Source organism: Sus scrofa, chromosome 1 (genome assembly GCF_054392235.1).
Source record: "Sus scrofa isolate SSC_HxYL_T2T_F1_AM1 chromosome 1, Sscrofa_HxYL_maternal_Yorkshire_Landrace_v2.0, whole genome shotgun sequence".
Taxonomy (NCBI): Eukaryota; Metazoa; Chordata; class Mammalia; order Artiodactyla; family Suidae; genus Sus; species Sus scrofa.
In genome coordinates this window covers 84,545,025-84,617,113 of record NC_139383.1, presented here as the reverse complement: position 1 = coordinate 84,617,113, position 72,089 = coordinate 84,545,025, and the positions used below count along the sequence as shown (strand labels likewise).

Genomic DNA, 72,089 nt, shown 5'->3' with positions numbered 1-72,089 from the left:
GAACCAGTCTGTCTTCATAAGGATTGTATTACTTTGCAATATATTGATTTTTTTCTTGAAAGATTAGTTTCCCTTTCAAATCCATAGTAAACTGTATATTTTTCAAAACTAAAATTGATGATTTAAGAAATAAGGATACCATTTCTTCATTCTGTATCTCTATTTCCTATATTGCCAACATTGCCATCTCTTCCTCCATAGCTTATACATATAAACATGCCCAAGAGTCTTCAACTTTATGAAATCTCTTGACTCTCTGACCCAATTGATATATTTTTTAAAACTCCTTCTCTTTTAATCAGACTTTTTGACAGTGTTCTGTATTTGCTGTCTTCATTACCCAATCACCCCTCAATCCACTGAAATGTATTCTGCCCCCACCAATCAACTGATACGCTCTATGAAAGTGTTCTCAATAGATCTATTTATCTTGTACAACCAAAATGTATACCAACTGCTGGACAACATAGCACCTGCAGTGTGGTACTGAAGTGTGCACTTAAAATTGTGTTAATAGAGTAGAATTCATGTTAAGTGTTTTTACCACAAGGAATTAAATTAAAAGGGACACAAGGAAACTTTTGGAGGTGAGGTGACAGATATGTCTGTTACCTTGATAATAGTGATGGCTTAGCGGGTATATGCACATGCCCAAATCCATCAAAATTTATATATTAACTGTGAAATTTTTTGTTTATCAGTTATTCTTCAATACTGTTTTTAGAAAGTGTATCAATAACCTCAATTATTCTCAACTCCAAGGGGCACTTAAAGAATTTATCAGAATTCCTGTTGTGTCTCAGCAGGTTAAGAACCCAACTAGGTTCAAACCCTGGCCTTGCTCACCGGGTTAAGAATATGGTGTTGCCTCAAGCTGCTGTGTAGGTAGCAGATATGGCTCGGATTCCAAGTTGCTCTGACTGTGGCATAGGCCTGCAGCTGCAGCTCCGATTTGACCCCTAGCCCAGGAACTTCCATATGCCTCAGATGCAGCTATAAAAAGAAAAAAGAAAAAAAAAAAGAATTTATCTTTCAGAATCGACTGACGCAACTGTCTTTGTTAAATTCTCTTTCCTCTCTATTTTTGCCCTGATCATTCCGTTTTTATGTCTTTTGTGAACTCCTCCTGATTTGTCTTTCTTCTAAATGGTGAAGTTTCTGAGTTCCACCCTTGGTCCACTATTTTTCTCACAACAGAGCTTCTCTTTGGACTATCATCTCTTCTCAGCATTTTAACCATCTCTGTATCCTCGTGATTTCCAAATCTAAATCTCTATCCATGATCTTTTCTCCATATTTCAGACTCCCATTTACAGATATATACTAGACATGTCCATGCTCATGAGAGCCACAGGCTAGCACCCAAAGAATATTTTACTCTCAATCCTGTTCCTATTATATTCCCTGTATCATTTAATCAGTTAACATCCACCAATCTTGGGGTTCCCCTTGTGGCTCAGTGGAAATGAATCTGACTAGCATCCATGAGGATGCAGGTTCAATTCCTGGCCTTGCTCAGTGGCTTAAGGATCCAGCATTGCCATGAGTTGTAGTGTAGGTTGCAGACACAGCTCAGATATGGTGATGGTGTGGCTGTGGCTCTAGCTCCAATTCAACCCCTAACCTGGGAACCTCCATATGCTCTGAGTGTAGCCCTAAAAATACAAGAAAAACAAAAAAAAAAAAACTAAAAAAAACCAAATCTTCAATCTGAGAGTTTGCTGACCTCCACAGTCAATTAAGCAACGAGTTGCTTCCATTATGTCTCCTAAACACTTATTAATATCGTCTTCTCTGCATCTCCTATCCCCAACATAGTTTCATCTCTGATGATTTTAATTCTGTCCTGGTTGAGTTTCTTATTTCTAGTCTTAACTTCTTCAAATCTATATGCTGCATCAAAGCCGTAATAACCGGGGTGAAACAAAATCTGACAGTCATTCTTCTTACATCCCCCAAAGCTTCCTTATGGTAGGATAAAGTCCAAGCCTATAAAAGTGGTAGTGGAACATGGCTTCCATCAATAAAATGTTTATAATTTCCCATTCACACAGAACTGTATCAAGCCTTGACTGTTGGCTCTGCCTGGAAAACTCATCTAGTCTCTCCCCTTTGACAGTTAGTATGATCCACCATCATTTCTAAATAATCTCCTCTTGGTCCAAGTAGGATAGAGATCCTGCCCCCTTAAAGTTAACCATGATCATGTGACTTGCTTTGACCAATGAAATGTGAGTAAAGGCAATGTGTGTCAGACCCAAGCAGAAGCTTTTAGGGGCAGATGTATGAGTTTCATCTTCCTTCTGCCATGGCAACCAGCTGCACTCTAGATGGTGGAGTCCCAAAGTCAGGGAAATATCCTGAGATAGATGTGAAGCATAAAGGAGAACTATACCTGTGTGGATTGCTTTAAGCCCTTGTGAATTTTGAGATATTTATTACTGCAGCATATTCAAGCTATCCTGATACACACATCTTATTCTAATCTTTTTATCTGAATGATTATTACTTATGCTTCCAATTTTAGTTGGTTATTGCCTCCTTTGAGAAAGTTTTCTCAAAAAATGTCTTGGGTATTTCCTCAACTATAAAATGGGAACAATGGTGTTGCTGTAGGATTAGAAAGGTTAATTTACATAGAATACTTATAATGGTGTTTCTGTAGGATTAGAAAGGTTAATTTACATAGAATACTTAAAATGATAAGTACTCAATACTGGCTTAATAAACTGTGCCTTTTTATGTGGTTTCTATTATAACTATATCAGTTAACTGATTTTTATCTTTCCAGTTTGCATTTAAGATATATCTATAATTCTTATAGACTTTTACAAAAGATCAAGCTAGCCAACACCTTTCCCCCAGTAGCTCTTTTCATCGAATTGCCAACATCATAATTGTCAGTTTGGAGACTGGAAATGTCCAGGATAAAAAAGGAGAGGACATAGACACCATAGCTGGACTTTAGCTACAGTGAGTGGTCAGTGTTTGTTCATGTGATTAATGTTTCTGAGCCTCATTTTCCTCAACTATGATATGATATAAAAATAATAATATGCAGAGTTTTATTTGTTTTTGTTGCATTTGGGTTTGTTTTTTGTTTTGAGTGTTTTGGATTTTTTTGGGGGGGTGGGGATTGAAGTAGTGCACAGAAAAAGAGTTTAGCACTCTGTCTGGCTCAGAGTGTTGTCACAATATGCAGTTTTCCTTCCTAGTTGCTATTATACTCATCATCTATCATCACGTGTCCTAAAGAAAGTCTCTTATCCTGGGACCGTGACTAGATCATGGCTGTGCCTTGCCTCCACTACAATTTACAGGACTAGAAGCTCCCTGAAAGCAGGAATTTCCACTGAGTTACATTTACTAGTGTGCCAAATAGAGCACTCAGTTAACATTTATTGAGTCCAGCTGAAGTTTGAATCGATTGTCTTGCTTAAAAACCCAAACCCCTATGAAGAGTCAGTGGGTTGAGGACTGAGTTAGGGCTACATACCCCAGCCTCTCACAGTTGGGAGGCAGCACCATTGGCGTGCCATTTGTTTAGGAGACTGGCCTTTCCATCTGAACTGCTGGAGTTGCCACCTATGATGTTGGTGGTTATTCACCAATACTAAGCACACATTTGTATCAAGAGAAGGACGGGCGTGTCCTCTGGCCAGTGAGTACCTTATCTGCAGGCTTCAGTTGCCTGGAGAATTCATAACACCTGGGGGTTGAAATCTGTGCTTCGTTCTCCTGTGGCAGATCCAGCCAGATAAACTCCTGGAAAGTATTTGTTGGTTGTACAGGAAGACAACCAGTACAGTAACTGACTAAAAACTGTATTATAAAGTGAGAAATTCTGACACTCACTACAGAAAACCTCATGGAAACAATTAGCATTGAAATTTGAGAATTTGAGAAGCTGGCTCTAAAAGCATAGTATATTTTGTCTGTATTTTGTGCTTTAATCAACTTTCGGCAGAGAACAGGAACCCAGGAGCTCTAAAAAAATCTATAGAAACATGAGAACCTGCAAAACAAGCACAACCAAGAGCAAAAATAAGGAGAAAAGAAAATGCAGAATCTCTGGATGTTCATAAGCTGCACAGAAAAATTCATCAGTAGGTTCTGATGAACTAGTATTAAACAAAGAGAATTCATGATTCTTTTTTCCCAATCCCATGGTTCAAATTAAAACAAACAAACAAAACAAAACAACCCCCCAGGACTAAGGTCTCATATGTATCATGAGAGTCAACTGAGACATAGACCATTGGTCCTTTTTGATGTGATGCTTGACTTATTCAAGTTTGCTCTTCAGATGCTGTAATCATTGCTGACAACTCAAATGACCACAAGAAGGGAAAACCTAGGGCCTTCCTTATACACAGGAAAGATATGCTGTTTGGGAAGTTACTGCCCCCAACTCCAGGCCACACTAGCACCCTCAGCCTATGACCACCAGTAAGGGCACTGTCAGCAGCAAGCAATCCAATGTCATCCAGTCTTGAGGAGCCTACCTGATTTTGCTGTTTTGCTTCCTTGTGCAAACTCATTAGTTTCCTTCCTACCTGATCACACACAGGTTCCAGTTAAAGCAGCTGAAATGAAATCTTTGGATTTGATGGAAATGTTTTTATTAGCAAAACTAAATACATTCATACAGTAATTTTTGAAAGTACATTATTCTTTGTCTAGTTTGCATTTTGCTTATTTTGTCAGGCACAGGAAAAATTCTTTCTGGCCAAAAACAAAAGTATTCCAAAAGAAAACATGGAGGGAAAAGCAACAGTTGCTAGAACATTTTATTCAGACCTCTTCCTGAAACTTTATCTGGAAGCTCATTTTAGAAAACATAACACATAATCTACTAAAAATTTTAAAAGTGACTGAGAATTTTTATTATCAATCCCAGTGTTCTGACCAGAACTTTCTCTCCTGGTTCTAACGGCCAAATTCGGCATTGACAAATGCTTTTCTTCCCACAGCCTCTCTGGATTTCAGGGTAGTAAAATTATTCCAAGATTTTAGAAACTGGATGACTTTTTGATTCATAATCATTTTGTGAGAAGTGATATTTTGTGAAGAGAGCAGTGAACTATCTAATTGATCCAGCAACTTTTTTTTTCTGGCTCAAACAATTAATTAAATGTTGTTGGCATCATAGAAATGTTGGTTGCTTACCTGTATTGATTAGTATGGCAGAATAGAAAAAGACTTTTAGGAGTTTCCATCATAGCACAGCAAAAATGAATCCGACTATGGTCCATGAGGACATAGGTTCGATCCCTGGCCTCACTCAGTGGGTTAAGAATAGGGCATTGCTGTGGTTGTGGTGTAGGCCAGCAGCTACAGCTCCAATTTGGTCCCTAGCCTGGGAACCTCCATATGCCATGGGTGCACCCCTAAAGAAGTAAAAAAAAAAGAATTTTAAAAGTTGGGCTTTGAAATTAAACTTGGAATTGAGTTCTAACTCAACCTCTTATCAGGTGCATGAAAGCTATATCACAAGTCTGAAATCTAGTTTTCTTTCCTCCTTTATCCTCCCTTTTCTTCCTCTTCCCTTTCCTTCCTTCCTCCCTCCCTCCCCTTCCTCTCCTTCCCTCTCTGTCTAGCTATTTGTCTGTTATCTAACATCTGTCTAAGTTATCTAGAACTATCTGTATCAAAGGATTATTGGGAGGATTAAGTGTACAAGAAGCACCTTGAACAAAGCCTGGAACATAGTGGGTCCTCCATAAACATTAGTTTCTGTTCATTTTACCATTTTGCCATCTGAGCAGCTCCAGTATGTTGCTGTACAGAATGCTGAAATAGCCTTCTCACACTTTGGCATGTTATCAGAATCACCTAGAATGCTTGTTAAAACCAGATTCACAGGCTCTGCTCCTACCAATTCGAATTAAGCAGGTCTTGCATTAGGCCTGAGAATTTGCACATGTAACCAATGCCCAGATGATGTTGATACTGCTGGTCCGAGGACACATTTTGAGGGTCATCTGACCATTTCTAGTAGATAGTAAATGAGTTTCTTCATGAACCCAAGGGTTATTAAATCCATTCACCTGCCTTTGCTAATCAAGGCGGTTCTAAGACTTGCAGGTCCTCCAAGCGGCATGTAGCCTAAGGATGAGATGTTTTCTAGGAACTGGAAGTTAGTTGTGTCTAGTTCAGGGTGAGCTGATTAGGACTGGATGGGACGACTGCCCCTCCAACTGGGCATGCGTGAGTGTTTGGTGACCTTAGGATGTCAGAGGTGCCAAAAATTCTGCCCTAGAACAAAGAGCCGAGGGCTATAGCTCAGGAGCACCCGCACAGAATGACAATTAAGTCACCTTTTTCTGATCACTTTTCCTCAGACTCCCCATGCTTCCGACCTCTCAGCTTATTTTTTTATCCCATTAATACCCAGAACTCCTCATCTCCAGGGAGGGGGATTTGAATTTGTTCTCCTATCTCCTTGCTTGGCCGCCTTGAGCATAAACCCTCTCTTTGCTACAAACTTCAGCATCTTGGAGTTTTGGCTTGCTGTGTGTCATGCAAAACAAAGCTGCCTCAGTGAAAATCTCTTGGGCCAGAGTTCCCATCATGGCGCTGCCGGAATGAATCTGACTAGGAACCATGAGGTGGCAGGTTCAATCCCTGGCCTCACTCAGTGGGTTAAGGATCTGGCATTGCCATGAGCTGTGGTGTAGGTCACAGATGCGGCCTGGATCCCGAGTTGCTGTGGCTGTGGTGTAGGCCAGAAGCTGTAGCTCCATTTAGACCCCTAGCCTAGGAACCTCCATATGCCTCAGGTGCGGCTCTAAAAAAGCAAAAAAAAATAAAATCTTTTGGGCCAACTCCATTTAGAAGATTCCAAGGCCACATCAAGCCTGGGTGAGGTTGTGTTTTTGAAGTGCTGAGGATGTAACCTCTCTATATTCCCTGAAATAAATTTTTTTCTTTTTTTCTGACCATTTGCCTGTCTCTCAGTCAAAATACTAAATCAACCTTAAATTCCCATAACCTCATAAATGATCAGGATAGCTTTGTAACAGTCAAGGATGAATGCCCAGACATATCAATTGGCCACAGAGTTCATAAAGTCCAAATAATAATAATAATAATAATAACAACAAACAACTTATCTATGTGCAGGACCCTGAAATACATGCATTAATATACACTATTTTATTTAATTCTCGGTCTATGAAATAAGTATTTGTATCCCCAGTTTAGAAATAAAGAAATGATGTTTGAGTGCATTTTCCCAAGCAGTTTCACAAAGGTTATCCAGAAAGCACACGAACTATTTCTAACCCCAAAGGTTTTATTCCCTACAGAAGTAGGAGGTGGGAGACATTTTCTCTGGTTCTTGGGATTAAACCTGTTCCTTTTGAAGTTAGGATTTGTTCTTGATCTTTCATAAAATAGACAAGAACTATCATTCTCATCTGTCATGTTCAAGGATTGAACACATTTATAAATGGAATTCTGTACAATTGTAGTCACGTCTCCTAACTATAGATCACGTGTACACTGTCTTAGTATTCTGCAATACTTCGTTATCAACCATTTTTACTATAAAAGGACCTTAGGTGGAGTTCCTCCCTGGTGGCCTAGGGGTAAGGATTCAGCATTGTCACTGCTATGACTTGAGTTGATCCCTGGCCTGGGAACTTCCACATGGCCAGGGCATGCCCCTCCACCCCAAAAAGGACATTATGTAAAAAGCAACACATCTTAACTCAGGATAACAATACTTTTTAATTCCCAGGTTTTAACTTGAATGCATATCCAATGTTTTGCTAGGCTTCAAAATTAGGCATGCTTACTTTTTACTTGCAAGACAACAGGGTCATTTTTTAAAAAAATTTTTTGGCCACGCTCAAAACATGTGGAAGTTCCTGGGCCAGTGATTGCACCGGTACCACATGGGTGTCCTGAGCTGCTGCAGTTACAACACCAGGTCCTTATCCCACTGAGCCACCAGGGAACTCCCAACAGGGTCTTTTTTTTTATTATTAAGAATTTCTTGCTTCTGTATGTTCATTATTAATTTAATTTATGTATATCTAGGTGTGATTCACTCCTTGATTTTAAGAAAAAGCGTATTTTCAGAGTTTCCCTTTTGGCTCAGCAGCAAAGAATCTGACTAGGATCCATGAGGACGAAGGTTTGATCATTGGCCCCACTTAGTGGGTTAAGGATCCAGCGTTGCTGTGGCTGTGGTGTAGGCCAGAGGCTGCAGTGCCGATTTGACCCCTAGACTGGGAACCTCCATATGCCATGGGTGCATATTTTCAAGTGGGTCCGTTCATTGGTGAATTAAACATATGCCGGGAATAATTTAATATTGCCTGCTATTAATAAAGGAAGGACTGCTATGAAAATCAGTCTCCCAAAGCTCTAGAGAATTTCTTTGATGGTAAAAGCAGGAGTTGTCCCCACCTCTCCGGGTGTTATGTTTATGAATATGGATAATCAAAGTCATTTGGAAGTATCATTCATTCTATTCCTTTTATGTGTAGGAAGTTCTTCTTTCAAATATCGTATTTGTGTTGATAGAAATTAATTTGGCCCTTGCAAACATTGCTTCAAGGATAGTACTCTCCATTGTTTTTAAGCTTTTGTATGCTCTTGGACCACTCATATTGTCATGAGAACCACGGAAGGAAAGAGCCTGGTATTTGTTTTGCTCTGCACCTTACAGAGTGGTCTTTGAGATCAAAGAGATTGCAGTGTGAGAAGGAAGTCTGCAGAGTAGAGGTGTGAATAGGCAGCCACTGCCAAACAGGCAGGGGATCTGACTGCAGAGGCAAACTTCCAAGTGACCAGAAATATCATCAGCTGACTTATGGAAACAAGAATCATGGGATTATAGTACTTCAAAGCCCAGTGTCCATTAGAGAAAACTTAACCTGAAATTGTTATCTTACAACTAATTATACTGAGGGAAAAATGTCATACCAAGGCCACAAAGCCAAGTGCAAAAAAAAAAAAAAAAAAAAAAAAAAAACTGTATTAAAGTAATCACAATGTGTTCCCTAGTGACTCAGTGGGCTAAGGACCCAATGTTGTCCCCTTGAGGATGGGGGTTTGATCCCTGGCCTCACCCAGTGATTTAAGTATCCAGTGTTGCCATGAGCTGCAGTGTAGGTCACAGATGCAGCTTGGATCGAGTGTTGCTGTGGCTGTGGCATTGGCCTGCAGCTGCAGCTCTGATTCAATACCTAGCCTTGGAAGTTCCATATGCCACAGGTGCAACTGTAAAAAGAAAAAAACGATAATAATCACAGGAGTTGATGTGGCTCAGGTTCAACTCTTGGCCAGAAGACTTCTGCATGCCACAGATGCAGCCAAAAAAGAAAAAGAGGAGTTTCCACTGTGGCTCAGCAGTAACAAATCCAACTAATATCTCTGAGGATGAGGATTCAATCCCTGACCTCACCTAGTGGGTTAAAGATCTGGCATTGCCATGAGCTGTGGTGTAGCTCTGCAGATTCGGCTTAGGTCCCACATTGCTATGGCTGTGGCATAGGCTGACAGCTGCAGCTCTGATGAGACCTGGAAACTTCCATATGCTGCATATGCAGCCAAAAAAAAGAAAAAAGAGAAATAAAAAAATCATAAATAATGCTATCAGAACCCTGATAGTCATGGTCCAAGCCAGAATTTTCCAGAATAAAAATCAATGAGCACATTCACCATTAAGCGGCCAAGTATAGGTGGAGAAGCTTTGAGATGCTGTGTGAAGGAAGAAAACCAAAAGACAATTGTCCTTTGCAAAAAAATGGGAGTGAGATTTATCACTTTCTCCTTTGACTTACATTTATATGCATATTAAAAATATACTGGAGAAATAGTCACTGAAAACCTGAAAAAGTCCTTTCTGCTTGGAGCATCTTTTGTTCTCTTTAGGAACAACTTTTATCAAAGTGCTCCTGCTTTCCATGGTGATTTCCAGAGAGTTAGAGTCAAAAAAAAAAAATCCTATGAAAAGATGACTCTCATCACCAGGAGAAAAAAAAAAAAAGCATTAAGATAAGATCCTTTAGGAGTTCCCATTGTGGCTCAGTGGGTTAAGAACCTAACATAGTGTCTGTGAGGATGCAAGTTTGATTACTGGCCTCACTCATTGGGTTAAGGATCCATTGTTGCTGCAAGCTGTGGCATAGGCCAGCAGCTGCAGTTCTGATTCACCCCTTGGCCTGTGACCTTCCATATGCCACAAGGGTGGCCTTAAAAACAAATAAACTGGGAGAACATGAAAGAAATTTTGCTGACTTTACACTCTAGTACATGCTGTGAAATTCAGCAATTAACTGTGGTACCGTACCTGGCTTGACGATAGAACTTATGAAGTTGAGACCATGATTCTAAAATAGGCCTTATCCAAGCAAATCTACTATAGAATTTGGGACTACAAATTCGAATAAATAGAGTAAAACCTTGTAAAGCTACAAGTTAATACACACACACTGGCACATAATGCCCCCACGAATTAACTCAAAATTCTACAGAAGGAAACTTAAATTGTCATATTTACCAGCACGGTGAGTAAATATCTGCCTCCTTTGCCAATCAGTGATGTAGGCACTTGAACCGTGTAGGTACCTGTTTACTTATAAGGCTGGCATCGATTCTCCGGTTGCTATGAGAGATAGTTAAAGTTGATTTCACGCTCTAACTAAAGGGCTCAGATCTACTGTGGGAGGAGTGGATGGCTTCTATGACTGAAAACCAGGGTGTTCTCTGTGTGATCAGGCCCTGCCAGTGTGTTTGTTTGATTCATCTCTAACAAAGTTAATGTTGCTCTAGGTAACCAGGAACATTTTCTTTCTTGGATAACATCCAGCTATACTGGCACGTACGTCAGTATACAAGAGGAGGAACTGATAATATAAAATTAGCAACTTGGGAGTTCCCTGGTGGCCTAGCATGTTAGAGATCTGGCTCTGTCACTGTAGTGGCTCGGGTCACTGCTATGCTCAGATTCAATCCCTGCCCTGGCCTGAGAACTTTCACATGCCTGGCAAAAAAAAAATATATATATATATATACATATATATATATATGTATGTATATATATAGCAACTAATGTGCTTTGTTGCATATCCTGGATGGACTACTCACTGCTTCCTAAACATTCATGATCTTTCACCTCTATATTAACCACTCCATCCTGGCTGCTTAGAATACATACTCTTTTCCCAGCAGTGCACATTTATTTAACCCTGAAGACTGAGGACTGAGGTTCTTTTATCATTCCTTTAGTCTTAGAGAAAACTGTGTATATAGAGAGAGAGACAGAGAGACAGAGAGAGAGAGCATTAAAAATTGCCTTTCTTGGAGTTCCCATCCTGGCTCAGCGGAAACAAATCTGACTAGCATCCATGAGGATGTGGGTTTGATCCCTGGACTCAGTCAGTGGCTTAAGGCTCCAGCATTGCTGTGAGCTGTGGTGTAGGTCAAAGACACGGCTCAGATCCTGCATTGCTGTGGCTGTGTTGTAGGCCAGTGCTACAGCTCTGATTCAGTCTCTAGCCTGGGAACCTCCATATGCAGTGGGTGTGGCCCTAAAAAGACAATTTAAAAAATTGCCTTTCTCATTTAACAAAATATTTAGGATATCATTCCATACTCCATCACTCTATATCAGCATAGAGTGTTTTTAATCTGTTCCAGGGTTTCCACTGGATAATCTATTTATCCTCATTTCAAAGGATATTACTTGTGTCCATGTTTGCTCAGTATAAAAAAGGTTAGAAAGATTGTGAGTTTTTGGATATGTGTCTCTGAACATACATGAAAGTATAGCTAGAAACTGCTGGGTTTAAGAGCATACTTATTTTACGTTTTGGTAACAGTTTCCAAATTGCTCTATCAAGCATTTACCACAATAGGAACAAAGATTTAAATGTGCCTGTTTGCCCTGCGCCAGAACCAACCCCGACTATCAGACAAGTGACAAATAGTATCTTATTCTTATTTTAGTTTGCCCATCAGACAAGTGACAAATAGTATCTCATTCTTATTTTAGTTTGCATTTCTTTGACTATGACTGAAATTTAACTTCATTTCACAGACTTTACAGGGCATTTTTATTCCTTATTTTGAATTTCTCCAAATCCATTTTTTAAGTTCATGTAAATGTGGAGAATACAAATACTTTTGAATAATAATCCAAAAAACAATCAGAATTTGATTTGACTTGATATTTCCCTCCTTCTCCCTCTTTGTGCACCCCCTCAGCCCTGTCTGCATCTTTTATATTTATCCCTGTTAATCTTCTTGTTCATTTCAACCATCCACCCACCTGTTTTGTGATGCCATCATTCACGGCAGCCTGTGCTTGCATCCTTCCATAAGCACAGCAGCCATCTCCTTCATTCAAGTTCCTGGGCACCATGTGCAATGGCCAGGACCTGTCCACTTTAGATCCATAGCCCTGCCCATTCTGACCATATACCCCACATGGCCTCTTAGTCCTGGGCTTCCTACCTCTGAGCTCTGAGGCATGCTGGGGAGAACTCACCTGCCTGGGAGCTATAAATGGGGATGTTTCTGCCATGTTTAAAAGAGTGCTGTTCACCCCTACCTTTTACCACTCCTCTTGCTTCTCATGGTTGTTTCCGTCAGCTGTATAATCAGTCCTGGTGAGTCATATCTTAACTACGGAGGGAAAAACCCAAGTTCCGGGTGTCTTTTCCCACCAACTGATGCTTGCTTGTTATGTATGGTGCCATCTGATTTACCAGATACATTAACAAAGTTTCTTTTTCCTTCCCTCAAAAGTGATAACTTTACTTATTGAAAAATAAAAGGAACCTATCAAATGAATTGAACTTAAATCCCCTTTGCCCTTCTCTTCACTTCTTACTATGGTCCTCTGATTTGTGTCTACAGATGGTTCCAATTTATTCCTTATTCAAATTTAATTCCTTAGTATATCCTTTCAAATCTTTTCTCCAAATCTTTTTAATTAGGATGTGCTGCCGAGACATAACCACAGAGCCGTGTCCCAGGGCACAAGAGATGTCCAAACCTCTCTCCAGAGGACAAAAGGGTGGGGTAGGCAGGAAGGATAGACTTCTTTAAAATCACAGTATGTCTAGACTTATGCCCAAATACATCAGTGCATGATAAAGTAGTAAGTAGGACTTTTATGGAAAAATATATGGTAGTGAAAACAACACAGAAGCGTACATCCTTTGAAAATTGGACATAGCATAGGGTTCAGGAATTGTCTGGCCACAGGTTGTTTACATGTGGTCTGAGCGTTTTCTTAATGTGATCCTGTACTTAAGTGTATATAGGTTTAGCCAGAAAAGAGAAAGATGAACATCAAAGTTGTTGCCATGCCAGAAGAAAATTACAGGGTGTTTCCATGTTTGAAAGATCACTAGTTTTCACTATTGGTTTGGGGCAATGAATTATCCATAAATAAAAACCTTAGAGACCTCTGACCAAAAACATATACTGTGTTTACAGAAAGTACAAGTTCCCTGAGTAGCCGCTCCTATCACGAAAGATCAAGTGTACTCAATTAGGAAAAAAGAGTTAGAGGAACCAGAGACATGAGACAGCTTTGGAAATACTCTGCCAACACATGCTAGAGTTTCCTTTCTAAAATGGATTTACCTCTGTTCCAAAAGAAAAAAAGAAAAAAGAAGAAGAATAGGAAAAAGCCTTTAATTACTAATTTTATTTAGAAAAGCCTATAAATAAATGACTTTCATTTATTGCTGGACACTGTACTAAATATTCTAAGAAGTTTACATGCATCATCCCATGTGAACCTTAAAATAATCCTGCTCATTGGTCAGCACAGGCTCTGCAGTTGTGACAAGTAGACCCAGACAACTCAGCACAATTCACAACACGAAAGTTTATTCTGACCCACTGTGGGTCAGCTAAATTTCCAGGGTGGTCATTCTTCAGCTTCCAGGTCACTTTGACAAGGGGACAACTAAAAATGACACAGCAGCTAGAAAAGTCTTTGGACCAGAAGTGATCCATATCACTTTTATTCTGGCCCACTGGCCAGAATTAGTCATATATGCAGGCATCACTGCCAAGGAGCTGGGCAATATGAAATAGTACATAAATATTTCATGAGCCCTAGGTGTCTTTTCCATATTTGGTAGAGTAGACATTATCTCCTACCTGTAGATTCTAAGTGAAAGAGAAGTAAATCTGGAATTCGAACCCTAAATGCCAACCTACTGCTCAAACCTGGGAGCCATTTTTGTCTTGTGAATGGTGCCTTGTTCATCATTATATCTTATATAATAAATTCTGCGTAGTGAGAGATCAGAAACGAATTGAATAGAGATATAATAATATAGTTTTTTTTCATGAATTAAATCATGTGATGATTTCTTAATTCCTTGATTAGATTATAAGGTTTTGCTCTAGTTTTCTTGAGCCTAAGTTGTTTTATTGTAGTTGTTTTTAACATCCAAGCATTATTAGACTTGAAGGCATTAATAATGTCATGATCTCAGGATGTCTTTTTAACTGGTGAGTTACTTCCTTTAAATTGTTTAAGCTAATTAGCTGGAACCTCGGCCCTGGCATTATAACATTTGCCATAAAAATGTGTCTTTAAAAAATTTGTAACAAATATTTATTGGGTGCCTACCAAGCCCCAGGCAGTATGTTGAATACTTGAGTCACATGAGAAAATAACCTAGACAACATGCAGATGCTCAGGGCTTACATTCTGGTCAGGGAGAAAGGAAATAAAAATAAAGTAGGGAGTTCCTGTCGTGGCTCAGTGGTAGCAAAACCAATTAATATCCATGAAGATGCAGGTTCGATACCTGGCCTTTCTCAGTGGGTTAAGGATCCAGTGTTGCCGTGAGCTGTGGTGTAGGTTGCAGACTCGGCTCGAAACCCATGTTGCCATGGCTGTGGTGTAGGATGGCAGCTGCAGCTCTGATTACACCCCTAGCCTGGGAACTTCTATATGCTGTGAGTGTGGCCCTAAAAAACAACAAAAAAATTAATTTAAAAAAATGAAAAGTAAAAAAAGCAAATAGAAATTATGAGTTACCAAGTTATATGATTCAGAAAAAAAACAAAGAAATGTAAGGTATATCTACTTTAAATAGTGGCATCAGGAAAGAGTCCCCTGAGGAAATCACATTAAAGCAACTGTCTAGTAAAAAAGAAGGCTGTTGAAGTAGAAACGACATGAGATCTTGAGGAAGAAAAGATTTTGGTGCATCTGTATTGAGAGGTGTTTGAGTTTTATCAGGATAAAAATGGGAAGGCCTTGAATTTTAAGCAGGGAAGTAGCATGCTTCTACATATGTTCACATCAGTATGCATTCACGAAGTACCTACCGTGTGCCAGTTACTGTTCTTTGTATCAGGGGTACAGCAGTAAACAAAGTAGATAAAAAAATACCTGGAAGTATCAAGATTCATTCTAGTGGTTAAAAAATAACCTAGTGATTTCTGGTTAGAGAAGGGAGTGGGAGAGACAAGGCTGTGAGAAGACCAATATGAAATCTAACAAGGGAATCCAGTGGAGAGATGTTGAATGCAGGAGTCCAGTTGAAAGTCTCACCTACCTTGGGATGATTTGATGAATAAGATCATTTGACTACAAATACCCTATCTTTTAGAATTAAACAAGGACAAATTTGAAAAGTGCAAAGGAACAATGTAATATGCAAAAAAAGTATGTCCACTAATTATTAAATCAAGATGTGGATTTATGCAAATATACATTCCACATGGAGTAAAAATCTTCACATAGATAAATACAACCATAAGATGTAAAAGGGATAACAATAAGGGAGTCACAGGATTGTAATGAAGATTAGATGAGTTAATATATGTAAAGTAATTAAAACAGCATCTGGCACAGAGTGAGCATAATTACATACAAAACTCAATCTATTAGCTTTTCTCTGAAACTTTCTATTTCTTAATTTACTCTCTATATTAATGGCTCCACCTTCTTCTAGTCACTCTGGTTTCAATCTTGGTGTCATCCAGTGAAATGTGAGCCCTGTGAGGGATGGAAGGGGGCTTGCCTTGACCACTGCTCTCTTGGCCCCATCTAGAGTGTGCCTCCCACTAAAGGGCTCAGTAAATAGCTGGTGAGTGAATCACGCACATTTATTCCTTCTCTCCCTTACTCTTAATACCTCAGCTGTTAGAACCTATTGATTCTGCTTTTCTAATATCAGTCACTTTTGTAGCTTCTTTTTTGCCCACTGTCCCTACTCCAATTCAGATTCTTTTACTGTTAGGTTGGCCATGATAAAGCCTTCTAACTGAACTCCCTCTTCACCTATGCTCCTCTTCCTCCTTTCACTCTTCCCTTTCATAAACACACACAACTCCATGAAACACACTGCCATTAGATTAACCTTCCTAAAACAGTACTGACTCAAATACAAACTTGTTACCCTAGAATTCAAGGCCTTTGATGATAATTATTCTAATCTTCTCCCCAGTCTTGGGTCCTGAATTGGATCACAGAACAAAATGGAAGCAAATAAATATATAGCATATTCATTGCAGTGTATTTTAAATGACAAAGAGAAATAGGGCAGACGGTATTATCCTGTCTTATGGGAGAGATTCCTACAGGTTGGTGCAACTAGGGAATATTTTTAATTAAAAAAAAAAAAGTTCTGGATTAAGCCTATAGAGAAGGGAAGCAGAACAGTAAGAGAAGATGTAAAGAATATGCAAATACAGGAATTCCCATGGCATGTGCATGTACCACTAGTAGAGCTGAGATTTTTAAAGAAGGCAGGTGGGAAGCAGAGGGTCTCACTATGCTGATGGAGCTCAAACAGAGAGGTTAGTGAAGAATCAAGTTACACATCAGAGGGAGAACTCACTGATCTTAGTGTATCTAATGTCAATAAAAAGGTGAAAGATAAAGCTAAAATGGTTTTGAGTTATTGAGAATATTGATAAACATGGAGGCCATTTTGAGAGAATGGTGTTCAAAGGCAAAAGAAGATAATAAGTACAGATGCAAAACTCTTTAAGCTCCAAGAGAGAAGAGTCCTGATGGAGGTATCCATTGGAGAAGAGCTTGAGCTCAAGTGGGTATTATGGGCTGAACTGGGAATTTTGAAGACGCCTAAACATAGAGCGTTGTTGTAACCATGAAAACAGATAAGATCCCTGAGAAAGAATTTAAGTGGAAATTTGCCACAAAAGGTATGCTGTCTTTGAGGACTTGAAACACAAAAGGCATCTGTTGTGGAAGGTGAATTCGCAGAGACAGAGAAAACCAAGAGAGATCGTTTTATCTATACCAATGGAGAAAAAGAACTTTTAAAAGAACCGCCAGCAGTGTCACAATCGTGGGGTAGAGGTGAAAGGATACTTGTGCTGGATACGTCATGGATTAAGAGCCTAATGTTGAAGAGAGCAGCCTACACCAAAAGGGAATCACGTTCACTTATTCCATAAATAACTATTGAGCATCTGCTAAGTGTAAGACACACTAAGCTGAATACTAAAATCATAACAGGGAACAAAATGGGTGAGATTCCTCCCTAAATTTAGAAATCTTATATTCTGAATAGTGAAATGCACAAGTAACCAGGGAATTAGAATACAGAGTGATAGGTGAAGGTTAAGGTAGGGGCAAGTCCATACCCACGAGAGCCCACAGAAAGGCTCAGGATAGTTGTGAGTGGTAGTGGTAATGGTGTTTTGTTTTTCGGAGAAAGTGGTGCCCATTCCACACTGTGGATGGTTAATTGGAGTGATTTAGGTGCCGGGTTGATGGAAGAGAGAAAAAAATGATCCAGGAAGAGGGAAAATATGTTCAAAGACCCAGAGGCATGGAGGGATATGATGAGAAGACAGAATGGAGAAATGGGATGTAAGTAGAGGTCAGACTGTGCAGGGCCTTGAGAGCTGAGTTAAGGACTTTCAACTTATAAGACTTTCATCATAAGACCGATGAGGAGCCATTAGGAGAGAAGATAGCCACAGTTGGACTCGGAGGTCAGAAACATTCCTCCAGCTGCAGTGTGGCCAGAGGTTTGCAGAAAAGTAACACTGGACAGGGGCTGAGAAGTGGTGGGAGGAGAGGCAAATATCGGGTTGAATTAAGAATGGAAGAGCAGGTTGGTAAGACTAAATGCTTCAAATAGTGATGGTGGCGAGCCCATGATGCCAACAGTGATGAACACGGACTGCTCCTAAGGCCCCAGCTAATGCTCAGTAACCTGAGTGCACAGTTGACTAAGTTAACAAATGTTACAAAACTTCATCCAGTGATGCCAAGTGGGAGGATTAAGACTTTAAGCATGCTCTGGGGCTGAGCAGGAGTACAACAATCAGAGTGGAAGGTAATGGAAGGTAATGAATCCTCACAGGTAAATAGTTATGTTGGAACTGCCCACCTGTGGCATCTGTCATTCAAAAATAGATTATCTAATAGCTTTTACCTGGAATAAAGGTCAAAAGCTGCCTTGGGGGGGGGGAAGATAAATGGCAGGGTAGAGCTAAGAACCCCAGAGATCCAGGATGGAACTGAAAGTAGACAAGTGTAGGACAGGAATTTGACCATCAGAGACTGGTCAGTTGAATTCTTAGAAGATTCTACAATATAAACTAAGACATCTAGAAATATCATATATATGCAAAACATGATAATGGTAATGGCAGGGTATAGTGCCTGTTTTGTTCCCTCATCTGTCCTCAGAGCAGTGGTGGTATTGGCTGAATGAATGATAGAATTTATTGATGACACTTTACAGAACATATCCAGGTAAAAGAGTAAAACTACTGGAAAAAAGATCCAGAAGGAAATACTTTTTAGCTTTAATTCTGAAAAGTAGTATTACAGAACTAATTAACAAATGAAGATCTAGTACAGAGAATGAGTCCAAAAGGAAAAGACTATTTGAAATAATGATGTACAGAGTATGGGCCAAGAGCCCACAGTAACTGGTACATCTTCCTTGGTCTGCTATGTCAATGCACAGTCTTGAGTCTATTTAATCTGAAAGGCACACAACAAACCAGAATATCCTCCTCTGCAGCATCATGTGTGCCAATTGACTTTGGCTTTAATCCTTAGCTGTGCATTCTATTTGCTTTTTTTTTTTTTTTTAGGGCCACACCCATGGCATATGGAGGTTCCCAGGCTAGGAGTCAAATCAGAGCTGTAGCTGCTGGCCTGCACCACAGCCACAGCAATGTAGGATCCAAGCTACGTCTGTGACCTACACCACAGCTCATGGCAATGCCGGATCCTTAACCCACTGAGTGAGGCCAGGAATCAAACCTGCATCCTCATGGATCCTAGTCAGATTCATTTCTGCTGCACCATGATGGGAACTCCATTAGCTGGGTATTTTAACACGCAAGACCTGTTAGGAGACACCTGACAACATACAGTCCAGCAAAGGCTTAACCATTTTGATGCCATCTAAATATTAGGAATTATCAACATTGAGAGTAACCCACATTTTCTGTAACCCATTACCTTTACAAATGCTCTCCTTTCCTTTGCCTCATTTGCTAGTTGGAACAACTCCCTGTGTAGGCAAGACAGAGGTACTATATAGATGCATCATGAATGCTCAGGGAGCTTATGGGCTTTACTCTTAGACCCCCTGATCAGAGGCTGAGCTAGAACTAGAATTTTGTGTGCCCAGCCTAAACCAGCATTCTTTCCTGTACCCCACACAGACAAATCCCAAACCACAGTTGAGTCACATTTGAGAGCCTGGCCATGGCCCATGGTGCACAAATTTTTAGTCTGGTGGTTTAAACGCCAACTGGCTTCATCACAGTGCTTCAGCCCAGCAAACCAGTGCCGAGTCTCAGAGTGCATTGTGGAAACCTGGGGACAAATTCTGAAGTAAACGTTGCCCGTTTCCAGAACAGTAGGCACTGGCATCAATTCGTATGTGTTTTGTTCAGGGAAAGTAACTGCTCTGAGGTCCAAGGCTGCATCTCAGCCATAAATTTCTACCAGCCTCCTTTTATAACACTGGTCTTGGGTTAGATCACTGGGCGACAACAGGCAATGCACCTTTAGATGAACAGTATAAAAAACATCAAGTAGCAACTCCAAAATTACTATATGAAGGACTTAAAAATACTACAGTGCAAAAATAAGCACATTTTTCTAGCCTTCTGTTATATATCCCCCCAAAACAGATTCACTGTGATTTTATAAAGAAAAGCACATTTTAACTTGACCAGGAGGTCTGGCTGTTAGTTGTTCTTTGTCGGCTATGAGACTTTAATCAGGCACTTGTGTTTTCTGAACCTCAGTTTCCTTGTAAGTTGTTAAAAAAAAAAAAGCAACAACTCAATTCTGTGATATCATCATGTGTGTGTTTTAAATATTGAGATTTCATTGAGGAATGTTTTAGAACTTTAACGCTGAAAATATCTAGAGCACAAAAATAAGTCCTAGAAACAATGAAATCATGTTAATACCTTTCAAAACAGGGGGTTAGTAGAAACATATTTGGAGGTATGACTTCTCATATCTTTTTTTTTTTTTCCCACTCTGAGGTTTCTTGAGTCCTTATTCATTTACCCAAGAAAGCTTAATTTAGAATTGGCCTGATTCAGAGTCTTTAGGATTGGTTAGGAGAGTCTTAAGTGCCACTTAAATGCCACCTTCCATTTCCTGGGCAAGAGTGCCTGGGCTGGCACAGCCCCACAGCCCAGCAGGGCAGCGGTGCTTGTGGTAGGAGCAGCAGAGGGGTTGCTGTTTCAGCCCCTGAAATTAGTGCCTAGAGAGCTGGAAATTCCAGCAGTCTCTGATCAGATGGTCCGGAACTGGAAATAACAGGAGTGAGAAGTTCATGAAAGAGAAGGCTACAATCCCAAGGGAAATTTGCACAAGTGCCGCACACCGCTTTCAGCGGAAGGTCTTTCTCCTCTGGTCCGCCCTAGCTCTCTCTCTGCAGATCTCCTGCCTTCTCCTGGCTGTGAACATTTGCTATGAAATCCCATGACACCTGTGTCTAGACCCCTCGAGAACACAAAACTGACCTCTCCCTGCCTCCTCCATTGTCCTTCTTGCCCATTGTCTTTCCATTGGCTTTGTCATGTCCCCTTCCCTCTGATTCTAATTCGTCTAATACGTTATATGCCCCAGCAATTCTCATGTACTTTTTGAAATATAGGGTGTGGAATTAATACCAAACAAAATGTGCAAATGTAATCTTCAGTTTCTACATTTCGGGGGGGGGGGGGAGTGTGATTTTGGCCCAGCAGTTGTGTCTTGTTCCCTATTAAGACCTCAGCAGGCAGAGCAGCCAGGTCACCGTAAGGGGGCCTTAAAAGCCGCATGAAACTTCTTTCCCAGGCCCTGACCTTTCATGGTCACTCATTCCGTGACAGACTTACAAAAGTGTAATCTTCAAGGAAAAGGGGAAATATGTATAATATATGCCAGTCTCAATAGTCAGTTTTTGCTAAAGCTACCTTTTTGGAGAATAAGTTATAAATCTCTAAATTGGTATGCAAAACTGACCAAACCAACTCTGTTTGGAAACTAGTAGCTGGTGATTCCTGGCAGTGAGCCAGGGAGCTGATACAAATAGAGGAGAGACTGATGGTCTGAAGTCCTTAGCCCTGGAACAGACAAGTAAGAGGAAGGCCTGGGGTTATCGCCATCAGATAAAGACCTTGAGGAGTAGATTAACCAGAGTCGGCGTTTGAGAAGGGGAACATTGGTTAACTGACTTTCTTAACTCTTTTGAGACTGTTGGTACTAAGTAGAGGAGTGACAAGGACAATAGGCATACCTGTTCTTATCGATGTGACTGTGTGTTCAATAAAGCAGAATAATCTATCATTATTTACATGACAGTGGGAAGCTAGTAAAATATTTTAGACTCTGCAGTCATATCTCTTACACTCCAACCATATCAATTTCCTTTTTAAAATTTTTTTATTTACCATTATTTTTTTTATTGAATGTGTCAGAGCTGTTTATTAGAAGATGAAGAAATGACCTTACGACATTTTTCTTGACAGGCCCATGTTTTGTTTTGTTTTGTTTTCTGATGCACTCAAGGAAAAGCTAATTTAAAAAAAAATTTTTTTTGAAGTAGAGGTGATTTACACTGTGTTAATTTCTGTGTACAACAAAGTGATTTCTTCATATCTGTGTATACATTCTTTTTAAAATTCTTTTCCATTATGGTTTATCAATATTGAATATAGTTCCCTGTGCTATACAGTAGCTCCTTGTTGTTTATCCCATACCAATTTTCTTACCTCTTTATTCTTCTTCTTCTTTTCAATTTTATGGCCGCACCTGTGGCATATGGAGATTCCCAGGCCAGGGATTGAATCTGAGCCACAGCTGAAACCTGTACCTCACAGCTGCAGCAACAACATGGGATCCTTTAACCTATAGTGCCAGGCCAGGAATCAAACCCACACTTCTGCCGCAACCCCAACTGAGGCAGTCAGATTCTTAACTCACTGCATCATGATGGAAGTCAACCAATTTTCTTACCTTCTTCAAACCAGCCTGGCCTACTCAAGGCCAATAAGTGTTTGAAAAGAATGTATATATGTGTATGACTGAGTCACTTTGCTGTAGAGCAGAAACTGGCACAACATTGTAAATCAACTATACTTTAATTTAAAAATGGTATCACTACAGAGCTTATGAACTTTAAATAAATAAATAAATAAATAATAAACGTTTGAATGAATGGTCACCTGGCCTGTCTGAAATGCCCTTCTCCTCACCAGGTTGTGGTGAGCTGTTGCTCATTCTTCAAAGCTAACTCAAATATCCTTCATAATGCCTTTTTTTTCCAACAGACACCCCTAAGCAGAGTTCGAAACTTTCACATGGGGTGTCCCACTAAATAGATTTCTTTCCTCTCAGAGATTTTTTTTTTTTTTTTTTGTCTTTTTAGGGCTGCACCTCAGCATATGGAGGATCTCAGGCTAGGGGTTGAATTGGAGCTGCAGCTGTCAACCACAGTCACAGCAATGTGAGATCCAGGCCGTGTCTGTGACCTACACCACAGCTCAAGGAAATGCCGGATCCTTAACCCACTGAGCGAGGTCAGGGATTGAACCTGTGTCCTCATGGATTCATTTTCTCTGAGCCATGACAGGAACTCCTCCTCCTAGAGATTTAAGCACATTATATTATATATTAAGTGTGCACATGTGACCCCCTCCCCAAATCCACCCCCCACTACCCCAGAACCTGGGTTTAACTAAGGCAGAATCGCTTCTTAGTGATCTTTTTATCCCTAGCACTAGTCTAACATATAGTTAAGTGCTCAATAGGTACTAACAAGCAAGTTGAGAATACAGCTGAAGTCAAGTTAGAAATGGGGTCGGAGAGTCAAGGGGCCCAGCAAATAAATTGGAAGAAGTTCCTAAAACTGGGGACAGGGGTCAGGGAGATGGAGGGGATTGGGGAAAGCTCTCATCTCTCTTCAACATATTAGATAATACCTAGGAGGTAATAAACTGCATCTTTGTGCTGTGAAGTCTTGAACACTGTTGTATTCAGCACAATGGAATGAACTTTCAATAACTGTTTAGGAAAATAAAGGCAAGGAACAATTCCTGAATGTGCTTCCATGACAAGAAAAGAAAAAAGTTCACTCTCTGAAGTCACAGATAAGGACAAATCCCCATTAGTGAATTTTGGGTTAACTCAAAGCTTCAACTTTCCAAATTTCAAGAGGGAAACATTTGGAAGGGAAAAAAAATGTCTATACCTGCAAGTGGAGCAGTGCTGAGTACCTCCGAACCTAAAAGAACTGGCATCTCTAGTTTTCTGTCTTTTAGAAGAAAGCTCGTAAATGCCTCCAGCTTGTATAATTAAAGTTTATGACAGGCAATGCTATCACTCCCAACGTCCCACAGTTGATGAGATGGGGAGACGTCCAGGAAGGCTGGGAAGAGCTTGCAGTTACCTCACAGATTCGCGGAACCCATCTCTCTAATCTGTATGACTCACACATATTGGACTTGAGTCTGAAGCCCAAGACTATTTCACAAGAAATGAAACTTAGAATTTCTCAAAGAGCAAATAATACATCCTTCATGCCTGGGCAAGAGCACTGGGGCAGGCTCAGCATGCATCTGTGAACATGGATAGGAGGATAAGCATACGGATATGCGTGTTTAGAGGAGGCAGAAATGTATTTGTGTGTCTGTGTGTGTGTGTGTCTGTGTGTCTGGGCAGTTATCTCTCTGTATTTTTGAGGTACAGGAATTTGTAAGCCCTGACGCAAAAACAGGGAAAAAAAAAAAAAAAAGACATCCAGAAGTCAGAAAAATGAGAACCACAGTCACGGCTGGGGTAGGATATGTGAGAACTGGAAGGTGAATTGACCAAGGGGCTGAGGGACCCACAGAGGGGTGCAGGCCTGGCTCTCTGCTCAGCCCTGCCTCCTAACCAGCAGAACCTGAAGACAGACAGTCAGGCCTCACATTCAGAAAACGTGCTCTGGGAAGACACCGTTGTACAGACTGCTGGTTCATCAGAGGACACGAAAAACAGCAGGTTTGACAGGAATGGCATCCGTGCTGCCGACAGCTCTGCTGTGCTCTGAGCCACAGCAAGGCTCTGAGGGAAGTAGGACAAAAGGGCATTGATGCTCTCTGGCCCCATGTGAATGAGAGAAAGTTGTGTAAGGGGCCAGAGGGCAGGGAGAATGAATGGCATCATTGAGAGCCAGAAGCCCAACAGAAAGGATGGGGCAGGAACATTTTCCTCTCTACGTTCCATCCACACAGTCCCTAGAATTTTTCCCTGTATACTCGGGAACCCGGTCAATATTAATTAGAAAGAAGGAAAAAGCATACTTAGAAGCATGAAGTACCATTGAAAAATACTGCACATGGGGTGGGGGGGGGGTAGAGAGAGAGGAAAAAAAAAATGCGGAAGCAGACTCATTTTGAAAGCTGGGGTCAAATATGTAAGCCTTCAGCCTAACTGCAAAACTGAATCTGAGTTTCTTGCATAAATTCTCTGTTAAGATCTTAAGGCAGACAGGACAGAGTCAGCGACAGCAGCGAATGAAAGTTTTCCTTTGCCTGCTTGTTTGTTTGTTGTTTTCTCTTGGAAGGAAAAGGAAGAGCTAAAGGTCTGGAACATCAGGCATTGCTGAAATTCTATGTTATTAATGAACTGGGAGCCTCAAAAGCAAGAGGCTTATTAGGAGCTTCTTCTAGAAGCTAGAAGGAAACGGAAAACCTGCCAATGAACAGCAGGAACATCTAAATCATCACACTTAGGAGGAGAACTGGAAAAACAAGACAGCATTTTACCCTCCGCAGAAAAATAATAGTGAAAGAAAGCCTTCATTGAGTATATACATGGAATGTCTTAAGTCAGGCTGCTAAATGAATAGCTGCTGTTGATGAAGGCAAGAAGATAAACAGGCATTCATAATGGTCAGAGGGGGCGGGAGCAAGGGCTGGGGGGTAGAGGGTACCTTCAATTCTAGATCACAGATTTAACACACCCCAGGTAGAACTGACTCAGAAACAGCCAGCTGTTTGCTCCTGGGTCGGTGGCAAATACTAGGTTCAGCCTGTTAAAATAGAAGACAGTGTGGTGGCCTGAACCATATCACACAATCCGCCAATGTTTATCATATGTTTGCCATGTGTCGGGGGCCAAGCCAGCTACTGTAGGAGAGGCAGTGTAGCAAGGATTCATTCCTCTTCCATAGCGTTTCCTTGCATCTGGAGAAACAGAGTCTAGAATAAAAGGATACCCAGTCATGTAGCTCCCCAAATAGCACAGAATGGCCAAATTATAATGAATATTCCTGGAGTTGAAAGGAGGGCAAGCTTGCCAGGGTGTGAGGTATTTAAGTGGACTGTTCAGACACGAATGTCCATCTGAGCCGAAAGAGAGTTTAGAAAGCAATGCAGTCCTAAGCTCTACAGAAATGAGAAGACGAAGGTCCTGAGAAGCTGTATGTTTGTCCACAGTACCACAAGAACTGGTAGTCTTTTCTGAGGGATTTAGTCTCAGAATCCTAGGTCTACCATGTATTTTTGGCAAGTTATTTAGCCCATGTGCACTCAATTCATGAATAAAACAGGGAAAATATACCCAACACAAAATAAAGGGAGAATAAAGTACACATTATTATTATTGTTATTATTATTATTATTATAACAGTTATTTTTCAGCCGTAATATTCTTTTCCTCTGATTCAAACTCAGCCTCAGAACCCTTCTCAACACAGAACACCAGGCAGTCAAGCCATTCCTGGTTAAACAATTTCCGGTGATAGTAAAAAATCTTTTTTTTAATATATCAAAAAAGATCAAACATCTTTTTTTCAATATATCAATAAATACCAATGGTTTTTATTGGCAACAACGATCTATATACAGATTAAAAACGACTTTTTTTAAAGTTTACAATCTAACTCCTTAAACCAACATTATTGCTTGGTTTGATTTGCAGTTTCCAAGCCCCACTAGATCATCTCCATTAGTTCAAAACCAATTACTTGGATTCTCCAAAGTATCTGATGGCTCCTGTAGAGTATGCTTCAAATGCAGTTTACTCTCAGGGGTGGTGGGATGGAAGTTTATTGTATGGCATGTCATGTGCGCTGTTCATTAGCTCTCTTGTATTGAGAAAAGGTGAGTTTCCCTGCTCCTGACTTTCAGATGGGAGGCTGAGACCAGTTTTGGTCAGCTACGGCTGCTTTCAATGTTTGCCCCGCCATCGTTCAGCACTTTGCATCAAATGGGCAGAGTAAATCTAGGAGTCACCAAGTACTCAAGGTGGAAAGGAACCTCAGGAAGATTTAGTTCGTTCTGCTAGCTAATTCACAGCTCCCTGTCACTGAAGATGTCCTTCGGAGGTAAGATGGAAGCTACCTACCCTGTTTATTCAGTGAAAACAAATAAAGACACAATCAGGAGTTCCTGATCTAGCTCATTAGTAACCATGAGGATGTGGGTTCGGTGCCTGGCCTCGCTCAGTGGGTTAAGGATCCAGTGTTGCCATGAGCTGTGGTGTAGGTCACAGACGTGGCTGGGATCCCTGGTTGATGTGGCTGTGGTGCAGGCCCGCAGCTATAGCTCTATATAACAACCCCTAGCCTGGAAACTTCCATGTGCTGTGGGTGCAACCCTAAAAAGCAAAAAATAGACACATTCATTGCATGAAGAAAAGTCAAAACAGCTGGAGCAGGGGCACCTGTGAAAGAGAGAGAACCCACCTCATCCACAATTTCTCTTAGCAGGGCCATTGGCCATCTCCCCAGTGGAGAGACATTAAGCATTAAATTTGACATTAAATTTGACCTTAGACATTAAATTTGTGTCCGTCCTGTAGCACTCTGAGAGGCAGGGCAGAAGAAACTCTAATTCTGAGCGATCAACAATGTCCTAAGTAAAAGGAAGGAGAAATGTTAAAACAGTTGAGACTAACTAATGCCTGCCCTACATGGTTCAAAGGGCATGTTTGCAAAGCAGGAATACCCAGCTCCAGAAATGGGAGGATGCCAAAGTGGGAGCAGGCATGGATGATGGTTCCTTCCAGACTGTTTAATGGGAAGATTATGTGTTGTATCCAGCTTCATAATGGAAGGCATCTAAAGGGCTCGCCAATGAGATGCTGATGGACATGCTGGGCTGCAGACCATTATTTACCTCCTTTGATTCACTAAAGTATAAATAATCAAAATGATACATAAATTTAATTGCCGGTGTCATGTAGTTATTTTTGAGAAACAGCCACAAATCTGAGATCTGGTATTTAACAAACAACTCAGGCTACCTACTCAGACTAAACACATAGTGTGTTTTCCAGGCTGTAATTTTATAAAAAACAAAATGTCTTTAGAGAGAGAACAAGCTAGTACTATTGCTTTAAAAATCACTTTAGGAAAAGTTTCCTTACTAAACTAAAATAAAATGTAGACAATCTAATCCATTCTGCTGGCTGGCCCTGATCCGCCCCGCTGTGCCATGTCATTACCTTCATTTCATTGACATCCCACACGATTGTCTTCCCTCTGACAGTCTCCAGGAGCAGATAAACTCCCCTCTCTTGGAGGAACTTTTTTTTTCTCCGAGAGCAGAGGTTTGCAGACATTTGGTTCTTTACACCCTTAAAAATTATGAAGACCCTAAATTCCCTTCATTATGTGCCTTTTTCTCTTTTTTTCTTTTTAGGTGTGTACCTGTGGCATATGGAGGTTCCCGGGCTAGGGGTTGATTTGCAGCTGCAGCTGCTGGCCTATACCACAGCCACAGCAACGTGGGATCCAAGCTGTGTCTGCGACCTACACCACAGCTCACAGCAATGCCGGATCCTTAACCCACTGAGAGAGCCAGGGATCGAACCTGTGTCCTCGTGGATACTAGTTGGATTCGTTAACCACTTAGCCATGAAGGGAACTCCAATATTGATCGATTTTTAATGCATTGAAATAAATTTTTTAATTCATGCTTAATACATTTTTATTTTCTTATTTTGCCTTGGATTGTATAACCTTTTTTTTCTTTTTTGTCTTTTTAGGGCCGCACTCATGGCCTATGGAGGTTCCCAGGCTAGGGCCTAATCAGAGCTGTAGCTGCTGGCCTACATCACAGCCACAGCAATGCCAGATTCAAGCCGCATCTTCGACCTACACCACAGCTCACAGCAATGTCGGATCCTTAACCCACTGAGTGAGGCCAGGAATCAAACCCACAACCTCATGGTTCCTAGTAGGATTAGTTTACTCTATGCCACAACGGGAACTCCAGATTGTATAATTATCTTAGATTAGATATGTTCTTTTGTCTTGGATTAGATAATTTTCTTTTTAAAAATTTTCTTACTAAAGTATTTACAATGTTTCTTCAATTTGTATTGTATAGCAAAGTGACACAATCACATACAGTTTCCTGTGCTGTACAATTGGAGCCTATTGCCCATCCATTCCAAATGTTACACTTTGCATCCACCAACCCTAAACTCCCTATCCATCCAACTTCCATTTCCTTCCCCTCTGTCAACCACAAGCATAAAAATAACTATGTTATAGAACTTAAGAGGAATGGCATTGTTTTGCATTTTTATATATTTCTTTAACACCTGGATTAACACAGGAAAGTTGTCTTCTCCTATTTTAACTATGTTCAGTCTCCTGGGGTATGTTATTTTGGCTGAAGTATGTAAGGAAATCCAACTCATACAGATAGATAGATTGAAAGGGGCAGAGTATTCTAATGGCCTTTTCAAGGATTTATGGATAGTCTTCTACCACTCTACTCAAACTCAGAATTTCTTAATGGTTAGTTGCAATGTGGTATCTGAAATATTATCAATGAATTTTTTCTATTTGGTTACACAAAAATCCATTGGTCTATCTTGCATTTTTTTAAAAAAGTTTTATTGGAGTATAGTTGACTTAGAATATTTTGTTAGTTTCAGGTGTACAGCAAAGTAAAACAGTTATTCACATACATGTCTCCATTCCTTTTCAGATTCTTCTCCCATATAGGTTGTTACAGAGTATTGAGATTTCCCTGTGCTAGACAGTAGGTCCCTGTTACTTATCTCTTTTATATGTACTAGTGTGTATATGTTAATCCAACCTCCTAATTTATCCCTCCTCCAGTGTTTCCCCTTTGGTAACCGTAAGTTTGGTTTTGAAATCTTTGATTCTGTTTCTGTTTTGTGAATAAGTTCTTCTGTATCATTTTTATTAGATTCTATATATAAGTGATCACAGAGAAAGACAAATATGTATTTTGAATGGATCTTTTTACTCATGTGTAATTTTATAAAAGCATGCATGCACTGGTCATTTACAGTTGTTATTATACAATGTCTAAAAATTGGATGCATCTATAAGATCACAGTCTCCTAAGAAAGTCTTTTTTTTTTTTTTAGTGGTTTAAAACATCAACATTTATTATTATTTCAGATGGTTCCAGTGGGTTTGGAATTTGATCAGTTCATTTGGGTACTGGAGGCTCAGCATCTCTGATGAAGTTGCAGTGGGAAATTCTCTAAGGTCTGAGTTCCCATGGCAGAGAAGCAGAAATATGTCCAATCCATGAGATCCCTGTCCAACCCATGTGTCAAATCCATGGGTTCGATCCCTGGCCTCGCTCAGTGGGCCGAGGATCAGGTGTTGCCGTGAGCTGAGGTCTCTGAAGTGGCTCAGATCCAATATTGCTGTGGCTGTAAGCATGGATTATCAGCTATAGCTCCGACTGACCCCTAGCCTGGGAACTTCCATATGCCACAGATGTGGCCCTAAAAAATAAATAAATAGATAAAAGAAATTGGGTGAGGCTGGGAGTTCCCATCGTGGTGCAGTGGTTAACGAACCTGACGGAACGATGAGGTTGCAGGTTCAATCCCTGGCCTTGCTCAGTGGGTTAAGAATCTGGCATTGCTGTGAACCGTGGTGTGGGTCGCAGACGCAGCTCAGATCCACACATTGCTATGGCTCTGGCGTAGGCTGGTGACTATAGCTCCGATTAGACCCCTAGACTGGGAACCTCCATATGCCGTGGGAGCGGCTCAAGAAAAGACAAAAAAAAAAAAAAAAAAAGAAAAAAAAGAAATTGGGTGAGGCTGATGTAATAAAAAAAATTCTTTATTCGCATATTAGATGTATAGACTGTAAAGCTTTGAACAGTGGAGACTGAAATAGCTGTTGCTTCTTAATATCTTAAGGGTGGGGAAATAATAGAATAGAACTAGTGTTTGCATGTAGGCTTAGAGGAAAGGCCATGCAGGGACAGAGTGAGAAGGCAGGCATTAGAATCAGGGAAGAGAGGACACAGTAGAAGCCAACCCCGTTGTTGTCACCTTGATCTTGGAGGTCCAGCCTCCAGAACTGTGATAAAATAAATGTCTGTTGCTTAAGTTTCCCAGTCAGTAGTATTTTGTTGTGGAAACCCTAGCCAATAATCTGACAATGATGATGGTGATGATGAAATACAAACTGAGTTAGTGAAAAGAGAAGGATGAATGAATCATCAGGTTCGATTCAGAACAATCATGGCTCTTCATTCCAATCATCAAAGGAGGATCATTTCCATATCCATAGATTTTTGATAAATAACACATCAGATATTTTTGAATAAGAAATCTGGAATACCATCAAAAATAAGTGGTGTGATCTTCAACCTAACCTTCCTCTGAGGAATCTGAGAGCATTTACCAAAGGAATTGTGCTCTGTGCAAGTGGAAATACTCAAATCATTCAGGAGATTCTATGAAGTAGGTTCCAAACTAACACTCACTCACAGGTGGCAGAATACCAGCCACCTGGTATCCTCCATTGGTTGTCGACCTGAAGTGGCTTTTCATTGGAAGTTGATGATGATCCAAAAAAGCAAGGGTTCTCTGCTCCATGCTTTCTCTCTCTGTCCTTGTCTATACACAAGGATGTAAATGTAGTCCCAAAAGGGCTACAGCTGTGTGGGTATAAAACCAGAGAGCTCTGATGTGCAAAGTGGAGGTGTTCCACCCAACAGCACATTGCTCTGACCAAGAGGCTGATGCAGCAGCACAAGAATAGGAATGGTGGTCTTGCTGAGCAGAGTCAGAAACATGTGGTCTCTTCAAGCAGAAGAGATCAGTTCAGCATGTTGGCGGTTCTGGCCAAAGGGAATTTCCCTTTATACCAACAATACAGCATAACAGCTCTCACTCAGACTTCTGCCAAAGCACCAATATGCTCCTTGCGGCCAAACATAAAGATGCCCCTGCCACCTGCTTGACAGTGTCTGATCTACTTCAAGGCAGTAGTGTACAGCTTGTCCAACAACGCTCTCAGACAGAGTGGGCTCTTTCTAGAAAAGTCTTAAAGCTTTTTTTTTTAATATATAATGATTTTTTATTATACCTGGTTTACAGTGTTCTGTCACTTTTCTACTGTACTGCATGGGGACCCAGTTACACATATGTGTATACATCCTTTTTTCTCACATTATTATGCTCCATCATAAGTGACTAGATAAAGTTCCCAGTGCTATACATCAGGATCTCATTGCTTATCCATTCAAAGGCAATAGTCAAGTTTGTGATGGTGGATATATTTTCCAAAATTCTAGGTTTTGCTTTGCAACTTGCATCATTGACAGCAAATAATGATTTTCCTCAAAGAGATGAGCTCACTTTGTTCATTTTTGAGAAAATGTATACTCAAGTCTGGATAACCATGTTTATCTTACAAACATTCTTTTAGATAGAAATGGTATTCCATGAAAAAAGTGGCCAGGCCAGCCCATAACCCAGATAATTGCACAAGTATTTTCTCTGGAAATAACCAGACTATTTTTATTGTGACTATTTGGTAGTGAAGACCACTAGTAGTGCCACTTTGGTGCCACTGCCTTGATTTGTGCTAAGTCACCAGCAGTTTTACTCGCCATTGCGTTTGCCCCATCAGTGCCAATGTAACACAGTGAAAATTGCAAATAATAATCATGGTGTTGTTATGAAAATAATTTTGACCCAGCAGACACCCCGGAAGTGTCTGAAGGTCCCTCAGGAAGTCAAGGAGCAAAGTTTGAAAATTCCTGTCCTAGAGCGCTTTCACAGATTTTGCAAGCCAACATCATAAACTTTAAAAGGAAAATACCCAAATGGATAGTGATCATTTTATTTTATTTTATTTTTTATTTTTTATTTATTTACTTTTTTTTTTTCTTTTGCTTTTTAGGGCTGCACCCTCGGCATATGGATGTTCCCAGACTAGGGGATGAATTGGAGCTACAGCTGCCGGCCTACGCCACAGCCGCCGGCCTACGCCACAGCCACAGCATCGCAGGATCTGAGCTGTGTCTGTGACCTACACCACAGCTCACAGCAACATCAAATCCTTAACCCACTGAGCAAGGCCAGGGATTGAATCCAAAGCCTCATGGTTCCTAGTTGGATTTGTTTCTGCTGTGCCATGATGGGATCTCCTAGATGGTGATCGTTTTGAAAATGTGTTTCATATGTGCTTTATAATAAAGCCAGTGAGTCTCTCAAGATATGAGAATGTTATGTTCTCAAAACAAAACTTGTTCTTCTTACCCCACAATTTTTACCCATAACTCTTGATTACTTAACTTTACCTCTGCCTCAGATCTTGTAACTCTAAAATGGAAATAATAATCTTATCTCATAGGATTGTGAGAAAGATGAGATAATTTCAAGTCATAAGAGTACTTAGCACAGGGCCTGGCACATAAGTGCAAAATAAATATTATTGGCTAAAATTTTTTTCTGTAATCCTTCATTAGCCTAATTCTCCTCACTTATGCTCAAAATGGATCTCTTCCTTGATGGGCTAGACAGAAATTTCTTACTTTCACTGTTGCAAGCTGTTCATTCCGGACATCTCTGACTCATGAATGTGAAGTTATTTACAATACTTTTCTATGATAAAAATATTAGTAGTGCTTCTCCTCTTACAGTGTCCTTGCATCACAAGGCTGCTTGATAGTTTCTCCCTGAAATATGGTTAAAAATAAACCTAATACTGCCAAGGAAAAACCTGAAACAAAATGTGAAAAACCAATACATTTAATACCTACTATATTTTATCTATACTCAAAGGACAAAATGTAGCTCTCAGCCCTTGTACTATTTGAGTGTTAACTCAGAATAATGAAAGTTATGGTGAAGGAGTTTGGGAGTTTCTCAAGATTTTAATGGCTGAATAGCATGAAATATTCCTCTTGACATTTTCCTTTATTAGAAAATATTTTTTAAATAGCTAAGGAACAACACCATTATCAAAAATATTTAATTTTGCAGAATATTACTCTGGGTCCCGGCTGGCACAGGATGAGACATACAGCTTAGGACAAATTCCTCAGGCTGAATGAGGGCTTTGAATTTGAATGAATGTTCACATACTTCACAAAAATGTTGCCTTCCTTCTGGCACAGACTTTGAGAAATACCTCTGTCAGTGTTTACACAGTTTTAGGAGCACCCCATGGTTGATGATCAGATTAGACTATTTTCCTCCTAGTGCATCATTCCCAAATCCACAAGTGGAAGTGTTTCTCTGAGAGCAGTAACAAGTTAAGCCTGCAATTCAGGGGTTTCTGCATTCATGAATAATCAGTCCAGTAAAGGCAATCAGCGTGAGAGATACTAGATTTCACATGGGATCTTAATTTAGCCAACTAGATGATAGGGAGAAAGACTCAAGTTCTTAAACAATATTTGGAAATAAGGCTCCCCTACCCCATTCCCCTGAAAATCCATAAAACATCTGTATGACTTTGAGGCAGCAAGTGCCATGTTAAAAATGAAAGCAGTGCAGAATGTAGCCACATCACCTTCTATGTGCCAGCCACATACTTCTGAGCCCCTGTGCTATCCTCAGGGGCAAAACTAAGGCATGGAAAGACCCCCAGAGGCTGAGTGGTTATGGTCATGTATCAGCATTGACATGTTATCTAATCAGTTCTTGGATATAGAGTCAACAAGGAACACCTTTGATGGGGCAATTGGAGGAAGAACTTTGCATCATGGAGATCAATGGCTAGAAAACAATGATGGGGCACATAGAAGCTCAGCCCATCAATCAAACAGTCTTCATATCCACCTTATTGTGCTCAATGCGCTTACCCTCTGGTCATTGGATGCTAATGTTCATTTCAACATGACTGCATTGTGCAGACTGTGAGACTAAGAGGGAGCCACGGCAAGGCCAGAATTTACTATAGGATGGTCAATGGGCAGGATGCTCTTGGCTACAGGAAAAAAGAATATGAAGCTTCACCATCCATCTTAGCAGCAACACCATGTCTTCAAATGCATACATGAAGACAAGTAAGTGAGTGAATAGATAAACAGACAAAGGGATCATGAATATCCATCAGTAGAAAACCCAGGCATCTGCAACTTGAATAGGTACTGCAATGAATAATTCACTTTCTTTTTTTAGTTTCTGCAGACCCTTGAGCTCAACTTAATCCTTGTATAAAGTGACAGCTGGAAGTAGTATTTCACTTTTATAACTTTCAGAACATTTCTTGCAGTCAAGTATTTGGTTTTGTGCCCATGTTTGTTTTTGCACCTCCTTGTGCTACACAGCAACCCTGCCGTCTCCAAGCCAAGGCCAGACAGAGTCTGGGAGGCAGGTTCCAGATGGCTGACAGTGCCAGGTTTCAGATACAAAAAAAAAAGGCATCTCTCCTCTGTCTCTCTCCCTTTTCTTTCTTGATGACAGAGTGATTTTTCCACAATGTGACATTTGAAATGATGCCTAGCATTTGCTGAAGATAAGCAAGCTGCCAGCCCCGAAAGAATTGGGATGACACAGGATTCCAGAGCCCAAGAAATGTTGGGAGGCTTATTCCTTACCCAGTTGTATGGTTCTGCTAAGAGCTGACCATTTCAATCACCATCACTCCATCTACAGAACTTCTGGAAATTCCAGGGAGGGGGAAAAGAAGGCAGAAGTAAAATAAAATAGTCAAGGGTTGTTGACACAGTAAGAGAAGTAGTTAGACTTTGCAGTAAAGAGTGTAAGAAAGGGAGTTCCCTGGTGGCTTAGCAGTGAAGGACTCAGCGTTGTCCCTGTTGTGGCTCAGGCTACTGCTGTGGCACAATTCAATCCCTGGCCCTGGAACTTTCACAAATCATGGGAGCAGTCAAAAAAAGAGTGTAAGAAATAAAAAAAAAAAAAGATATATTGGAGATAGGCTAAGTATATTAGATCAGTTCATATATGTCAAAATTAAGGCAATATTATTGTTAAAACAGAACTGCAGAAGATTTTGTTAGGATTAAAATTTAAGGCTTAAATTTTTGCTTTTCAAATGAGTTGGTTTCCCTTGTGTAGAATTTACAAAGTATTTAGTAATTCTGCCTTTAACACTTTATACAGGCAATAAACATAGTAGGCATGAGTTACAGTGAGAATTATAGAAAATGAAATATTGGGGAATCAAAAGTCAGAATCCTACAGATTTTCATTTCCTCCCCATTCTTCCACCCAGCCCCCCATGAGATCCTTAACCCACTGTGCCACAGCAGGAATTTCTCATTTCCCTCCCATTCTTACTATCAATAACAGACTTCACATCAATCTCTGAAAAATTTCACATGCCTACTCCCTTCCATTCTCATTGCCCCTCTGCAAGTGCTTTTTGGATATAGACTAAAAAGTCCATAATGCCCTCGAATAGTTCTTCAGTTCAAAGCAAAGCCTTCCAGATCCATCAGCTATTAATTCATTCATCAAACCTTTACTGCATATCTAATTGATGTCATGCCTTTGAGAGGCATGGGGAATATAGAGATGAAAGATGGGCTTATCTGTTGAACAGCACACAATTTTGGAGGAGAAATTGATATGTAAGTGGTCTTCCACCAGTTAGTGTATGAGGGCTTTGGGACCATCGAGGCAAGACCTCTAAAACCCAGAGGTGGAAAATAATGGGAGGCTTTCTGTAAGAAGGGATAATTAGGTTGCTTTTAAAATGAAAAATTGAGAGTTTCCATCGTGGCTCAGCAGAAATAAATCTGACTAGTATCCATGAGAATGCAAGTTCAATCTCTGGCCTCACTCAGTGGGTTAAGGATCCAGCATTGCTGTGAACTGTAGTGTAGGCCTGCAGCTATAGCTCTGATTTGACCCCTAACCTGGGAACCTCCACATGCCGCAGGTACAGCCCTAAAAAGACCAAAATAATAATAATAAATAATAATAAAATTAAAAATTGACATCATCCAGGTGAATAAAGTCCACATCAAGGGAACTGCATGTACAAGGGCACAGAGATTTCCATTTTCCCATATTTTCTTTCTATACTCTCTTCTCTAGCATTAATGCTACAATCCAACTTCTTATCTACTAGGTTCTTTAATAGCTTCTGGATTGGTTTTCCTACATCAATTGATTCTCCATGGAGCTTTTGGAGAAATTTCTCAAAAATACAAAAATGATCATGTTTATGTCCTCTTACTTAATATTTTTGATGTCCCCTCATTGCATTCTAGTTGAAATCAAAGCTCTTTGCTGGCCAGGCTCTTGGTGAGCTATCCCTCATCCAACTGACTGGTTTCATCACCTGCCACAGATGCTTTACCCTCCTGCCATGCTGGTCCCCTTCCAATGCTCTGAACCAGGTGCTTTCCTTTTAGAAGCAGAACTGATCATATCTGGTCACAAAGTATATTGGGAAGCTATATTTAAAGGAGAGAGAAAGAAATCAAGTGAGATTTCCAGTTGACCATTTTTTTTTTCTTTTTATTCCTTTTAAGGGCCATACATGTGGCATAAAGAAGTTCCCAAGCTAGGGGTTGAATCAGAGGTGCAGCCGCTGGCCTACCACACAGCTTACAGCAATGCCGGATCCTTAACCCACTGAGCGAGGCCAGGGATTGAACCCACATACTCATGGATACTAGTCAGGTTCGTTACCGCCATGCCACAGTGGGAACTCCCTCCAGTTAACCAATTTGATTTTGAAGAGTGACCAAGTCTGGGAGGAGAGAAAGACTCAGTTGTAGACGTAGGAGTTCCCTTGTGGCTCAGTGGGTTAAAAATTGGTATTGTCACTGCTGTGGCATGGGTTCAGTTCCTGGCCCCAGAACTTCTGCATGCCATGAGTATGGCCAAAAAAAGTTGTAGATGTAGTAGTATTTGAATGGCCTTTGTGTGTACAAGTCTACGCTGTAGCACACATGCTAGAGCAGGAGGTACATATTCAGGAGTTATCAGTATCATAGTTATATACATATTAGTTAAAAATGGGGAGAGTAGATGAGATTCTTTAGGGTTTTATACCTAAAACACATAATCAGTGATCTAAAAGCTGAGTTGGAAGAGATGTCACAGAAGCCAAAGGAGAAAAGAATATTAAGAAAGAAATGGTCCATGGTACAGTAAACACGGCATAAGTGTCCTGCAAGATAAAGCCTGAAATTATCCTATACGGCTACTCCGTGATCTTTCCACCACAATTTCCTTCACATCTTATGGATAGGAATCAGAGTATATGTAGAGTTGGAGGAGAAAGGCTAGACAGGGAGAAAATATAAGTATAATTGAATCATCCAGGAAGAACCAGGTTATGCCAGGGCAACAGATTAACTCTCAAGTTTCAGTGGCAAAAACCTAACAAAGCCTTATTTTTCTTTGTGCCACATGTCCAGTGCAGGTCGTCAGGGGACTCAACACAGGAGGCTCCACTCGACACCTGAATTTACTTTTGTTGCCACGAGAAAACGAGAACTGCTGTGCCCCATGATGGCGACTGAGTGCTTTCTTGTGGAAGCAATACCTAACACTTTATTCTTTTTTTTTTTTTTTTTTTCCCAGCATCCAAAATCTTTTTAATAAGAAGGCAGGCTCTGGGGTTAGTTTTTGTAGCTGCGGCTGGCACATTGGCCTCTGGCGCACTCGAACTTCCGGCCCTTGGCGCGAACACAGGGTTTGGTGTGGCCATGCAGGGTTCCTGGGGCCTTGCTGAAACGCCTGCACACTTCGTGGCCCTTGGGAGGACCAGAGAGGAGGAGAGTGCCACAGCCTTTGGGGGAGTCCAATGGCCAGCTGGTCGAAAGTGAGGATCTTGTCCCCAGCCTTGAGAATCCAACTCTGGGCACAGCTGCTCACTCACAGAGCACACACTTTCAGTTTGGGCACCTCCTGGTCATGCACATCATAGGTTATAGTCCTTATGACCACGGTGGTCTTACCTTTCCCACCAGGAAGCTTCATCTAAGGGAACATCTGGGAAAGTGACAGGGGTGGCCGGTTGGTAGCCTCTTCACCACAACTTGATCGAGGTGGAACAGCCTCTTCAGCACAACTTGATCGAGGTGGAGTTGGTTCATCTGGCCAGAAACCTGTACAGCTTGACCAACAGCCTCGAGTAGATGTCCTGGCTCTTGGGTTCCTTGGGATGAACCTTTCCTTTTGGTCCTTTGCATGGTGGTTGTCAACTCCCATGATGGTACCTCCTCCTTAACCAGGTCCGGAAAGCAAAAGATTTTTTTTTACTTTTTTAGGGCCATGCCCGCAGCATATAGAGGTTCCCAGGCTAGGGGTCGGACACTTCATTCTTATTTCATGAGCCAAGGTGTGTCCCATGACCACACAAGGCAGATACATCCAATGCTGCCATGAGTTCGGAGAGAGAACTGGGTTCTGTATACACAGCCTTCACAAGGGGATTAGAGCACCGCCAGCTACAAAGGGCTGTTAGAGGAGAGACTTTTGTCCATTTGGCATTTAAGACAGGGCAGACAATGGCACTGGTGATTTCAGTGTGTCCTCAGCTCACACCTTGTGCCCTCACGTGCAACCCACCCAGTAAATATCACTCATGTCTAACCCTCTGCAGAATGTCCTTCCTCCTGTCCTGTGCAGGGTACATGGTCCAAACTCTGCTCAAGAATCACTTCATTCAGGAAGCTGCCTGTTGATAAGCTTGACACTCATTGTTGATAATCTTGGCTACTTTTGTTCAAGTGTATTTAGGCAAATATATTTCTTATGTTTCCACTGTTGGCTTACTTGCTTCTTTTTCACATCTTGAAGTAACCCTCCAGAAGGCAAGAATGTTCACTTTTGTTTCCTTTCCACATGGTAACGGACCACAAGGTATATATTCAGTCCATGATGCTGGCTAAACAATTGGTTTCTCCTTGGCCAGAGCAGATCTTTCTGTAAAGTTCTTTGGACCAATCACCCTTGGGCACATAGAGTCATTTATACAATGGTTTATGAAGAAAACTGCAGCTTGTTTTTTTCCATGGCTGAAGAGGCAGGAAATTGAGCAGCAGTGTCCTGACTCTTATGGAAACTCCACCCCATGTACTGGCACCATAGTAATTTTGCTTAGTCTGCTTTCTGGGACTAGCCCAAACCTGTCAAGTTCTCACTTCAAAAACTTGGGGATGCATTCACCACATATTTATACACTTGAATTCATATGCAAAGGAGGTGCCACCAAGCTGAGGTACCTCATCAAGAAGGCTCACAAATGAGTTATCTTTATGCTTACAGATTTATTCAGATTCACCTTTACTCTCTCATCTGGTCCTCCAGGACCATGGCCATCCATGTGCAGGGCCCCTTTCTGGGTTCAGAGTTCAGGCTGATCTGCAGGATGGGTGCTCACGAGACCCTGCACATCAAAACCATAGCCTTGGTCTCATTAGCGCAACCCAAGCTACTGAGCAAAATACCCACAGATAAGCCAACTCAGGAGGATTTTGGAAGTGAAACAGGTGCACATGCATTTGGTTAAGGATTTCCATTATGCTCAGAGCTGAAAATTTAGATTCAGTCATTCTGCCTCTGAGCCAGGAGGAGTCACAGAAACCACCCACACAGAAAATAAATAGGTCAATACATAACCCAGACAGACCAGAAGAGGCTTTTAAAAGAAAAGGGAAAATCTGTTGAGAAGTGTGTTTAATGAGAGGAGGAGTTCGGTCCAGAGACAGTGGAGGATTAGGGAAAAGCTAAGCAACGGCTACTTGGATGTATCCTGAGTACAAGTGTCTATCGTGATCCAATGAAGCTACTACATATCTTTTCCACAGAAGTGAGAAAATGCCATTCGGGGTCTTGCTAATTTCAATTCTTGAGTCAGAGTAGAGGAAATACTCAAGAAGCCTTACAGCCAAATTGTAATCATAAATAATTTTCCTCTTAAATGAATTGACTCCAGTTGGCACTTATCAGCTTACCGGTCAGCACAAATATTTGTATAATGAGCCATAAAAGGGGGAAAGTATAGTCTAGACTGGCAATCAGAAATCCTGCTGCTTTCTCTCAGCAACTTGACTAAGTCTGATCCAGAAAACTGGCCCAAAGTGATAATATCAGCTCCCTGATATTTTACATGGGGACAAGATTTTACCTTGCAAGCAATGCAAAATGCTGTCACAAGGGGCAACGTGTACTTCATGGCTGGATGGTCTGGACCATTGAGTGGCTCTCAGCACCATCCCTGATGCCTCCCTCTCTAACCCCATCTCTACTCACTAAGCACGTATTTCTTTTTATTCTTTTTCCCCTCTACTCCCACCTACTCTTACCATTATTTTCTCAAGTATTCTCTATTCTGATATTGATGTCCTGATGTCCTGATAGTCTGATGTTTTAGTCCTGCTAGGGGCACCCACCACCAAGCTCCATTGAAGGAATGATGGAAGAGGCAACTGTCCCTTTATTTACAGTGAAGATGCTGCTCAAACAGAAGCTCCATGAGAGCAAACATCATGTCTGCTTTGCACAGAATAGGCACTTAAATACAGGCATGTAGTGTTTAATATGTTTTAGTAAGTGAAACACGTTTCTCTTAGGGGTTCTGATAAAAATACACAAGAACATTGCCAAAGTACCATATCCCATCCCCATTCTCTGAACACCCTAAAGTACAAGGAGCAGAAAGCTGCTTGTTGTGGTTTGAATGTTTGTGTCCCCTCAAAATTCATATGTTACAACCTAATAGCCAAGGTGGTTTTATTATTTATTTACTTATTTAATTGAGTTATGGTTGATTTACAATGTTGTGTTATTTCAGGTGTACACCAAAGTGATTCAGTTATACATATACCTATTCTTTTTCAGATTCTTTTCCCTTATAGTTTATTACAAAATACTGAGGTCCCTGTGCTATACAGTAGGTCCTGGTTGTTTTATCTATTGTATATATAGTAGTGTGTATCTGTTAATCTCAAATTCCTAATTTATCCCTTCCTGTCATATTTCCCCTTTGATAATCATAACTGGGTTTTTGAAGTCTATAAATTATTTCTGTTTTGTATGTACATTCATTTGTATCATTTTTTTTTTTTTAGATTCTGTGTGTAATTGATATCATACACTTGTCTTTCTCTGTCTGACATACTTCACTTAGTATGATAATCTCTAGGTACATCCATGTTGCTGCAAATGGCAGTCTTTCATTCTTTTTTATGGCTGAGTATTATTCAATGGTATATATATACCACAGCTTCTTTATCCATTCCTCTGCTGATGGACATTTAGGTTGTTTCCATTGCTTGGCTCTTGTAAATAGTGCTGCAGTGAACATCGGGGTGTATGTATTGTTTTGAATTATGTGTTTCTCTGGATAGATGCCAAAAAATGGGATTGCTGGATTGTATGGTAACTCTACTTTTAGTTTTCAGGAACCTCCATACTGTTCTCCATAGTGGTTGTGGCAATTTACATTCAATGTGGAGGTTTTCAAAGTGAAGCTTTGGGGAGATGATTGTGTCATGAGAGTGGAGGCTTTGTGAATGGAATTGGTATCCTTATAAGAAGAGTTCAGAAAACAAGCTGGCTCTCTTTCTACCATGGGAGGTTGTGAGAAGTTAGCAGTCTGCATCCTGGAATAGGGTCCTTGCCAAAAGCTGGCCATGGGGCACTCTGATCTCAGACTTCATCCTCTAGACCTGAGAGAAATAAATTTCTCTTGTTTATAGGCCAGCCAGTCTATGGTACTTCTTTATAACAGCCCAAACAGACTGAGGCACTGTTTATGGAGTATCCAGTCTCTGAACATGTCCAGCCAGCCTCTCAATCAGTGGTTCTATTTCAGTAAAAACAAGAGAAAAGAAAGGGAAATAGAACCAGGAAATAGCTTGAATGTCCCAACTCACTTGCTCGTTTTAGAGCCAGACTTCATTGGACTCTTGGAAATTCATGTTGACATTGTTGTATTCTAACATTTTGCCCAGCAGCTAGAAATATTGAGCCAGCTAAAATAAATAAATAAATAAATAGGGGTGGAATGACTATAATATGCAGTCTGTAGGAAAATGTGAGAAATGTGAGCATTTTATCAGTGAGGTGCTAGGTTACAGCTCCACAGACTTGTTGAAAGAGGGTAGGTCCAAACTGTAATAACAGAAGGAAGCAGCACTGTTCAGCACTTCTGGTCTGTTAAATAAGGGGAGATATCTTTCAATTTTGCTCTTCTGGCACTGAATATCCTGACCTAGCCCTTCAAGTTCCTTTGACTGGTAACCAGCACAGGCCAGTTAACAACTATCTACTAAGTACTACTATGACCAGTGAAGCCTTCCAAATCATTATGCAACTTGTGTATTCCAGACATTTTAAATTTAGAGACTAAAATACTAAAACTCAGACTGATATTTTAAATTTAAGGCAAACAGAAATTTAGAGTAGATCATCATTCAGACAGTCATTCCACCTTCCAAACCATTTTCAGGAAAACCAGTATTCTACAACCTTGCTGTTCTTTGAAAACAGAAACACAAACTACATTTACCAGGAGGGTCTTTGCAGCTATGTGCCATCCCTACCATCTGAATCTAAATAGAAGGAAATGGCTTAGGAAATACAAAGATCTGTAATGTGTTATACTCAAACCAGGTGAAACTGGGTCACTGCTTACCAATGGGATGACAATATATTTTAGCTTAATGTTACAATTTGATTTTGTGACATACATTTTGATGACTATGTATTAACACTGCTGGTTCAATGGTGCTTTTCCCAATTCCTGCGTTAACTCAAGGATATCCATCAGAGCCTCTCTTTCAGATAGAAGGTAGTATTTTCCAAGAAAACAGAGCCCAATTGAATGATGTGGCAATAATGTTACCAAACCTCACACAGCAAAGCCAATCTACTGATACCAGGTTATGCTGAAGGCAAGTACAGTGTTTATTGCAGGGCACCAAATAAGCAGAATGGGCAGCTCATGTTCAAAAGACCCAAACTCTCCAATGGCTTTCAGGGATGAGGATTTTAAAGGTAGTGTGAGGGAGAGCGTCACAGGGTATGTGGTCAGCTTGTGTGCAGTTCTCAGATTGGTTAAGGATGATTTCACAAGATGATGTTTCAGATTGTCAATCATCAACCTTGTGGTTCCATCCAGTCTGAGGTCTGCATACTATTGGTCAGCATGCTGTTAACTTGTTCCACCTGGTAGGAGTATTAGTATCTGTGCAAAACAACTCAAAGATATAGCTCAGGATATTATCTATAGCCCTTGAGGAAAAAACTAAAAGTCCTTGACTTTGTTTTATGGCTAAGCTATTATTATTTTGTCCTGCTTGACTGCTTTCCTTTGTTTCTGCATTAGCTCATTTCCCTGATTAAATTTGCTCTTAGGTACTTGGGAAATGCCCTAGGAGAATCAAGCGTTAATACGAAGAAGGGGCAGGGAACATGGAGGCAGGGGTCTGTTCCCGGGGAGGCCCCACAGGGTCCTGTTCAGTTTCAATAACATTACCTAATCCCAGCATGCCCCCTTATTCAACATTAGATAGACCTTTGAAATCTAGACATGTAATGGCCACTTCATACCTTAGCATATTCAGGAATCCCTAAATCCCAAGAGCTACAATTACGAGGCAAAAAGTAATCTTTAGTACAATAATTTGAAACCAAATTTTGTCTCTTTTCAGGCACTATAATTTGAAAAGAAAAAAAAAACCTTGAAAAGTAATGAAATACTCTAATCCACAGATAAAACATCCCCTAAATCATTATACTTTTTTACAAGTAGACATAACATGGTTGAACTGTCATTATATTTAACTGAAAAAAAAATTGTATTTTTAGAAAACAGGTAAACTGATCATTCTTTTTTGTTATCCAAACCATTTACTGGATATGCAATATGGAAATGATACTTTCTATTTAAAAAACAAAAACAAAAATCTAGTTCTTTGATTTGGGCAACCTGGAAAATCCCACCTCTTTCCAAAAGTAAACAAACAAAAAGCCTTTGTATATGCTCTTGAAAATTAAAAACTATTGTTTTAATTATTAAACCTTTTTTTTTTTTTTTTTGCTTTTTAGGTCCACACCTGTGGCATATGGAAGTTCCCAGTCTAGGGGTGAATTAGACCTGTAGCTGCTGGCCTAAACCACAGCCACAACAATGTAAGATCCAAGCTGCATCTGCAGCCTATACCACAGCTCGTGGCAGTGCCACATCCTTAACCCACTGAGCGAGGCCAGGGGTCCTCATGGATGCTAGTCTTGTTGGTTACTGCTGAGCCACAATGGGAACTCCTAAAACAATTTTTTTTGTCTTTTTGCCATTTCTTGGGCCGTTCCCATGGCATATGGAGGTTCCCAGGCTAGGGGTCGAATCGGAGCTGTAGCCGCTGGCCTACGCCAGAGCCACAGCAACACCAGATCCAAGCCACATCTGCAAACTACACCACAGGTCACGGCAACACTGGATCCTTAACCCACTGAGCAAGGCCAGGGATGGAACCCACAATCCTAGTTGGATTCATTAACCACTGAGCCACAATGGGAACTCCAACAATTTTTGTTGTCATTAGTAGATGGAATAAATTACATGTGAAATTCCTTGAAAAATTTTAGAAAAAATAAATTTTATCTAAATGTATACTTTTCGACAAAAGGGAGAGCAATTAAAAAAAAAAAAAGAAGAAGCAGCTTAGGCTCTATTTGCTTATTAAAGATAATCCCACTGAATTTTTACAACTTAAAAAAATCATGACCCCAATTAATAATCCAGGCTTATCACGGCCACATGTGGTTCAGAGCAGTATCCTGGTATACCCCAGACAAACTGTTATCTCAAAATAATAAATAGTGAGGAATGAAGGAGACTGTAGTTGCCATTAACCACAGTGAAGCCTGCAGAACTTTCATCAAAGTTCAGGTCAGCCATGTGATAGTGGCTGAAAAAGCAAGAAAATGAGCAATTGTGGAAATCTCAATATGGATTAGGAACACTCTCAAAAAGTATCTCACTAAATCTTCACAACAAACTTTAAAATACATGTTGTTATTCCCATGCCAAGTAGGAGGAAACCAAAACTTAAAGACGTAAGTCATTTGCCCGTAGTCTGTCAGTGAGTGATTAGCAGGCCTTCTGGTATGTGTGCTGTGAAATGCACTAAGCAACCTCACCATTATAGGTCTATATTCTAAGATCCCACTGTATTTCTGAGCCCTCCCTGGAGACACTGATGGCTCTGTTAGCAGTCCTGGTCTATATTAGAAGAGCTCAGAGTGTTTACATCCAGATCATGAGGCTTGGCTTTGCATATGTGAGTAATAAAGCTGGTCAGGAGCAAAACTGTGAAACTGGGAGACATGGTCTTTACTGCCTCTGCCCTACTTTCCTCTGAGACACCCTGATGCCTTGCAGATGCCTGATACCTCCAGCTGGACCAAGCCCTGAGATGTATTGGCCCCGCCAGCTTTGCCATTTCCTACAGACCACTGATTGCCCTGAGTTACAATCACCTGAGTGCCTGCTTCCTCTCACTCTCCACCAGACTGTCAACTTCTGAGGACACAGAGCATCTCATTTCCTTATTCTCTATGATACTTACCCCAGAGCAGGTGCTCAGTGAATATTTGTACAAAATATGAATTAGGAACTGGACTTCCTTACCAACACTAATCAAAATATTCTGGGCAGGGAGGTCCCATCATGGCTCAGCAGAAGCAAATCTGACTAACATCCATGAGGATGCAGGCCTCACTTAGTGGTTTAAAGATCCAGCATTGCTGTGAGATGTGGTGTAGGTTGCAGACATGGCTCGGATCTGGTGTTCCCATGGCTGTGGTGTAGGCCAGCAGTTCCAGCTCTGATTCAGCCTCTAGCCTGGGAACCTCCTTATGCTGCGGGTGGCATAAAATGAAAAAATGATATTCTGGTCTGGTATCTCCACCCTACTGTTTTCGCTTCTTAAGTGGCAAACAACTAATAATATATGCTTTTAACTTGTACAGCAATGATTCACTGCTTGACTCTCAGATCCTATTTTCAGTAGTGTGTGTGTGTGTGTGTGTGCGTTCAGACTAAATACACAGTCTTAGTAGCATATCCATTGGCTACTTTAAACTTGGGCATTTTGACACAGGTTATTATAGAGGGCAATATCTCCATAAGATCTAATAAGGGAGAGAGGACAAGATGGCGGAGGAGTAGGGGGACACGCTCGCCCTCTCCCACAAACACAACAAAAAAAGCACATCTACAGAAGAAATGACTCGCACAGAACAACAACCAATCGCTGGCAGAGGAACCTAAACTCCAATAACGGCAAGAAATTCGTGACATTATTGGGCAGAACGGGAGAAAAGAGGAGAGTGAGAGAAGGTGAATCCGAGCGGGACGGGCGCTCCCGAAAGGGAACTGCGGAGGAGAAAGGGATCCCGCACCCTGGAAAGTCTCCTACCGGGGGAAAGATCAAACGAACCGGAGGAATCTCCAGATGCAGAGAAGAGTGTAGCAGTAAGTCGGAATACGGAAAAACGATCAAGAACCCAACGGACCATCTGAACTACGGGCACAGTCACCAAAAATTGAGACGCCTGGGTGGGGGCTGGGCACCGAATCCTCGGCTCCAGAGGTTAGTCCCCGGGAAAGGGCCGGGGGACGCCTGGGTGGGGGCTGGGCACCGAGACCTCAGCTCTGAAGGTTGGTCCCCGAGAGGGGGCCGGGGGACGCCTGGGTGGGGGCTGGGCACCGAGACCTCGCCTCCAAAGGTTAGTCCCCAAGAAAGGGCCGGGGGACGCCTGGGGGGGGGGGGGCTGGGCACCGAGACCTCGGCTCCAGAGATTAGTCCCCGGGCTAGGGGGGCGGGGAAGAGCGGAAACTGCTTGGGAGGTCTCTAAACCATTTGACGGGGCAGAGACTGCCTGGGAGACTAGAAAACAAAGCTGTCGCAGAGGAAGGGAGCAATACTCTAGGGGCGGGGAAGTGGAAAGCTGCCTCAGAGGGAACCTGGGAGAAGAGCCTGGTCTGCGCCCGTGCTGGGGAGGGGAGAGAAGAAGGGGTGGGTCCCCATAGAATACCCCCCACGCCACAACAAGCTTACAGGCCCGCTAGCTAGCAGAAAGCTGTGCTTCCCAGTGCATTCCCTCCCCCCACCCCCGCCACCCCCTACGCTCTCGCCGAACCTGGGGCTGCCTGCCATCCAGGAGGGCTGGCCTCAACAATTGCCTGAAGCCTACCACCGCAGGGGCTCTCCCTGCACAGGCCTGCTTGCCCTTTGGAGGGGCTACACTTCCACAGAGCAGCACCAAACACCACCAGCCCCCTAGAAAAGGCCTGCAGCCCAGAAAAGCTAGAACAAGCCTAGCCAGGCCGTGAATAGATCGACCTAATTCTCCGACGGTTTTTCTGAGACGGGCTCCCCTGGGGAGGAGCCTCTTGAGTCTCCAAGGGCCTTGCTACACGCCCAAGACCCCAGGGGGTGCTAAGACCTAGTGGACCAGCTGCATAGGACTGCCAGCTCCAGGCAGGACCCCCTGCAGCCCAGAAAAGCTGCAACAAGCCTGGCCGAATTGGGAAAAGATCTCAGACGGTCTTTCGGAGTTGGGCTGTCCTGGGGAGGAGCCTCTTGAGTCTCCAAGGGCCCTGCTACCCGCCCAAGACCCCAAGGGGTGCTGAGACCTAGTGGACCAGCTGCATAGGACTGCCAGCTCCAGGCAGGACCCCCTGCAGCCCAGAAAAGCTGCAACAAGCCTGGCCGAATCGGGAAAAGATCTCAGACGGTCTTTCTGAGTCGGGCTGTCCTGGGGAGGAGCCTCTTGAGTCTCCAAGGGCCCTGCTACCCGCCCAAGACCCCAGGGGGTGCTGAGACCTAGTGGACCAGCTGCATAGGACTGCCAGCTCCAGGCAGGACCCCCTGCAGCCCAGAAAAGCTGCAACAAGCCTGGCCGAATCGGGAAAAGATCTCAAACGGTCTTTCTGAATCGGGCTGCCCTGGGGAGGAGCCTCTTGAGCCTCCAAGGGCCCTGCTACCCGCCCAAGACCCCAAGGGGTGCTGAGACCTAGTGGACCAGCTGCATAGGACTGCCAGCTCCAGGCAGGACCCCCTGCAGCCCAGAAAAGCTGCAACAAGCCTGGCCGACTTGGGAAAAGATCTCAGACGGTCTTTCTGAGTCAGGCTGTCCTGGGGAGGAGCCTCTTGAGTCTCCAAGGGCCCTGCTACCCGCCCAAGACCCCAGGGGGTGCTGAGACCTAGTGGACCAGCTGCATAGGACTGCCAGCTCCAGGCAGGACACCCTGCAGCCCAGAAAAGCTGCAACAAGCCTGGCCGACTTGGGAAAAGATCTCAGACGGTCTTTCTGAGTTGGGCTGTTCTGGGGAGGAGCCTCTTGAGTCTCCAAAGGCCCTGCTACCCGCCCAAGACCCCAAGGGGTGCTGAGACCTAGTGGACCAGCTGCATAGGACTGCCAGCTCCAGGCAGGACCCCCTGCAGCCCAGAAAAGCTGCAACAAGCCTGGCCGAATCGGGAAAAGATCTCAGACGGTCTTTCTGAGTCGGGCTGCCCTGGGGAGGAACCTCTTGAGTCTCCAAGGGCCCTGCTACCCGCCCAAGACCCCAGGGGGTGCTGAGAACCAAGTGAAATCTGCTACCATCGTGGGGTGGACCTCCCAGTCCTGTCTGCCCTCAGGAAGTCCTCCTTTGCTTCAAAGAAACACTGTTAGTCCCATCAACACTCCAGAAAAGCCACACTGCCTCAAAAAAAGATTGACCAACAACGACAGCCCTCAGGAAATATTCCAGGGCAGTGACAAGGCAAACACTACCCGATAACGGAGAGTACAACTCCCTCAGGAGAAAGAAGACAACAAGCAAGATGAAGAAGCTGAGAAACCACCCCCAGTCAAACCAACAGGAGAACTCACCTAAAACAGTCAACAATGAAACTGATCTCTGCAGTCTGACAGACCTGGAGTTCAAAAGAGAAATAGTGAAAATACTGAAGGAATTAAGAGAAGATATGAACAGCAATGCAGATACCCTCAGAAAGGAGCTAGAAAATATAAGGAGGAGCCAAGAAAAACTAGAACATTCATTTGCAGAGATGCAAACTGAACTAGGGGCAGTAAAAACTAGAATGAATAATGCAGAAGAACGAATCAGTGATATGGAAGATAGAATAATGGAAATCACTCAATCTGGTCAACAGACAGAAAACCGAATCAAAAAACTGGAAAGCAATATAAGAGACCTATGGGATAATATAAAACGGGCCAATCTACGCATAATAGGAATTCCAGAAGGAGTAGAAAAAGATAAAGGAATGGAAAATATATTTGAAGAAATTATCGCTGGAAACTTCCCAAATCTAAAGGATACTGGATTCAAGATACAAGAAGCACAGAGGACCCCAAACAAACTGAACCCAAACAGACCCACACCAAGACACATCATAATAAAAATGGCAAAAGTTAGTGATAAAGAGAGGATCCTAAAGGCAGCAAGAGAAAAACAGAATGTTACCTACAAGGGAACCCCCATAAGAATATCAGCTGATTTCTCTACAGAAACACTACAGGCCAGGAGGGAATGGCAAGAGATATTTAAAGTGCTCAAAGGAAAAAATATGCAACCTAGAATACTTTATCCAGCAAGAATATCATTTAAAATAGAAGGGGAAATAAAAATTTTTCCCAACAAACAAAAACTTAAAGAATACAGCAACACAAAACCCAGGTTAAAGGAAATATTGAAAGGGCTTCTCTAAACCAAAAAGAAAGGAAGGAAAGGGAAGAAAAAAGAAAAGAAAAAAAAAAAAAAAAGAAGAAGAAGAAGAAGAGGAAGAACTAGGACTGAGGAAGATACAATCAGAGAGCAGTCACTCAAATAAGCCAGCATACAGATTTAATCATGAACATGCTTCAAACAAAATAAAATTAAAAGGAAAAAAATAAAAGAGTCATCAAAACCATAAAATGTGGGCAAGGGATGTTAGGAGGTAAATAATCCTTTTTGTTTGTATGTATGTCTCTCTTCTTAATTTTAATATAATAATGAAGTGTTTGAACTTACAGGACCATCAGGCTAAAACACACAATTATGGGAAGGGGTTAGCATACTTAAAAAACAGGGCAACCACAAGCCAAAACCAAATATTGCATTTGCAAAAAATGAAAAAAAAAATACACTCAAGCAGATAATAACAGGAGACCATCCAACCAAAAAAAAAAAAAAAAAAAAAAGAAGAAGAATGGAGAACCATAGAATCAACTGGAACACGAGGATCAAATGGCAATAAATAATCATCTATCAATTATCACCTTAAATGTCAATGGACTGAATGCCCCAATCAAAAGACACAGAATGGCTGAGTGGATAAAACGGCAAAAACCTTCAATATGCTGCCTACAAGAAACTCACCTTAGGACAAAAGATACATATAGATTGAAAGTGAAAGGCTGGGGAAAAGTATTTCATGCCAATAGACATGACAGAAAAGCAGGAGTTGCAACACTCATATCAGACAAAATAGACTTTAAAACAAAAGACATAAAGAAAGACAAAGAAGGACACTATTTAATGATTAAGGGATCCATCCAAGGAGAGGAGGTTACTATCATCAACATATATGCCCCAAACATAGGAGCACCCAGATACATACAACAAATATTAACAGACATAAAGGGAGATATTGATGAGAATACAATCATAGTAGGAGACCTTAATACTCCCCTCACATCAATGGACAGATCCTCTAGACAGAAAACCAATAAAGCAACAGAGATCCTAAAGGAAACAATAGAAAAGTTAGACTTAATTGATATCTTCAGGACACTACATCCAAAAAAATCAGAATACACATTCTTCTCAAATGCTCATGGAACATTCTCAAGAATCGACCACATATTGGGACATAAAGCGAATCTCAATAAATTTAGGAGCATAGAAATTATCTCAAGTATCTTCTCTGACCACAATGCCATGAAATTAGAAATCAACCATGGGAAAAGGAAAGAGAAAAAACCTACTCCATGGAGACTAAACAACATGCTACTAAAAAACCAATGGGTCAATGAGGAAATCAAGAAGGAAATTAAAAACTATCTTGAAACAAATGATAATGAAGACACAACCTCTCAAAATCTATGGGATGCTGCGAAAGCAGTGCTCAGAGGGAAATTTATAGCAATCCAGGCCTTTCTCAAAAAAGAAGAAAGATCCCAAATTGACAACTTAACCCTCCACCTAAATGAATTAGAAAAAGAAGAACAAAGAAGTCCTAAAGTCAGCAGAAGGAAGGAAATTGTAAAGATCAAAGAAGAAATCAATAAAATAGAGACTCAAAAAACAATAGAGAAAATTAATAAAACCAAGAGCTGGTTCTTTGAAAAGGTGAACAAAATTGATAAACCCCTGGCCAGACTCACTAAAAAGAGGAGAGAAAGAACCCAAATCACCAAAATTATAAATGAAAAAGGAGAAATCACAACGGATACAGCAGAAATACAAAAAACCATAAGAGAATACTATGAACAACTATATGGCAATAAGTTTGACAATCTGGAAGAAATGGACAATTTTCTAGAATCTTACAGCCTGCCAAAACTGAATCAAGCAGAAACAGACCAACTGAACAGACCAATCACTAGAAATGAAATTGAAGAGGTCATAAAATCACTCCCTACAAATAAAAGCCCAGGACCAGATGGCTTCACAGGTGAATTCTATCAAACATATAAAGAGGAATTGGTGCCCATCCTCCTTAAACTCTTTCAAAAGGTTGAAGAAGAAGGAATACTCCCAAAGACATTCTATGAGGCCACCATCACCCTCATTCCAAAACCAGGCAGAGATACCACCAAAAAAGAAAACTATCGCCCAATATCATTGATGAATATAGATGCAAAACTTCTCAACAAAATCTTAGCCAACCGAATCCAACAACATATCAAAAAAATTATACACCATGACCAGGTTGGGTTCATCCCAGGTTCACAAGGATGGTTCAACATACGCAAATCAATCAACATCATACACCACATTAACAAAAAAAAAGTCAAAAATCATATGATCATCTCAATAGATGCAGAAAAAGCATTTGACAAAGTTCAACATCCATTCATGATCAAGACCCTCGCCAAAGTGGGTATAGAGGGAACATTCCTGAATAGAATCAAAGCCATTTATGATAAACCCACAGCAAATATAATCCTCAATGGGGAAAAACTGAAAGCCTTCTCACTCAAATCTGGAACAAGACAGGGATGCCCACTCTCACCACTGCTCTTCAACATCGTTTTGGAAGTCTTAGCCACAGCAATTAGACAAACAAAAGAAATCAAAGGCATCCATATAGGAAGAGAAGAGATCAAACTGTCACTGTATGCAGATGACATGATTCTATACCTAGAAAACCCTAAGGACTCAACCCCAAAACTCCTTGAACTGATTAATAAATTCAGCAAAGTGGCAGGATATAAGATTAACATTCAGAAGTCAGTTGCATTTCTGTATACCAGCAATGAAGCATTAGAAAAGGAATACAAAAATACGATACCTTTTAAAATTGTACCTCACAAAATCAAATACCTCGGAATACACCTAACCAAAGAGGTAAAGGACCTATATGCCGAGAACTATAAAACCTTAATCAAAGAAATCAAAGAAGATGTAAAAAAATGGAAAGATATTCCATGTTCCTGGATTGGAAAAATCAATATTGTGAAAATGGCCATCCTACCCAAAGCAATCTACAGATTCAATGCCATCCCTATCAAATTACCCAGGACATTTTTCACAGAACTAGAACAAACAATCCAAACATTTATATGGAACAACAAAAGACCCAGAATCGCCAAAGCAATCCTGAGAAACAAAAACCAAGCAGGAGGCATAACTCTCCCAGACTTCAAGAAATACTACAAAGCCACAGTCATCAAAACAGTGTGGTACTGGTATCAAAACAGACAGACAGACCAATGGAACAGAATAGAGAATCTGGAAATTAACCCTGACACCTATGGTCAATTAATCTTTGACAAGGGAGGCAAGAACATCAAATGGGAAAAGGAAAGTCTATTCAGCAAGCATTGCTGGGAAACCTGGACAGCTGTATGCAAAGCAATGAAACTAGAACACACCCTCACACCATGCACAAAAATAAACTCCAAATGGCTGAAAGACTTAAATATACGACAGGACACCATCAAACTCCTAGAAGAAAACATAGGCAAAACACTCTCTGACATCAACATCATGAATATTTTCTCAGGTCAGTCTCCCAAAGCAATAGAAACTAGAGCAAAAATAAACCCATGGGACCTCATCAAACTGAAAAGCTTTTGCACAGCAAAGGAAACCCAAAAGAAAACAAAAAGACAACTTACAGAATGGGAGAAAATAGTTTCAAATGATGCAACTGACAAGGGCTTAATCTCTAGAATATACAAGCAACTTATACAACTCAACAGCAAAAAAACCAATCAATCAATGGAAAAATGGGCAAAAGACCTGAATAGACATTTCTCCAAGGAAGATATACAGATGGCCAACAAACACATGAAAAAATGCTCAACATCGCTGATTATAAGAGAAATGCAAATCAAAACGACCATGAGATACCACCTCACACCAGTCAGAATGGCCATCATTAATAAATCCACAAATAACAAGTGCTGGAGGGGCTGTGGAGAAAAGGGAACCCTCCTGCACTGTTGGTGGGAATGTAAACTGGTACAGCCACTATGGAGAACAGTTTGGAGATACCTTAGAAATCTATACATAGAACTTCCATATGACCCTGCAATCCCACTCTTGGGCATCTATCCGGACAAAGCTCTACTTAAAAGAGACACATGCACCCGCATGTTCATTGCAGCACTATTCACAATAGCCAGGACATGGAAACAATCCAAATGTCCATCGACAGAGGATTGGATTCGGAAGATGTGGTATATATACACGATGGAATACTACTCAGCCATAAAAAAGGATGACATCATGCCATTTGCAGCAACATGGATGGAACTAGAGAATCTCATACTGAGTGAAATGAGCCAGAAAGACAAAGACAAATACCATATGACATCACTTATAACTGGAATCTAATATCCAGCACAAATGAACATCTCCTCAGAAAAGAAAATCAATCATGGACTTGGAGAAGAGACTTGTGGTTGCCTGATGGGAGGGGGAGGGAGTGGGAGGGATCGGGAGCTTGGGCTTATCAGTCACAAGGTAGAATAGATTTACAAGGAGATCCCGCTGAATAGCATTGAGAGCTATGTCTAGATACTCATGTTGCAACAGAAGAAATGGTGGGGGAAAAACTGTAATTGTAATGTATACATGTAAGGATAACCTGACCCCCTTGCTGTACAGTGGGAAAATAAAATTTAATAAAAAAAAAAAAAAAAAAAAAAAAAAAAAGATCTAATAAGGAACAACCACAATGTCTAGGGGCAGAGCCAACATGTCAGAGGTGGTTTAGTGAACCATGATAGAAAAGAGCAGGGAGAAAGCATAGCGAATGCTAAAACTACACACTTGATATACTTATCTCATTTAGTCCTCACATTCTTTGAGGCTAGTAATGTGCCAATTTCATCTTAAAAAAGAATCAGAGCTAGAGAAGGTATAAATTTGGCCAAGACAAGATATGGAATAAATGGGAGAAACCAGATATGGCCTGGTGGTAGCTCTCTTCTTTTTTTTTAAACTCTGCCTGAATCTTCTGCTTCTCAAAGTCTAAGCAGCAGCCAGTGAACTAGGTACCTAATCTAATGCAAGGAAGTATAGTGTGAAGAGTAGAACAGTCATCCCTCTATTGCAGAGAGAGAAATCTTGGGGTAGAAGAGAAATAAAACCCGTTTGGGGCAGAATTGCCAAAGCCTTGGCAAGGACTCCACCCGAGAGCCCCCTGGGAGCACCCCTTCCCTTGCCATGGGTCTTGCCCATGGCAACCACAAGACCATGCACCAGCCAGGTGTCCCCAAGAGGCCCACCATAATGAGGATTTGGAGTTTCCAGAGCAAAGTCTCAGTAAAGAGCCCACTTAATAAGAAGTTCATTTTATACACCCTCAAGATATTTAAATTCTATCTAAAGTCACACCATAAAAATAAAAATTCAAAACAATCATGTGGCCAATAGCCAAGGCCTAAATGTCATCGATAGATGAATGGACTAAGAAGATGGTGGTACATATATACAAATGGAATGCTACTCAGCCATAAAAAAGAATGAAATAATGTCATTTGCAGCAACACGGGTGCAGCCACCGATTCCCATACTAAGTGAAGTAAGTCAGAAAGAGAAAAACAAATACCATATGATATCACTTATATGTGGAATCTAAAATATGGCACAAAGGAACCTATTTACAAAACAGAAACAGACTCATGGACAAAGAGAACAGAATTGTGCTTGCCAAGGGACAGAGCAGGGAGTGGGATAGACTGGGAGTTTGGGGTTAGTAGAGGCAAATTATTATATTTAGAATGGATAAACAATGAGGTCCCTACTATACAGCACAGGGAACTATATCCAGTCTCATAGGATAGATCATGATAGACAAGGATATAACAAAGAATACACACACACACACACACAAACACATACATACATAGTCTGAGTTACTTTGCTATACGGCAGAAACTGGCACGACATTGTAAATCAACTGTACTTTAATTTTAAAAAATTTTTGAACAAAACCAAAAAAAAAAAATCATGTAGGTGATTAAATGGATAGTGGAAAGAATGAAAGCCTGAAAGACAGGAGAAAGACCTAAGTCTTATCTCTAAAACACCAATTCTGAAGTCTTGGGTCACTTCCCAATCATCCTGAACCTCAGTTTTCTCAGCAATAAGATTGCAGTGATGGCACCTAGCTTTTAAGATGCTTGTGACAATTATATGAGGTAATTTATATAAAACCTGTAGTAGAGGTCCAGTGAATGATGGCTCTTCTTATACTAGAGACTCCTATATATTAAAAAAAAGAGGCTGTTATTACTTTAACAGAAAGTTGTGAATACTGACAACCATCCCAAGGCTCACTAAGAGGAATTCATACTAAAATGGCCTTAGTTATTTTCTGGTAATAAAAATGTGTTTGGACCCCGTGAGGAATTTTACAGTCTGTAAAATTGTCCTGCAGGCATGAAGACAACAGGGCTTATACAGTTAGGGGGATTCATGGCTATTCAAAGGCCTCTGCCACCGAAATAAAGCATAGATGGTTCCCAACTTATGGTTAACTTAATGATTTTCAACTTTGCGATGGTATGAAAGTGATATGCATTCAGTAGAAACTGTGCTTTGAATTTTGATCTTTTCCCAAGCTAGCGATAGGCAGTAGGATTCTCCCTCAAGATTCTGGACTGTGGTGGGAAGCCCCAGCTCCCAGATGGCCAGAAGACCATGAAGGTGAACAATTGATATACTCACAACTGTTCTGTGCCCAGACAGCCATTCCAGTTTTTACGTTAGTACAGTGCTCAATAAATTATACTTTATTATAAAATAGGCTTTGTGTTAGATGATTTTGCCCAAGTGTAGGCTAGTGTAATTGTTCCAAGCATGGTTAGGTGGGCAAGGCTAAGCTATGGTGTTCTGTAGGGTAGAGGTATCAAATACATTTTAAAACATTTTTATTATAGTTGATTTACAATGTTCTGTCAATTTCTGTTGCACAGCAGAGTGACCCTGTTATACATACATATACTTCCTTTTTCTAATATTATCTTCTATCATGTTCTATCACAAGGATTGGGTATAGTTCCCTGGGCTGTACAATAGGACTTCATTATCCATTTTAAATGTAAAAGTTTGCCTTTACTAACCCCAAACTCCCAGTCCATCCCACTCCCTCCCCTTTCCCCCTTGGCAACCACAAGTCTGTTCTCTATGTCTGTGAGTCTGTTTCTGTTTTGTAGATAGTTCCTTTGTGCCATATTTTAGATTCCAGATATAAGTGATATCATGTGGTATTTGTTTTTCTCTGACTTACTTCACTTGGTATGAGAATCTCTAGTCATATCCATGTTGCTGCAAATGGCATTATTTTGTTCCTTTTATGCTGAGTAGTATTCCATTGTGTATATTTTCCACATCTTCTTAATCCATTCCTCTGTTGATGATATTTAGGTTTTTCCATGTCCTGACTGTTGTGAATAGTGTGTCTATGAACAGAGGGGTGCATATATCTTTTTGAATTACAGTTTTGTCTGGATATACGCCCAGGAATTGGATTGCTTGATCATATGGTAGTTCTTTTTAAAATTTTTTTATAGTTTATTTGCAATGTTCTGTTAATTTATGCTCTACAGCAAAATGACCCAGTTATACATATATATACATTCTTTTTCTCACATATCATCTATCATGTTCCATCACAAGTGGCTAGATATAGTTCCCTGTGCTCTACAGCAAGTCTCATTGTTTATCCACTCTAAATGCAACAGTTTGAATCTATTAACCCCCAACTCCCAGTCTATCCCACTCCCTCCCCCCCACCCCTTGGAAACCACAAGTCTGTTCTCCATGTTCATGAGTTTGTTTCTTTTATGTAGATAGGTTCATTTGTGCCATATTTTAGATTCCAGATATGTGATATCATATGGTATTTGTTTTTCTCTTTCTGACTTACTTCACTTAGCATGAAAATCTCTAGTTCCATCCATGTTGCTGAAAATGCATTATTTTGTTCTTTTTTATGGCTGAGTACTATACCCTTGTGCTTATATATCACATCTTATTAATCCATTCATCTGTCAATGGACATTTAGGTTGTTTGCATGTCTTGGCTATTGTGAATAGTCCTGCAATGAACATGTATCTTTTTCAGTGAAAGTTTTATCCAGATATATGCCCAGGAGTGGAATTGCTAGATGATATGTTAGTTCTATATTTAGTTTTCTGAGGAATCTCCATACTGTTTTCCATGGTGGTTGTACCAATTTACATTCCCACCAACAGTGTAGGAGAGTTCCCTTTTCTCCACACACTCTTCAGCATTTGTTATTTGTAGACTTATTAAAGATAGCCATTCTGTGATAGTTTCAACTTATGATGGATTTATCAGGACATAACCCAGTCTAAGTCAAGGAAGATCTGTACCTCTTTTTTGAAGCACCCACTTAAAACAAAACATTGTACTCACAAAGAAAACATAGTTTCAACAAAGCAGTTCTACTGTATACAATATGATCACAAAGCAGTAACACTAGATATTATGAACAAAGTATAAGCAAATAGAATAAAATGGGCTGGAGGGATTTTCTTTTCTTTTTTTTTTTCTTTTTGTCTTTTGTCCTTTAGGGCAATACCCACAGCATATGGATGTTCCCAGGCTAGGGGTTAGAGGTCTGATCGGAGCTGTTGCTGCTGGCCTACGCCAGAGCCACAGCAATGTCAGATCCAAGCCACGTCTGTAACCTACACCACAGCTCACCACAATGCCGGATCCTTAACCCACTGAGTGAGACCAGGGATCAAACCCGCAACCTCATGGTTCATAGTCGGATTCGTTTCCGCTGCATCATGATGGTAACTCCCTGGAGGGGTTTTCTTTACAGAAACAGTTCTACTTGTGTCAAGTAAAAAATTTAGACCTTATTTATTTACCAATCAGATCCAAACTGTTGACAGAATTGAATCCAAGTCTTTAAATGCTTTCATTATTAGGAAACAATAAAAAGATAAATTTTGAATCCTGAATGTGTGCCTCAGATGGTAACTGCACAAGCATAGCAAGGGTACTATTTCATGACTACAAGCTCAGACCAGAACCTACATTGTCCAATGGTAGACAAAGAAACCAGTACAACCTTGGGCCATGTTATTTGGCATTAAATGACCAGATAAATGCCAAAGATGAGTCCCCATTGTACTGTATACAGTATCAGTCTCCGCTTCTCTCCCACCTCAGGGGTAGAAGATATCATGAGGCTCAATGGAAGAAGAAAGCGTGAAGCAATTTCTCACTTTTGTTTTTCTGTCCCATTTCCAGGGCCAAGACAGCATAAAATATGGTGGGATGAAGCCAAGATAATGGCTATCTTGTCAAAGGGATAAAGAGATCATCAATGTTTTCATCATCTCTTACTTTCATTTCTCCCAAGGATAGTGCTTGTGTAGAAATATGCATTGGGGGTTGGGGAGTTCCTTTTTATTAGGAAACTTTGTTGACTTTAAGCAGAGAGGACCATCAGGGTAGAGACCCATGAAAGAATGCAAGGAAGGGCTAGCTACACCTGAAACCTCTTGGACCTGTTTTTAAGAGTGACAGGAAAGGGGAAGTTCAAATTTCCTTCTAACAAGCTTATCATAGTAGGAAAGTTAAGAAGGGAATCAGGATAGAAGCCTGGTGGAAGAAGGAAGAAAGTGCCTATTGCTGAGATGATCTCCAGCTGCATGTTCTGGGTAACTTGAGCTCAGTAGGTGGCAGGATGGCAGACAGATAAAGAAAATGAGAATACCGCAGTCATGGGTCAAGACATGGCAAAGAAATGTATTCAGGGTTAAGTGCCATGCCTTAAGTAGAGAAAGTGACAAATCAGAGAACTTCTAAAAGAGGAGAACTGGGGATAAGAAGGAGTATGAACACCACATTCTATGAGGAAAGATGAATGGTTAGCCTGCAGAAAAGGGAACTGGGAAAGGTGATTTCATGTCTATAAGCATATGAGAGACTTTCGTGTATCTGTTGTTTCAAAAGAGCAAAACAAGGAGGGAAATGGTCCAAATTATAGGGGTGCAAATATGCCTCCAAATTAGGAACATTATAGCAATTCTAAAATGAAAGGGTTGGAGTTCCCTTCATGGTTCAGCAGGTTAAGAACCTGACAAATATCCATGAGGATGCAGGTTTGATCCCTGGCCTCACTCAGCGGATTAAGGATCCAGCATTGCCACAAGCTGCAGCGTAGGTCATAGGCACGGCTTGGATCCTGTGTTGTTGTTCCTGTGGCTGTGGTGTAGGCCAGCAGCTGCAGCTCCAATTCGACCCCTAGACTCAGAACTTCCATATGCCACAGGTGTGGCCCTAAAACAATAAAAATTAAAAAGGAAAGGGTTGCCTTATGGAGCTAATGGATATGTCTAAAATATAAGATTACCTTTCATCAAAAGAATTAATGACACTCCTTTTCTCATTCATTCATTTTTTTATTAAGCATCTAGTGTGAGCCAGGCCTATGCTAGGTACTGGGAAGACCAAGAAGAATAAAACATGGTCTGGCAAACAAGGAGCTCTCATCTTCTGGAGAATATTGCTAATTCTCCAACCAAGTCATCCAGGCTGGGGGTGATAAGTGCAAACTCCTCATCTGTCTCTAATCTTGACCATCACACAATATCCTGCCAAGTACATACTGCTCTGTTCCTCTTGGCATGTAATCATTCCCCCCAAAGTGCTAATTCCCTCTGCTCCTCCTTCTTCCAGAAGAAATGAGCTTTCAAGCCTTGGTTTCTCTCCCATTTATTTGACTTCTACTCAACCACTCTTTTAAATAGCAACAGTTTTAATAGTGTCTTTTAAATAGTATATGCTACACTGGGCTCAGCTACCTGAGGTCACAAATTGTGGTGTTACCAGACACCTAATAAATTCTGAAACTCAAGCCAGGCTGCATGTGGTTAGAGGGCTTCTCATAGAGGGGGTGTCACTGCACTCATCATGTTTTAATTAATTTTGTGTTAAAGTATAGTTCATATACAATGTTGTGCCAATTTCTGCTATATAGCAAAGGGATTCAGTTATGCATGTATGTAATTTCTTTTTTCATATACTTTTCCATCATGGTCTGTCCCAGGAGACTGGATATAGTTCCCTGTGCTATACAGTGTCATAAATTCTTTTGCTCATCTATTCTGAATGTAACAGTTTGCATCTACTAACCCCAAATTCCCAGTCCATCCCTCTCCCTCCCCCAATCCCCTTTGCAACCGCAAGTCTGTTCTCTTTGTCGATGGGTCTGTTAGATAGGTTCATTTGTGCCATATTTTAAGTCTCATGTATAAATAATATCATATGGTATTTGTCTTTATCTTTCTGACTTACTTCACTTAGTTTGAGAATCTTTATTGGCTCCATGCTGCTGCAAATGGCATTATCTTGTTCTTTTTTACGGCTGAGTAGTAATCCACTATATACATCTTCTTAATCCATTCATATGTTGGTGGACATTTAGGTTGTTTCCATGTCTTGGCTGTTGTGGAAAGTGCTGCTATGAACATAGGGGTGCACGTATCTTTTTGAATTGCAATTGTGTCTGGATATATGCCCAGCAGTGGTAATTCTATTTTTAGTTTTCTGAGGAACTTCTATACTGTTTTCCATAGTGGTTATGCCAATTTACATTCCCACCAACAGTGTAGGAGGAGTCCCTTTTCTCCAAACCCTCTCCAGCATTTGTTATTTGTAGATTGTTTTTTTTTTTTCATAGCAACATTATTTATTTATTTATTTATTTATTTATTTATTTTTATTTTCCCACTGTACAGCAAGGGGGTCAGGTTATCCTTAGATGTATACATTGCAGTTACAGTTTTTTCCCCCACCCTTTCTTCTGTTGCGACATGAGTATCTAGACAAAGTTCTCAATGCTATTCAGCAGGATCTCCTTGTAAATCTATTCTAGGTTGTGTCTGATAAGCCCAAGCTCCCGATCCCTCCCACTCCCTCCCCCTCCCATTGTAGATTGTTAATGATGGCCATTCTGACTGATGTATAGTAAATCAAAACCTGATTGTGGTTTTTATTTGCATTTCTCTAATAATTAGGGATGTTGAGCATCTTTTCCTGTGCCTACTGGCCATGTATATGTCCTCTTTGGGTTTTTTTGAATTTAGAAAATATTTTTTTATGGTATGTGGAAGTACCCAGGCCAGGAATTGACTGGCCTAAGCTGCAGCTGCAGCAATACCAGATCCTTTAACCCAATACACTGGGCTGGGGGTCGAACCTCCACGTTTGCAGTGACCTGAGCCACTGCAATCAGATTCTTAATCCATTGTGGCATAGCAGGAACTCCTGTATGTCTTCTTTGGAGAAATGTCTGTTTACGTCTTTTGCCCATTTTTCAATTGGGTTGTTTGCCTTTTTGTTGTTGAGTTGTATGAGTTGTTTGTGTATTTTGGTGATTAAGCCCTTGTCTTTAAACCATTTGCTAGTATTTTCCCATTCTGTAGGTGGTCTTTTCATTGTTTTGTTGTTGATGTTGTTTTTAATGGTTTCCTTCACTGTGCAAAAGCTTGTAAGTTTGATTAGGCCCCATTTGTTTATTTTTGTTTTTATTTCTATTGCCTTAGGAGACTGACCTAATAAAACATTCGTACAATTTATGTCAGAGAATGTTTTTCCTATGTTCTCCTCTAGGAGTTTTATGGTGTTGTGTTTTATATTTATGTTTTTAAGCCATTTTGAGTTTACTTTTTACACTTCCTACTTTTAATCTAATGTCTGGTGCGTAGAGGGAGGGAATGCTGTCAGTCAGCCTTCAGTCATAGGCCTTACAGAGTCCTCCTACACATGCTCAGAAGGCTTTTTAGGTTTTATCACATTTCTAGATTTGAACAAAACAGCAACATTGCTGCCTTTGAGTCCAGATTAACTCAGTTTTGCTGAGGCCATGATGAAGTTTATCTGATATCAAGGATTTTGCAATGGAGACATTAAAAGGTAGGCCCATCTTTTCCTGTAAGCATGGGGTGTGGCTAAAGCAATAAACCTGTTTTATTTCCAGACACAACTAGCATTTGGCAGATTGGCTCATGCTTACAAAATGACCAGCTCAGGGAGACTTCTAGCTATCCAGGCATCTTTTCCACTGACCCCCACTTTGTTTTGATTAATGCTTTAGTACACATCTCTTGTTTTCAAATGGTCTAAAACAATGACAATGTGATTAGAAGACACAAAACATATTATACTAGTGCCAGAGTTTTCAAAGAAATAAAGAGTGTGCACCTTCTAATTCAACCTTCAGAGAAGTTGTGAGGTGATAGGTACACAGGCAGATGGACTTGGCCCTCATGTGATCACAAGCTTCTTTGCCATCACCTAAGTTTCCTAGCCTCTTATTCTTGCATACAGTTTTTCAAAAAGCAATAAAACACTGATGCCTGATCTTCAGAGTGGTGCCTCTGTGACATTAAGGGAAAGCTAACATTAATTCAAAGGTTTTCCCTCCTCATACCTAACACTTACTGAGTCTAGAACTATATGTGTTAAACACTTAACAAAAATTATCTTATATGAGATAGATAAAATTATTGTGTCTACTTTACAGATGAGAAAATTGGGGTTTAGAAAGTCATTGAAACAATACCACCAGTAAAAGGCAGGGTGGGGCTTTGACCAGGCCTCACTGAACTCAGTTCCTAATTGCTGTACAGGGATTCTACAGAGAAAAGAGACTATTTAGAGCTGGAACAGCCTGGCCACTCTGATCTTCTACAAGATCAATCTCTCTTCCTGTGCCATAAGACAGATTTTTTTTTTTGATCAAGCAGAAAATAATGTACTCACGCCCTTACACTTACATTTTCCACATAGAAAGTTCTCTTGAATGTACCCAGAAAGTAAAGATATTTACTAAAAGTTATATCTGTGAACAAAAATGTACATCACTTTACAGAGCTTGTCTCAATGTAAAGTGATAAGGTGATTGCCAATTTCTTGCAATCTGAAGGTTTCAGTAAGTCTTTTCTCCCTTCTCAGAAAATTTGGCCTACTGATGTTGGAGAATATGTTGTATAACGTGCATTCTTTTGCTCAACATTGCCCTTTTAAAATGCAAATATTACAGAAGAGTAACATGTTAAGTCATGAACAACTTTGTGTGAATAATTTTGTAATAACCTTCAGTTTCTATGAGCCAGAAAAAGCATTTGGTGTGCAGAAATATACACACTGGCCTTATCAAAAACCAGAACCAAAAAATCCAATATTTGGGATTTGTCTTGGAATCAGTGAGCAAGTTTGTAGACTGACCAGCTCACAAGGGGTGATGGTACATCTTCTGTTTTAGGGAGGAGATAGATGTTTCTGTTTTATAGCATAGCAGTAACTTTCTTAATGCAATTTTGATATCTGAATTATTTATAAATGTTATTTGTGGCCTCTAGGCATTCTCAACAGTCTCAGATTATATACCTAATAATTACTTTTCTTCTAATAAAACACCTCAGGATATTTTTTAAACTTTCCTAGTAATAAAACGGTAGATGTGGGCACCCACATCTGGGAAGATGGAGTGGACATGTCTTCATTCCTCCCACTAGATGCAACTAAAAACTGTGGATATTATATATAAAACAAGTATAAGGATATTCTAAAAGGTGAAGAGAAGAAGACAGACTGGCTATGGAAATCAGGACCCAAGGAACAACACAGCAGTGAGCTCTCTGGATTTTTTTTTTCTTCATTTATCCCTAGCTGAAATCTGGAAAAGTCAATAGCCCTGAAATGCCAATGCATTCAGATTTAAAATCCCCCAAAATGTTTGCTCTATTTCTAGCCAAAGGATCATAAAAATGAGAGGAGGGGAGAAAGAAAGAAAGCCTATAAAGAAAGAAAAGTGTTTACACATCTGCTCTATCCTAGCCAAACATCAGAGGAAACACTGTAGCACCACCTACCCACACTCTTAAGAGGCTAAGTGGGAGGCTAGACTTCTGTCCCCATGAAGCTGTAACAAGGCACCTCAACATGCCACCAGGATGCTGTTAGAGAAGCTTAAATATGGAGCTGGAGTTTTCATCCCCACCTGCAGATAAGCCAGTAAGCCATATATCATCATAGAAACCATACAGCATTATGGAGACCATGTTTGAAGTGTGGACTGCCACCCTCACCTAGCAGACTGAAGTGCTCCCTCCCCATTGGGGTGGTGCCAGATGAGGCATCATGGAGATTCGGGTCTTTCCAGAGGTAACAAGTCACCAGGGGTTAAAAACACTGAATTGTCAGTGGAGATCTCTTGGGAAGTTAAAACTCCCATCTCAATCCAGAAGTTAATGAGGAACCTTCTTCACCCAGTTCAAGAAAGGATGAGTAGGAAACCTGGACTTTTACCTCCACCTGACAGTGACAAAGTAAGATTCCCTGCTGGAGCAGTGTCACAGAAGCAAACAAACACATAAACAAAACCAGCTAAAGCAAAATGATTATGTAAGATCCGGAGTCTCATAACATAGTTCTGAAAATGTCCAGGTTGCAATAGAAAACCACTTAACATATCAATAACCAAGAAGATCTCAAACTAAATTTTAAAAATCAGTAGATGCCAACAACAAGAAGACAGAGATGTTGGAAGTACTTGACAAAGGCTTTAAAGCAATTATGATTAAAATGCTTCAGTTAACAATTACAAACATGCTTTAAACACATGAAAAATTAGAAAGCCTTGGCAAAGAAATAGAAAGTTTCAGTCTCCTCAGAAAAGAAAATCATGGACTTGGAGATGAGACTTGTGGTTGCCTGATGGGGGGGGGGAGTGGGAGGGATCGGGAGCTTGGGTTTATCAGACACAACCTAGAATAGATTTACAAGGAGATCCTGCTGAATAGCATTAAGAACTATGTCTAGATACTCATGTCGCAACAGAAGAAAGGGTGGGGGAAAAAACTGTAACTGCAATGTATACATCTAAGGATAACCTGACCCCCTTGCTGTACAGTGGGAAAATAAAAAAATAAAATAAAATAAAATAAAAAAAAGTTTCAGCAATGAACTAGGAGAACAAAGAAGAATCAAATGTAAATTTTAGAAAGGAAAATTATAATAACAAATTCAAAAGCTTGGTAGATAGACTCAAAAAACTGGAGGGGACAGAGGAAAGAACACATGAACAAGAAGACAGAAGAATAGAAAGTACCCAATATGAACAACCAAAAGAAAAAACACTGAAAAAAAACCCCACAATAGCGATTCAGGGGCCTGTGGAACTATAACAAAATATCTAACATTTGGGTCATTGGAATCCAGGAAGGGGAGAAGAAAGAGGGTGGTGCTGAAAAATTACTCCAAGTAATAATGGTTGACAAGTTCCCAAATATGACAGAAACATAAACTAACAGATTCAAGAAGCTTAGCAAACTGTAAACAGAGTAAACCCAAAGAATCCATACCAATACACATCATCATTAAACTTTAAGTGGCACAATATTTTCAAAGTGCTGAAAGAAAATAATTGTCAACCTTGAATCCTATGCCTAAGAAAAAATATCCTTCAGGAATGAAGGAGAAATCAACATTCTTAGATAAAAGGAAATAGAATTTGTTATCAGCAGAGCCACCATAAAAGTATAGCTAAGTAAATTTGTCTATTAAGAAATGAAATAATAAAAAGAAGAACCTTGGAAATAACACCAAAAAGGAGGGAAAAGTACAGCAAGCAGAAATATGTGTAAAAAAAGTACCCTTTCTTTCTCCTTTTGAATTTTCGAAATAGGTTCCTTTGCTAAAGCAAAAGTTTTAACGCTGTATGATGTGCTTCTAAATGAATGTAGAAGAACTCTCTAAGACAATTAGAGAAGTAAGTTTTCTATATTTCACCCAAACTAGTAAAATGATAACATCAGTAAACTATGATATTATGTACACATGACAGAATATCTAAAATTATATGAAAAGATTTTTTTCTTCTTTGATATCTTAATTTTATATTTAAGTTGATTTACAGTGTTGTGTCAACTTCTGCTGTACAGCATAGTGACCCAGTCATATATATATATATATATATATATATATATATATATATATATACACACACACACACATTCTTTTTTCTCATACTATTACATTTAGAATGGATAAGCAATGAGGTACTACTATACAGCACTACGAACTATATGCAATCTCGAGAGAGAACATGATGGAAGAGAGTATGAGGTAAGACTTTTTCTAAGTTTCACAAATAGATACCACCAAAACACTTATAAATAAAAATGGAACTCTAAAAAATGTTCAAGTAATACACAGGAAGACTGGGGAAAAAAACAAAAATGAAAAATTAATATAACAAACAGGAAATGAAAAAGGAAATGGCAGACAAGTCATATCAATAATTATATTAAATATCAATATACTAATTAAAAGATAGAGGAAACTGAATTCATAATTTTTTCATAGTTCTGTATTTTTAATTTTAGTTGATTTATAATGTTCTGTCAATTTCTGCTGCACAGCAAAGTAATCCAGGTATACATACACACACACCCACCCACACACACACCCACACACACACACCCACACACACACACACACACACACACATATATACATTCTTTTCCTCACATTATCTTCTATCATGTTCTATCACAAGGGATTGGATATAGTTCCCTGTGCTATCCAGCAGGACCTCATTGTTTATACATTTTAAATGTAACAGTTTGCATCCAACAACCACAAACTCTCAGTCCATCCCATTCCCTCCACCTCCTCTTTGGCAACCACAAATCTGTTCTCATGGCCATGAGTCTGTTTCTGTTCTATAAATAGTTTCATCTGTGCCATATTTTAGATTAGATAATTCTACCATATATACACACACATTAAATTTATGTACTTTATTTAATGTATATATATACATTAAAATCAATCATATACAATCTTTTGCAGAAAATAGAAGAGAAAGAACACTTCCAAATTCATTTTATGAAACTAGTTTAACCCTTGATACCGAAAAAAAACATAAAAAAGTACAAAAAAATAAAACTACAGAGTAATATTGCTAATAAATATAGATGCAAAAAAACTTAACAAAAGATTAGCAAGTAGAATTCAGTAACATATAAAAAGAATTACACACCGTAACTCAGTGAGATTTATTCCATGGATGCGAGTCTTATTCCATATTCAAAAATCAGCATTGCGCCCTCCCATAGTAACAGGCCGAAGAGGAAAAATCACATAATTATATCAACTGATGTAAAAAAAAAGGCATTTGACAAAATTTAATATTCATTCATGATTTTTAAAAAACCTATTATAAAACACAAATAGAAATAGAGAAGAGTTTCCTCAATCTGATAAAAAGAATCTACGAAAATCTATAGCTAATATTCGACTTAATGGCAAAAGACTGAATGCTTTCCTCCTAATATCAGGAACAAGATAAGGATGTCCACTCTCACTACTCGTACTCAACATAGCACTGGAAGTTCTAGTCAAGGCAAGAAAATGAAATAAATTTGTACATGTCAAGAATGAAAAAAACAAAATCTACAGAAGGACTGCAAGAACTACTGAATCCAGCAAGGTCACAAGATGCAAGGCAAACATCCAGAAATCAGTTGTATTCTCTACACTGGCAGAGAACACATGGTCCACCAAATTAAAAACAGTTTACTCAAAAAATGAAATATTTATGTATTGATCTAGCACTACATGTATCAGATTTATATACTGGGAATCCCTGTCGTGGCTCAGTGGTTAATGATCCAATTAGTATCTATGAGGATGCAGGTTCAATCCCTGGCCTTGCTCAATGGGTTAAGGATCTGGCATTGCCATGAACTGTGGTGCAGGTCACAGACATGGCTTGGATCCTGAGTTGCTATGGCTATGGCATAGGCCAGCAGCTACAGTTCCTATTGGACTCCTATCCTAGGAACCTCCGTATGCCACTGGTGCAGCCCTAAAAAGACAAAAGACCAAAAAAAACAAAAAAACAAAAAAACACAAGATTTATATACTGAAAACTATACAATGCTGATGAAAGAAACTAGATTTAAATAAATAAGGTGACATACTATGTTCATGTATTAAAAACTGAACATAATTAAGATGTCAGTGCTCTCCAAATTTGCTATATGCCTAATGTCATTCCTAGCAAAATCTTACCAACATTTGTCTGGTAGATAACAGACAAAATAATTTTTCTTTGCTGCCCCCACAGCATGTAGAATTTCCTGGGCCAGGGATTGGACCCATGCCACAGCAGAGACCTGAGTCACAGCAATGACAATGCCAGATCCTTAACCTCCTAACCACCAGGGAACTCCTAGACAAAATAATTTTAAAATTTATATGGAAAAGAAAAGGGACTGGAATAGATGAAACAATTTTGAAAAAGAAGAATAAAGTAGGAAGACCCAGTCTACCCGTTTTCAATACTTATTACATAGCTAGAATAATCAATCCTGTGGTATTTATATAGGAACACATACACAGATCATTAGAAAAGAACTCAGAAATAGACCCCCACAAATACACCAAACTGATTTTTTACAAAGCTACAAAAGCAATTAATTTTCATTACTCTGTGAGGTGGATCCAAACAGATATTGCTGTGATTTATGTCAAAGAGTGTTCTGCCTGTGTTTTCCTCTAAGATTTTTATAGTATCCAGTCTTAAATTCAGGAATTCTTTGAGTTTCTTTTTGTGTATGATATTACAGAATGTTCTAATTTCATTCTTTACCATGTAGAGGCCCAGTTTTCCCAGCACCACTTATTGAAGAGACTATCTTTTCTCCATTGTATGTTATTGACTCCTTTGTTGTAGATTAATTGGCTATATAATTGACTATAGTGTGGGTTTATTGTTCCTGATCTTAGAGGAAATGCTTTCAGCTTTTCAGCTTTTTAGCTTTTCATTGTTGAGTATGACGTTAGCTGAGGGTTTGTCATATATGGCCTTTATTATGTTGAGGTATGTTCCCTCTATGCCCATTTTCTGGAGAATTTTTGTCATAAATCGGTGTTGAATTTTGTTTAAACCTTTTTCTGCATCTATTGAGATGATCATATGATTTTTATAATCAACAAGGACCTACTATATAACACAGGGAACTCTAGTCAATATTCTGTAATATCATAGGAAAAGAATGCTTATGTATAACTAAATCACTTTTCCATTCACCTGAAACTAACACAACATTGTAAAGCAACTATATTCCAAATAAAATAAAAATTAATAAAAAGAAACTATTAAACAGATGAAAGATAGCTTTTCCAGGAGTTCCTATTGTGACTCAGAAGTAATGATCCTGACTAGTGTCCTTGAGAATGCAAGTTTCATCCCTGGCCTCGTGCAGTGGGTTAAAAATCAGGTGTTGCTACGAGCTATGGTATAGGTTTCAGATGCAGCTCAGATCTGGTGTTGCTGTGGCTGTAGTGTAGGCCAGCAGCTGCAGCTCAGATTCAACCCCTAGCCTGATAATTTCCATATGTTGTGGGTGTGGCCCTAAAAAAAAGAAAAAAAAGAAAGACAGCTTTTCCAATATGTGACACTGAAGTAATTGGGGGTCCATAGGCAGAGAGAAAAAGAGACCAACGGGCCAGGGGAGGGAAGAAGAAGAAAAGATATTCAATCCTAAGGTTCACATTTTATACAAAAACTAAATAAAATGAGGCCACAGGCTTAAATGTCAACATGAAACTATAAAATTTTTAGAAAAAAAAAATAAAAAAGAGAAAATCCTCAGGATCTAAAGCTAGGCAAAGAATTCTTAAACTTCACACCAAACAATCTATTTTTAAAAATTACTAAAATACCTTTTAAAATTGCACCTCACAAAATCAAATACCTCAGAATACACCTGACCAAGGAGGTAAAGGACCTATATGCCGAGAACTATAAAACTTTAATCAAAGAAATCAAAGAAGATATAAAGAAATGGAAAGATATTCCATGCTCCTGGATTGGGAAAATCAATATTGTAAAAATGGCCATACTACCCAAAGCAATCTACAGATTCAATGCAATCCCTATCAAATTACCCAGGACATTTTTCACAGAACTAGAACAAACAATCCAAACATTTATATGGAACAACAAAAGACCCAGAATCGCCAAAGCAATCCTGAGAAACAAAAACCAAGCAGGAGGCATAACTCTCCCAGACTTCAAGAAATACTACAAAGCCACAGTCATCAAACAGTGTGGTACTGGTATCAAAACAGACAGACAGACCAATGGAACAGAATAGAGAATCCAGAAATAAACCCTGACACCTATGGTCAATTAATCTTTGACAAGGGAGGCAAGAACATAAAATGGGAAAAAGAAAGTCTATTCAGCAAGCATTGCTGGCAAACCTGGACAGCTGCATGCAAAGCAATGAAACTCGAACACACCCTCACACCATGCACAAAAATAAACTCCAAATGGCTGAAAGACTTAAATATACGACAGGACACCATCAAACTCCTAGAAGAAAACATAGGCAAAACACTCTCTGACATCAACATCATGAATATTTTCTCAGGTCAGTCTCCCAAAGCAATAGAAATTAGAGCAAAAATAAACCCATGGGACCTCATCAAACTGAAAAGCTTTTGCACAGCAAAGGAAACCCAAAAGAAAACAAAAAGACAACTTACAGAATGGGAGAAACTAGTTTCAAATGATGCAACCGACAAGAGCTTAATCTCTAGAATATATAAACAACTTATACAACCCAACAGCAAAAAAACCAATCAATCAATGGAAAAATGGGCAAAAGACCTGA

General features: G+C 40.2%; 1 pseudogene; it reads right to left on the bottom strand.

Moving 5' to 3' along the window:
* Nucleotides 1-38,280: 38,280 nt before the first annotated feature.
* LOC751868 (60S ribosomal protein L18 pseudogene) lies at nucleotides 38,281-38,872 on the bottom strand (annotated as a pseudogene).
* Nucleotides 38,873-72,089: the final 33,217 nt, after the last annotated feature.